Source organism: Lissotriton helveticus, chromosome 8 (assembly GCF_964261635.1).
Source record: "Lissotriton helveticus chromosome 8, aLisHel1.1, whole genome shotgun sequence".
NCBI lineage: Eukaryota > Metazoa > Chordata > Amphibia > Caudata > Salamandridae > Lissotriton > Lissotriton helveticus.
The window spans coordinates 889,513,383-889,585,471 of record NC_136069.1 but is presented as its reverse complement, the minus strand read 5'-3'; the positions used below and the strand labels follow the sequence as shown (position 1 = coordinate 889,585,471).

The window sequence follows — 72,089 nt, the reverse complement described above, 5'->3', positions numbered from 1 at the left end:
ATTTTCTCTGTTAGCATGGAAGTACGTGGTACTTAAGAAACAGCGGCTTTATGTAGCGTTCGTGGACCTGCGAGCTGCATTCGATTTGGTACCACGTAACCTCCTGTGGAAGACTGTGCTTGACAAAGGTGCCTCGGTTGATCTGGTGACTGTGTTTGCTAGATTGCATAAGGACAATTATGCCCAGGTTAGGTGGGGGGTAAATGGGGAACTGACAGAGAGGATTCCGATTGAACGTGGGGTGCGTAAGGGGTGTGTCCTCGCCCCCACTTTGTTCTCTCTGTATATTAATGATGTGGTGAGGTGTTTATTGGATAGTAAAAATGACGCCCCTTCATTGAATAATGCAAAAGTACCCATTTTGCTATTCGCCAATGACTAATTATTAATATTCACTACTCCTATGGGTTTACAAGTTTTATTGAATAAATTCCTGAGCTTCTGTAAGGAGAGGAGGCTGGAACTGAATACCACAAAAACAAAATGTATGGTGCTCGGTAAATGAAGGGATGGCATTCGACAAGTCAAGATCAAATATGAACCCCTGGATCGAGTAAAAAATGTTGATTACTTGGGCATTGGTACAAATGAGTCACTTAGTTGGGAATATCAGCTACGGAAGAGGCTCCTAATCTTATGTCAGAGATTGAAATCAGTTTTAAGATTTTTTTTTAATCCTATACTCAACCCCTCTCCCCGGCTCTTGAAATACACCGTGCAAAGGCCCAATGTGGCAATCTGCATGGAGCGGAGATCTGGGGATTCACTCCTGTAAATCAGTTAACCACTTGTGAGAATAACTTTGCCAGGGCTTTGATTGCAGTACCAGTCACAACACCACTCATTCCACTCTTTTGTGATCTTGGGCTAAAAATAATTGGTGATCTGGCTGCCCTTAAACCCTTAATCTATTGATTGCATCTATGTAGTACTCCCCAACTAACTGAATATCGTAATTCTCGATGGGAGGTACTGGCGCTTAACGTGGCAAAACAACTCCATTGGTTCAAGCACATCGCTAAATGGTGCAAGCTATTGAACCTAATGGGCTTATGGGAGTATCCAAAAAGTGCTACTGGTTGTGACAGTTTGTCTCTCAAAGCTACTTACTGGAAGGGGGTGGGCTAGCACTATATGAATAATCCAACTGGCGGTCAGCTAACTACAAACTTCCTAATCATAAAATCTTGCTCCCTATTTGAACCATTCCTTGACCTGATCTCGCCCTCTCTTGCTAAAAGCTTGTACATCAGGTTTAGGTATGGGAATTTGCTGTTGAAATTCCCGGGGAAAGAGGTGAGGGGCCTAACTATAGAAACCTACCCGGCATGCTGCGTAGCTGCCAAAACGAAAGAACATATTTTGTTTGTCTGCCCTTAGGGGCCGATTATGATAGCGGTTGTCCCACATCCTCCGGGCCGGCGGAAGCCACCGCCGGCCCGGAGGATGCAGGAAAACCGCTGAGGAGCCTCAAAAGACCCACCGCCATATTAGGATGGCGGTGGGTCTTGAAATCTGTCCACAGCTTTTCCGCCGCGGTCGCCTTCCGACCGCGCCGGAAAAGCTCTAACATGGCTGGCGGTGTCTATCAGACACCGCCAGCCATATTAGGATGGAGGAAATCATATGCTTTTCCACGGCGGCTTTTCCGCCGTGGAAAAGCATACGGACATTCCCTTTGGGGGCCCGTTGCGGGCCTCCTTGGTGAAGGGGGGGTGCACATGGGGGGTACCTATGGTACCCCCCTGCATTTGCGTGCACATAGCAGCAGGCACCACGCGGTGCCTGCCGCTTTGTGCACGCAAATACGATGCATGGATTTTTAACATAGCGGCGGGTGCAGCTTGAAGCTGCACCCGCCGCAATGTTAAAGATGGAGAATGTGACCGCCACCCTGGCGGTCACATCCTAATCTGCACATAGGGAACGCCGCAGCCCATGTGGATGGTCCCTCCTCCTCTGGGGTCGCGGACGGACTCAAGTCCGTCCGCGATCCTAATCGACCCCATAGTATGGGTAGGTACGCAGGGGATGGATTAGACCTATATGTCTTAACATGAGTATTAGGATGTACCAGATTGCATATATAATTTTTAAAACAGACACTTCTGGACCAATTGTGTTTTCTCTTAGTCGTTTTCTGTTATCTTTTTGGTTGATTTGTAAAAAATGTCTTTGCTAATTATATGCTTGAGAGACGGGTTTTTAGGTCAGGGATTTTTCAAGGCGCTCAGCTAATATACGCAATAAAGTCCAATTTCACAAAATGGTATGTATAGTGCAGCTAGGCAAGGGGAAAAGCCCTATAACCCCTTAATTTAGTGTATGCAAAAAACCTACACAGAACAGACAAAGACCAAGCACCTAGGCACACATAAAAGAAAATCAAGTCAATGTAAACACTGGTGTAGATAGAGACAAAGGGTATTCTCCAAATGGAAGGAACAGTCTTGAAATGATGTAAATGTAAAGTTCAGTCTTTCAATTCCTTGCCAGACTTAATGAACGGCGAACAAGCCAGCCGACATGTGTTTCGTCGCGTTAAGGAGAATTACTCTGCGACTTCTTCAGGGCACTCAGTCGGTGATAATTCCAACCCGGTCGGGCTAAGTCAGTCAAGGCCAAAAACAGGATACTCAGGTTCCTCAGTATTAGAGTAAAATCAAAATCGGTCTGCAAATGTCAATCGGGTGCGATAACTCCACATGCGAAACACGTGTCGGCTCGCTTGTTCGCCGTTCATTGAGTCTGGCAAGGAATTAAAATACTGAACTTTACACTTACATAATTTCAAGACTGTTCCTTCCATCTGGAGAATACCCTTTGTCTCTGTCTTTGCTAATTATGACACCATTTTTAAACCTTTCTTACTTATCCTTTCATGATATATATGTATCTTACATCCTTAGGTGACTCATATGGTTTAGTTTTCATATGCTTGGTGACTGTATTGTGCCCCTCTCCTAGTACAATTAGATTGTTGATACATGTATTTATGTTCTTAAAATGATTCAATATGTCATTTGTATTTGTGATTGCATTAGTTTAATACTATTTTAATTGTTGATATATTTATGTTTTATTCCTTGTATACTTCTACAAATGACTGAATAAAGATATTATGATAATGAGTCGATCAATTATTTTAGCCATTATGAATGCAAAGATTTTAATACACAATTGATAATCTGGGTTCAAAAGTGTAAGAAGACAATGAGGAATTGGCCTGCTTTTTTAAATTGCTGCATAGATTGTCAATAAATACTCTTTGCTGGATGTGTAACATCTGAGATTAATTTCTCATTACGTTTGGAAACAGGCCAGTCATCACCACAGTCCCTCACAGTGGTTAGGTAATTTAAAATGTGCTATCCTCTGTGAGCTAGAGTGGAAGAAACATGTCTAGTTTTCAGAAGTCACTAGTGGAACCAAATCTTCATCCAGAAAATCTCTTTACACCCTTGGCTGCGGGGCACATTCCCCCGCTGTGCTGGGGGGCGGGGGGGGACGCGTAAAGTGCCCCGGTGCTCATGACGAGGTCAGCTCGTCATGAGCTGCGGCGCTCCGGTGCTCATGATGAGCTGAGCTCGTCATGGTCACACCTGTTCCCATGGAATGTTCAGCACAGCACGGGAATCAGTCCAGAGTGCGAGCGTTCCATCGGAGTGCCGTAGCTCACGACGAGCTGAGCTCGTCATGAGCACCCAAGGGGTTAATAATATTCAGTACAAATATATGTTACAGAACTGCTGAACTGGTTTGAAATGTTGTGCTTGCTACACTGTCATCTTTAGTGTTTCACTATCTCATCGTTTGCCTATTGAACACCTCCTCATACATAAAAAAGCAGTTCTTGCAATAGCTGTCACTATTGATTTCAGCTAATTCAACTGTGTGTTATTTCAGAGCACACATATTTTCTGGCTCCTCCACATTTGATTTGTCCACTCTCCAATTATCAATCAATCAATCAGTGGTTTATAGAGCGTGCTTCACATCCGTGAGGGTCTCAGGGTGCTGGAGGAGGGGGGGGGGAGCAGCTCCGGGTCTAAGGTCTCCGATATAAGTTCATCTCTAACTATAGCGTGTGTCTAGAAAACAGGCTACATTGGAGAGCATCAGGAAGAGTTGCTATTGGCAACAATCTGGTTTTAGGACAATTACAATTCTTTGACATTAGAAACTAAACCAGTCTTGCAGATGTTTACAGTGCAGTTTGCTGGAGTACCAAAGTTACAGTATGAAAGGTTTCTTAGAGTGCTGCACCTCTATAAATTGAATACCAGTCTTAACCTCTGAATTAAAGGGATTCATTTGCTTCTAGGATTGGGTCTCCTTTTTTGATTTACCGTACTTAGAAATAATTCAATGTCAACACCAGATCTTCTAATGAAGGGGTGTTAAAAAACATGGACCTTAATAGGAGACAGCTCCTGGCATGTTTTGAGGAGTTTTGTGGTGTAAGGGGATTAGAGCTCAACACGGATAAAACAAAGCTAATGATGTTCAATCCCCATAAATGGTACAAGAAGTGCTGAAGTTTGAGGAGAGCCACTCAAAACTGTTCATAGCTTCACTTATTTGGGTACCACTTTTAGCAGTAATATGGCATCTAAGACGCATCTCACCATAGCCGCCCTAAAACTTAATCAAATAACGGAAGCTATCCATACAGAGTATAAAGACTCTTCCTCTAAACCTATTCGGCCTGCCATTCAATTGTATGAAGCTAGGGTATTAGGGTCAGCTTTCTATTGGGCTGTGCTTTGGGGTCAATCAAATATTGACACACTCACAGTTGTTGAAAACAAATTTCTATGTAAACTGGTCTCCCTTCCTCCCAGTACCCCCTTGGTTCCACTTTTTATGGATGTGGGCTTAATAAATCTCCAGGATAAAGCTAGATTCCACCCATTGGTATTTTGGAGGAGGCTATGGTCTACACCAAATCTTGAGCACTACACAACAGCCATTCAGGTTGTTATTTTAACAAACACAACCGATTAATTAGGGCCAAAGAGAATTTTTACAGACCGTGCTCTAACATGATCCCTGAACAAATTTAACTACACAAAAATGTCAGAGGGTCTAAAAAGAAACTGGTGTGTACGCAAAGTGTAAATTAACAAGAACACCTAAAAATCCCTACCAGGTGTATCTCTATCTGGGGTCATCCCATAGACAGACCTACGTAGTGGTCAGGCAAGGATGCCAATCAGTCACCACACGGAACCGCCCTTCATCATTTGGGATTCCTTCAAGACCACTACTAGGAGAGCCCCTAACTTTCACGGAGGAGGGCCCAGATGGTGAGAAAAGCCCTCATCCGGTCAGACTGGTCTCACTATGGTCTTGCTGCTCGATTGTGAGGGTGTTAATGCAACTGAGTGACTGATGTGGCAGTGCAGAAAAAGTGTCTGTAAAACAAGAAAAAAGTGTCATAAAATTGGATGAGGGGGTACTGAAAGTGATATTTATTCTGGTGCTACCTACTCTTCCAACATTAAAATGTAGTCAGTGACAGTTTCAAAAATTAACTGCCCAGATGTACTATAAGGTCAACATGTTTCAGCAATTATCGACATATTATGTCTTTTCTTTCTTCAGGACCCAATCAACTGATAGCTACTGCAACTTGGTGATATTAAACATAAAAAAAGTGATCCAAATAACAATAAAGAAACGAATACAGAGATCACCTGAATCCACTAGGTGTCCACATCGTTTCTCGTCTCTTGTGTCGTGTGTATCCACTACAGAAACAGTAAGAAAAGTGGAGATCAATGTGGGTGCCTGTCAATCAACAAACGCGTACCCATCACAAAAATACAAGGTTCCTGTGCATCAACCCTAGTATAGTGTACCATACTCATGTACATCAAGCGCACTGCAACCCTGCGTGCTAGTATCTCATCACTGGATCAATTTTAAAATTCCAAGATGGAAAACAAAAAAACATCTTACCAGACTCGTAAGAGGTACAGACCTCACCCCACCTGGCCACGGCTCAGGAAAAGAGGGAAGCACTGCTCTATAGAAGAAAAGGGGACAAGTACACAAACAATATGAGAACGAGCCCCTCTCCGTTACTCAGAATAATCCGCTCTACGCTAACCACCGAGACCTCCACTCTGTAACCCCTGCCAAGAAAATGCCTCCTGCCTGGGAAAGGTAACGCTCGATGCCCTGAAAGATAGCTCCAGAGTCACGAGACCCACGACTTATCGGGCATCGGTACTGAGCGTGTTGCAAAGTTACAACATTAGAGATGTCTCTCGGTCACCACTCTACAAAGTTTAAAAACGCCAGAAAATGCCACCGCATTCATACACCTAGAGCCTACCTGTCCGTCGGTACTCCAAGACCGGCATCCGAACTGACTGGGGAGGTACCGAGCCAAGCAAAGGGTCCGGTATATGACGCCGTGCATCATTGGCTAGAAGCCGATCACATGACCCATTGCATAGATCGAACAATGAGGTCGAAGTTGATTGGCTAATAGTCCAAGGGACTAGCCTATCAAAAGACAAAGAAGTGAATAGTTGCCATTTGATAGGTTGTCTGGGAAACCCACAAACAAACCTCCATTGCTCCATCGGAGTCTGTTATTTTCTTACAGGGAACCTTTAATAACACTTAGGTATCAAAGCGATCACACATCCAAACAGTGTAGTACAGGTTCGTCAGACATTTGCCACCGTGTGCTGTTCACTAGTGTGTCCGTGGCAAAAAATGGGGCTCTCAGTAAGCACATTATGACTAACCTGGAAATTATAAAGCCCTGATGTTATAAAAGTGGCAACAAGATCGCCAGGACTATTCGGCAAATCCTTCCAACAAATCTGAGAGCTATGCCAAAGTCACCAGTGTAATTAACACAACATCACATATAGGAGAATAGATATACATACTACGGTTAGACTAGTTAAACTAGTGTTGATCAAGCTCGCTTTACTCAAACTAACAATAGCAGACTGTACCCATCAATAGAAGATGGAAACACAAACCCCTTTGATGTGTTTACCGAGGCCAATACCTATTGATAGTATACCCCTCTGGTTTACAGGGTGGCCCAAGGTATTTCATCGTTCAGACCCAACCGATTGGTGCCCAATTTAAAGACCCACTTCTGCTCTTTGAGTAAAAGGTACTTTGACACATCAGTAATATGTGCAGGAATGTAGGGCTGCTCAATCACTGTCCACTGGAACGCCGTGGATGGATGGCGTGCCTCCAAGAAATGATTGGTCAATTTCGTAGCTTGGCTTACTTTTGTCACTACGTTCGGGACACTGTCAAATAAAATACAGAGAGTGGTAAAAAGACACTGGTCCATCCTTAATTCAGGTCATGTTCCAATACAGAGTCCTCTGTTCTCGTTTAAGAGGAGTCCTAACCTTAGAAACCAGACGGTTCACACGAGGCCACATGAAGAGAGACCCATGGCTCTGGGTTCACTTTGGAACCTTCCTCCAGTAACGGGCCATCATCCCTGTGGCACGTGCCAGTCCTGCCAACAGACTGAGCAGTCAACTGAAATAGATATAGGCACCACGAGACCTTGGAATCAAACCAAATTCACGAACTGCAACATCGATAACCTTATTTATCTCATCACATGTCCCTGCGGGCTGAGATATGTAGGGATGACAACCCGTGAAATCAGGGTTAGAATATCTGAGCATAAGAGCACCATTAGGTGCAGAGACAAGCTACGAAATTGACCAATCATTTCTTGGAGGCACGCCATCCATCCACTGCGTTCCAGTGGACGTGATTGAGCAGCCCTACATTCCTGTTGTGTTAATTACACTAGCGACTTTGGCATAGCTCTCAAATTTGTTGGAAGGATTTGCCGAATAGTCCCGGCGATCTTGTTGGCCACTTTTATAACATCAGGGCTTTATAATTTCCAGGTTAGTCATAATGTGCTTACTGAGAGCCCCATTTTTTGCCACGGACACACTAGTGAACAGCACACGGTGGCAAATGTCTGACGAACCTGTACTACACTGTTTGGATGTGTGATGGCTTTGATACCTAAGTGTTAATAAAGTTTCCCTGTAAAAAAATAACAGACTCCGATGGAGCAATGGAGGTTTGTTTGTGGGTTTCCCAGGCAACCTATCAAATGGCAAGTATTCACTTCTTTGTCTTTTGATAGGCTAGTCCCTTGGACTATTAGCCAATCAACTTCGACCTCATTGTTCGATCTATGCAATGGGTCATGTGATCGGCTTCTAGCCAATGATGCACGGCGTCATATACCGGAGCCATTGCTTGGCTCGGTACCTCCCCAGTCGGCTCAGATGCCGGTCTTGGAGTACCGACGGACAGGTAGGCTCTAGCTGTATGAATGCGGTGGCATTTTCTGGCGTTTTTAAACTTTGTAGAGTGGTGACCTAGAGACATCTCTAATGTTGAGACTTTGCGACACGCTCAGTACCGATGCCCGATAAGGCGTGGTCTCGTGACTCTGGAGTTATCTTTCAGGGCATCGAGCTTTACCTTTCCCAGGCAGGGGGCATAGTCTTGGCAGGGGTTACAGAGTGGAAGTCTCGGTGGTTAGCGTAGAGCGGATTATTCTGAGTAACGGAGATGGGCTTGTTCTCATATTGTTTGTGTACTTGTCCCCTTTTCTTCTATAGAGCGCTGCTTCCCTCTTTTCCTGAACCGTGACCAGGTGGGGTGAGGTCTGTACCTCTTACGAGTCTGGTAAGATGGTTTTTTGTTTTCCATCTTGGAATTTTAAAATTGATCCAGTGATGAGATACTAGCACGCAGGGTTGCAGTGCGCTTAATGTTCATGAGTATGGTACACTATACTAGGGTTGATGCACAGGAACCTTGTATTTTTGTGGTGTGTACGCGTTTGTTGATTGACAGGCACCCACATTGATCTCCACTTTTCTTACTGTTTCTGTAGTGGATACACACGACACAAGAGACGACAAATGATGTGGACACCTAGTGGATTCAGGTGATCTCTGTATTCGTTTCTTTATTGTTATTTTGATCACTTTTTTATGTTTAATATCACCACGTTGCAGTAGCTATCAGTTGATTGGGTCCTGAAGAAAGCAAAGACATAATATGTCGATAATTGCTGAAACATGTTAACCTTATAGTACATCTGGGCAGTTAATTTTAGAAACTGTCACTGACTACATTTTAATGTAGGAACAGTGGGTAGCACCAGAATAAATATCACTTTCGGTACCCCCTCATCCAATTTTATGACACTTTTTTTCTTGTTTTACACACACTTTCTCTGCACTGCAACATCAGTCACTCAGTTGCATTAACACCCTCACAATCGAGCAGCAAGACCATAGTGAGACCTCTCTGACCGGATGAGGGCTTTTCTCACCATCTGGGCCCTCCTCTGTGAAAGTTAGGGGCTTTCCTAGTGGTGGTCTTTAAGGAATCCCAAATGATGAAGGGCAGTTCCGTGTGGTGACTGATGGGCATCCTTGCCTGACCACTACGTAGGTCTGTCTAAGGGATGACCCCAGATAGAGATACACGTGGTAGGGATGTTTAGGTGTTCTTGTCATTTTAGCAGGCCACTTGGTAGGATTTTCTTGTCTCAAATATATCAAAGAGATGTTAGAGCACATAGGGGCTACCGAAATATCGACTCAAGCAGCCACCATGTCCTTCCCTTCGAAATATGTCCATAAAAAGTTACACTGATCAGTGGTAGCGGAAAAAGTTGTTGCAAGAGCATACCTCCCCACTCTATCTCAAAAACCTTTAGACTTTAAGTTCCAGATTAAGTACGAGTCTTAATAGGACCAGGTGACTGTATCTTGTGAAAAAAAACTATATTTTCAATTTAGAGCGGTTACTCTGCAGCTGAGAGCTTTTACGAAGAGTTGGTCGGCCGAAGCTACTGATACTTGTCCCGTATGTCAGTCTCAGGCTGAGAGTGTCCCATGCGTTTTCTTTATTTGCCCAGCTAATGCTTGCCCGCGCAAGTTCTGGCTAGCAATTGCTCCAATGACAATAAGGAAAAATATTTTATATTTAGAGAAAAATACAAATTAAAGAACATAGGCTTGCCGGGGTAAATCCAAATCAGGTGTTAAAAAAATACAAAACAAAAAACATACAGTAAAAGAGCAAGGTATTACCAGCAATCATATGCAAAATGAGGGTCACTTGTTTGAAGAACAAAGCACTTCTGCACCCAAAACGGAAGTTTATACAAAGTCTAGCGGGTCAGAGTATGGGTTGACTGCATTTTCATCCCCTTGCAATGAGGGATCCTTGTCAGGACTACTACTTCAAAAATGACTTTATTTCGATTCATAACGAATCATAAAAAGCACGTAGACATGAAATACATAATTAAGGGGTACAGTTACAACGGTTTGCAGTCACTGTTAAAATAGATCAATTAAAATATTTACAAAATTTTAAAAAATGCAAAAAATTTTCAATAATTCCATCGGATATTGTCAAAAACTGATAAGTTATCTATTTCCAGAACGTTTTTTAAGACGGAAAGCAGCTACCAAGAAGTTAGCGACACTAAACATAAATAGTGGTGAATCTAACTTTTTTAAGTAAAATAGGGCAGGCTTGATTTGGACGAACCCCTTGTTCTTAAGCAATGGGACAATATACTTTTTCCTGGGCAAATCATATATACCACAGAAGAACATAAAATGAGCAGTGTCCTGCAAAGAAAAACCATCACATTTGCAGGCCGCTAAGTCCTCTGGCTTGGCCCATGCCTTCGAGTCATTTAACAGCAAGTGAATCTGGTTGAATCTTAGTTTGGTTAATAACCAGCGATGTAATGGAATAGACACTACTGTTAAATAAGTTTCAATGGCCGGTGTAGTTTTGGAAATATAGTGCTCCCTCACAGTGGGTTTCGCAAGCTCACAGCTCTCCCGCTCCATTTCTCTCACTTTAGAAAAAGTCACTTTGAACCATTCCAGGTCATTCTTAACGATGCAGTCTGGACTACTAATAATTAGGCCTGAACCATAACTCAATAGCAGTGGCAGCCGCTCCATTTGAGCGTTGGAGCGCTGCCCCCCTGATTTCTCGCAGTGCGAGAAGCAGAAAATAAAATTGTATTTTACATACGCGAGAAAGCAGACGGCAGGGGTAGCAGCCTGGTTGGGGGCGGGTATGCCTGGTTGTGGGAGGGTGGGAGGGTGAGAGGAGTGGCTTGCACCACTCTGAGTGCTGTGACTGCTTGGTCGGCCCATGCAGCCTACATAGAGAAAATGGTGTCCCTACTGGTGCCCGGCTGGGCGCCATCCGGGACTTACCACCAATCACAACACTGGGATTGCAGCATTGTGATTGGCTTACAAGGAAGGGAGGGAGCATTAGCATGCCTGTTTGCTTTAGCAGAGGCTGCGCGGGATCCACACCAGGAGCAGAGGGCAGAGGCGGCCTGGACCCGGTCAGGTAGAGTTTCATTTAATTATTATTTTAACATATTCCCCCCCTCCCGAGCCCCTCCACCACTCCCCTTGCGAAACCCCGCGCAAACACCCCGCAAGTATATTGCGAGCCCTGACTGCATATAATGATGAAAGGTAACAATGAGTGCTTTTTCCCAAACTGTGCCAGGCTGCAGGAGTAGTTGTAATATAAAAGCAGGCTATATTCAAACTTCGTGTATTGGTTATGTAAATTCCTACTAGAAGACTGCATTTGCTATGGCGCAATAAAAAGTGTGTACAATAGAAGGGAACACGTTTTTGCTCTTCACACAAGCTACTATTGTAATGCTTCTGACACCGAGGGGCGGGCATGCGGCGTAGCGCCTAAAGCAGACTTACCTGCTTCGGAGTTCGTGGCACTGACAGGGCAGTTTTGTCAGCGTAAACAGCAGCACATGGAACTCATGACGCTCCAGTGGGGCTCTCTGGGCGCCACGAGGTGTCTACTTTTACACTTTGAGCCAGTGACTGCCTAGCGCAGAAGTCTTCAAACTGTGGTGCGTGGAGGCCCGTGGCTGTATTCCCGGAGGTGAGGAGTGTTGGGGGAGGGGCTGTAGAGGAGTGCAAATGATTCAGCAAATAATCAATAGTAAAGTAAAGCTTCTCTGTCTGTTTTTTAATCCTTACATGGTAGTGGCTCTATTCTGGCCGCGAAACACTGAAACCAGCTCCCTTCGAGCTTCGATTTTGTTTCCGTTGATATTTCACATTTGACTAAATATTGTATTCCCAAATAATGTTAGCTAGTTCCAAGATGTTGTTTTTCATGGGTTTTTTTGTTAAGCACATTACACTCGTATAGTACATACTTTCAACTGAATGCCTCCATGTATTTATAACAGCCAAGACTGAAGGCAGAATGAGCTTCTCAATGTGCCAGTCAGTGTGTCGAAAAGGTGTTCAGAACACGTGGCCATCAAATCCTTGACCTCTCTGCAGAGCGCACTGGACAATGGTCACTCATTTCAGTCAAAGTGGTGATTCCGTACAAAATGTGCTTTAGGTGGCTGGTACTGAGTACCGGCACTTTTTTATTTTGAGAGGGAAAGTACCTGCACCCGCATTTTTTATTTTGAGAGGAAGAGTACCTGCATACTTTTAATTGGGGAGTACCAGCACTTCTCAGAAACAAGCTGGTACTCTGGTACAGATGACCTGCACTTCTATTTCTCCATTTCAAGCACTGAATTTGAATGTGTGTGAGGGAAGTCCACAGGTCACCAAATATTGACCAGGCGAAAGTAAAAGAAAATATAGTGCTTAGAGGTGAGTGGTTGGGTGCATTTCTCCTGAATAAGTCGTATCTGTCACTCTGTCTGGGAGCTTGCGAGACAGAAATCAATTAATTAAACATTTCCAGTATAATTGAAGCCAATGTAACTGCATAATGGTGCGGTGGCCAATAACTGCTTTATCATTCTGTAATACCCCGCGCACTGCTGTCTCACTGCCATAGTTACGTTCTGTACCCAAGAGTATTGTCGATGATTGGTTGAGATTTGAACAGGCACCTTTCAATGATTGTATTCCTGGTTCAGTTCTCAGCATCCCTGCTCGGTTAAACTACCCTCTAAACCCCTTGTTTCTTTAGCCAGGACAGTTTCTCAGTGAAAAGGAGTTATTACATTTAGATGAAAAATGGTGACTGTTAGTCGGAACATTAGTGTTTTGTTATTTCAGCATCATGTCTAGGTACAAAGCATACCAAATATGAATGTCGCAATAAAATGTGTTCTTTGTCTGTGGCAGTGAGTGATTGATAGTAGTGTGGCTAGGTTTAGGTGAGTGGGTGACTCTATAAAAGTGATAACTTGGGTGGCTTTGGAGAAGTAGTGGTCTGATTACAACTTGGGAGGCTTGGCGGCCCCAGACCTTGAACTGTATTACAGAACGACTCAAGCGTCGCACCTTCACACCTGGATCCACGGAGACAGGATGATCCCGCATGTTCGCATGGAGCGACTATTCGCGAGCCCTCGGCCTCTCCCAGCCACGATTTGCATGCCGCTGGATCATCGGACAGGGGTACTGGACTCCATCACTGCTACTAACCACGCATGGCACTCACTCCTGCAGCGGCAGGGAGGAGCGCTACTATACTCGCCAGAGATGCCGCTGGAATGGATGCTCTGGCTCCCACCCATGGCCGAGAAGGGAGTCACTAGAGAGCTGGTGAAACTAGGTCTCCGTAGAGCGGGCGATCTGTTTCAGGAGGGTGTGTCTAAGGACTGGGATCAGGTGCGAGGGGATTGCAGTGTGACCCCTCTGCTGCAACGCTTCCAATTCCACAGGACGAGGAGTGCTCTTTCGCAGCTGCTAGGTCCGGACATGGCAGAACCCCCAGACGTCCCCGAGCTGACATATATCATCAAAAACAAGGAGCCTAGGAAGCTCCTCACGAATCTCTGCAGAGTGGCTAGGTCGCAAGGAGAGCACCAGCTAATGAAAGCTAGACTGGCGTGGCAGAGAGACCTGGAAACTACGTTAGATGATGGAACCTGGCGGTATTGCTGTGACAGCACAAAACGGATATCGCTTAATGGTAAGCACAGACTGATCCACTTTAAGTACCTGCAAAGGGTGTACTACACCCCGGAGAGGCTCTATAGATACGGCCTGCGGCAAACGGCACAATGTGAATGCTGCCATGCTGCTGACGCTGACTTCCTACACTTGGCATGAATCTGCCCCGGCATACAGTCATTCTAGCGCGATATTTTTTCGGAGATGAGTAAAATCCTGGAAGTGGACATGCCCCCAGACCCGGGCCTGGGGCTCATTGGCAACTCCAGACGGCTCCCAGTCGCGATTCGCAGACTCACGGATATGGGGCTGTTGATGGCTAGAAGAGTGGTGGCTCATTGTTGGATGAGAGGACCACTCCCAACCAAAACCAGATGGGCGCGGGACCTGTTATACTGTAGCACACAAGCGGAACACTATAGTGAATTGCTGTCCCCAAAAGACGCCCTAAAATTTTTGGGGCACTGTTCCAAACTTACCTCAATGGAAGGCTGAGGAAGGACTCTGACAAGACCCCAAGCTGAGGAGCAAACAATGGCTCGACACTGGACCTCTGCACGTGGTAGAGTGGGAGGTGCACACACCCCAGAGAGTGTGGTGTGGAGAATGATTGAGGCGTGGAGTGCAGTGGGACAGGTGCGAAAATGCAAAATGGCACTGTAACACCCATGGCCTGCACCCGGCTTAGCTGGGACACAGCACCTGGGACAGACACTCTGGAAGAACATACTCAGAGGGGATGCAGACACTATTAAGGGACACACTAGGGGCAGGTGTAGTCGAGGCACGAGTCTAGGCATCACACTGACGGACACAAATGCGCAACACATGATAAACACAAGGGGGGAGGGGTAGAGAGGGGTGGGGACACTGATCGTGTTGGGGTTTTTTATTTGTTTACTCAGGGCACGAACACTCAGGTCTTGATAATTAGCAGCGGGAAAATAGGGGGGGAGAACAGGGACGTACTGGGGAATTGACTTTAAAAATTGCACACGACAACTAAACCCTGTTCTAGTGGCGGTGATGACTGGGTCCTGGTCAACTGCTGTCAGGAGTACGCCGCCGGACCCCCGGGTTGTCGGCTGAAGGGCTATGTAGAAGCATGTTCGATGTTTACTTGACATCTTTATCATGCGGCCGTTCCAAGGGGTTGTAGGCCTGAGATTGTGAGATATAAGTTCGTGGCAATAAAATAAATTAAAAAAAATTAAAAAGTAGTGGTCTGATTGGCGACATGAGCTCAGTGAAAGTGGCAGTGGGGAAGTCATGGTGTCAAGAGAAAGCATAGCGTGGGTAATAGTGAAAGTGGCCCTTAGTGTTTTATTGCCAATGAGTCTCTAAGTGTGTCAATTATAATGTAATTGGCAGTAGATGACTATTGTAGAGGGTGATTGGTTGCTAATAAGGAAGCAGGCCATCAGGGAAATGGTTGTAAACATGTTTATGATGGCTGAAGGTGTTTGGACCTGTTGATGGAGTTGGGCAGAATTGAGATTCTGGGTGGGTGCATACTATTTCAAGACTATACATCCCACTGCTTTATAAGCCTGGTTTTATCATGAAATACATTTGCTTTAAAATGCACCATTTGCTAATCTTTTTCTAATTTTCTCTTGGGAGGAGATCCCAACCTGTACCCCACTTTTGCTCGCTTCGCTTGTTGCTTAAAAGTCATGCCCAAACTTTACCCCCCACTGCTTTCAAATGACACCAGCTGCCACTGCTCAGTAGTATAGTAATGAAAATGAACACGTATAAAGGTAACAAAGGGACAGAAGAGAAAAAAAGGATGTCAGAGAAAGATAGAAGGTCTTAGACTGACATCAGATTATGACAATATCCAGAGCGTACAGAAATCTGGAGAGCATGCATAATTTTGATCTCAAGCATTGAAGCAAAGGAGGTCATTTCTCAAGTGCCTATGGAAGTGGTGACTGTATAGTGAACCGAACATGCCATATTGATAATGAGTGAATTGTGAAATTGCACAATATTCTTGTGCATGAACATAACACATGCATATTCATCAGATGGAGAAAACCTTTGGGAAACCTGGTTTTCGGTTAGTCCAAGGAAAATTTGATTATCAACAGGGCTGAGTCATATGGAACAAAAAGCGTATCTGTGGATGGAAGAACTATCATGAGTGTATGAAGAGATATAGTTTGAAATAAGGAGGAAGGAACATGAGTTACCTACTCTAAGTTGCAATTAGCTGGCCCTCTGTTCAAATCAACTATCTAATTGAAAGAAATAAAGACTCTCAAAAGTCCAGTAAGGGTTCATCCACAATCTAATGTGGGATCACTGTTCATAGCCTAAATGTTCCCTGTGAGGGGCAGAGAAAACTGCTAAATGACCCCTGCACCATGGAAGACAATTCCCATGGTGCGGGGGTCATTAATGTTTTTATTTTCAAAAACAAAATCCTACTTTGAGATTTTGTTTTTGGAAATAAAAAAATCAGATTAAAAGTTTAATGGACAATACCATCATGTTTGTAACGGTGGTTCCTGCCAATGTAAGAACTGTACGCTGGGGAGGTACACATCTCTAAATTCAGAGTACGGTTACTCGAAACTCTAAATCAGCCACTTAATTACTGTTGTTTAACACAACTAAAGTCAAGAATGCCAACAATTACTTTAATGTTGATTATATGAGTTATGATTTCATAAGAATTATACTGTCTTGAGAAAGTTCATCAGCCCTAATGGCATGGGAGAAGCACATGTTTTTATTGTGCATGCTAGACATTCAAAGACGTGGTTACTGTGATAATATTTTTCATTAAATTCACCTTATACAAGAATTGGATTATTTGTACGACTTGAAAAAGTGTGCTTCTGGCTCAAGCCCTTTTGCCTATTTACACCATTCAAGGGGCATATTATCAATAAACTGAGTTAAAATTATGGTCGCTTTAGCGTCAGGAAACTGCCGCTAATGCGGCGACAATGGGCTTGATAATATGCTCTTGAGAATTCCCATAGAAGCCCATGTTCTGGTGTGAACATGGGCTTCTATGGAAATTCTAGACGGCATATTATCAAGCCCATTATCGCCGCTTTAGCAGCAGTTTCCTGCCGCTAAGGCGGCGATAATTTTAACTCAGTTTCTTGATAATATGCCCCCAAGTTTGTACGGTTAAACAAGGTAAAGCGCAAGGGATATGTTCCCTGTACTTGAGGAGTTTCTAACACAAGGGCAGCCACCAGCTCTCATTTTGTTTTTATCGTTTAGTAAGAACAATGATTTTTCCAGGGAGCAGGTAGAATTTAAAATCAACCATAAACTTAAAATTAAATAGAGAAAATATGGAATAGAATCTCTTCAAACAATGCAGAAATAAACTTCTCCCATCTGCTAAGTTATCCATTGGTAGTACTCGTTCATGCATGAAACACACTAAACACATTATAGACATTAGTTTTTTGTAGTTTCCTCCATTAATTAAACTCAATACAACTCTATTAAAAAGAGTATGTTTTGAAACGCTACAATATCATACATGTGTAGAAACTCTTGAGGATAATATATTTGCAACTACTTCCACAGTAGTTTGTGTTTTCTAATTAATAGTTTTGAACTACAATGGGACAATCACGATTAGTATTTGAAGGGTTGAAGTAGACTATGGAGCCGAAATACAGTAATGTACAAATCCTTATATATATATGTACAAGAACAATTTTGTATATTACACTACTGGCAGAGACCTCACAATAAAATAGCTCCATGCCATGTGCCCACAATTCTTTGACAATAAAGTTTAGAAGAAGCATTTGTTAAAAGAAAATGATAGTTGTGTGAGATCCCACTTTCATTTAATGTGAAAGAGTAAAACTGGAACTCAGAAACAGAGTGAAATTGTGTTTTTTGTTGAAAACAAACATTCGATTTTGAGTTATATACCTTAAACAACTTAAGGCTTGATGGTTTGAACGCACAATTCCCATATGGAGTGAGTCTGAAACCGACCTATGAATAAGGTACATGGCAAATTGCTGCATACTCCGATTTATTTATTTTTTATAGAGTTTTGTATAGTGCTTGCCAGACCCGAAGGTATCGGAGCGCTTCACAACATGGGTTAAAGCAACATATTTAGGCGGCCGTACACACATTGATTCAAGGTGCATTGTTTCATCTGATTGGATGCCATCAGAGGAATGATGGTCTGCTGAGATCAGCAGACTACTATGTCGGTGATAGCATTTAAATAAAGTAAATTAATTTTTAAAATGAAGGCCATTCTCCATAAAGGGAATGAGGCTGCATTAAAAAAAATGTTTAATTTAAAAAAGAAAAATAATTAAAGCTTGTTTTAGAGTTGGTAGTTTTCACCTGGACAAGTGCCTATTTCCCAACAACTATTTTTTTCTAATTAAAAAAATCAATGTGTCCACCGGAGACAAAGATCCCTACAATTTTGCATATGGCTACCAGAAGACTGGTTTTCAGTTGGAAAGCATTGATACTTCTCTTAAAGAATGGCTATGAGGAAGGAACGGCTACAACATGCTCCTTGTGAATAACGGGGCATATTACCAAGGGCCATTATCGCCGCTTTAGCGGCGATAATTTTATCGCCCTATTACCAAGTTGTCGCTAACACCAGTTAGCGACAGCTTGTAGGCGATAGCGGGCATTTTGGGGCCCGCTTTGCATGTCAGCGATAATTATCGCTAATGACATGCAAAGTGGGCGTGCCAAAATGTCAGCGACTGAAAACAGTCGCTGCAATCGCTATCGCCTATGATCAACACAGGCGTAGTTTTGGAAATATTTGCGATAAGCGCGAATATCTCCAAAAGCTAACGCCTGCCCTGACCAGTTCTTACCTATGTTATTCAATGAGAGGTGGATAACATGGCTAAGAGCATTGTCACGGTAATGCCTGAATATCGCTGTATTGACAGCGATATTCACGCATTTCGCCTGTTTTTTATCGCTCCTGAGATAAACCTTGCTAATAGCAAGGTATCTCAGCGATAAAAACAGGTGAAGGGCGGTAATAGAAATATTCCCGCTAAGCCAACTTAGCGATAATTATCGCTAGTTGTTGGTAATATGCCCCAACGTTTCCTTACGGAGTTGCAAACCCATTTTAGGAATTAGTAATAATTTATAAACTCCTACAATTAGGTTTGTACACATTAACAAACATTTGTATGGTCACAAGCAGTCCAAATCGCTGATTATGGTCAGAAAATATGTTTTGCATCAGGCCACTCACACTATACATAAGATCTGCAGTGATGGTCTCAGGGCAAGGCCTAACACTCTAGCATAGCTTCAATTTGAGCTTTGGCTGTACTTTGAATGTCTTGCTGAGGGAAAGATATTCATGGGATTTACTATGAACCCCATCAAGCAAAACTTTTCAGACAAAAAATAAATACATACCTTGTCTTTGGGTGGATGCATGAAACCTAATATGAGCAATGCAGCTCAATTACCCAAGAGTGGATTACAAGCCTAAATCTCCGTCTGAAACAACATACAATACTTCTTTTCATGCTGACACCACATTCAGAAATATTTGGTTAAAATAAGCAAGAGGACAGAAAAACTGAAATTTGTTAAACCAACAATAAAATAAAACAGCATGAAGTAGTTTTTCTTTGATCTTCGTGTTAAACGCATTCAGTTTGAAGAGGTATCAAGTTGTACTTTGTCTATCAAACATTCTTGATAAATGGGCAGGAATTTCTCCACTGCTGTTAGACTAGAAGAATCACAATATAGTGATTTTTTTGTCTCTTAGAGCCCCTACAGGCATTGCAAACTTATTGATTCGATTGATGTAATATTATGCTGTATAAAGTCTGCTGGCAGTCTGACGCCTAAAACATGACTGTGTTGTTAGTATCCTTGCAACAATTGACATTTGGGGTATAATTAGCACGTGTTTCATTTTAGGCAAGTGCTTGATTGTAACTCAATTTGAATTCACTTTTTAAGATAGACCTAATATTTGTATTATTTATATTCTGTCTTCTGAGTTGTTGGCTGTTTTATTAGGAGAATCTTTAGAAGGATCTGCATAAAATACGCCTGGGCAAAATATTTTTGTGCCTGCTTTAGCAGCTTTTTTTGTACTCGTCCTTAAAATGGAATGCCTGCTGTTTTTTTTTCATCGCATATTTAAATTGTTCATGTTGTAATTGAGAAAGCACTGATATCATTATTTATTTATTTAGTTGTTGAACCTCAGACACAAGCTTAGACAGTGAGTAAAAAATATGTTCACCTGTTCGCACCTAACTTATGTTGCTAATTTATGGTATGTTTTGTTATGTTATCAGAATTAGCATACCATATGCTATAATTTGTACAGACTTGTGTAATGTTTTAAGGAAGTGGACCACAAATCCTCAAGAATGTGGTGTGTTTTTTTTATGGGAATAGTGGTGACAGACTAGAATCATCCTACGTGAGCTGCATATCAGAATATCTTCTACACAAATATCGCTTGAAATTAATATTGTTTTGTAAATATTGGCCCATTGAGTGTAGATTTTCTATTATCCACTCCAATGTTTATGTTGACAATATTTAGGACACACTATTTCTGTCAAGCAATAGTCTGACAACAATATTACCACACCTTCTCGGTGATCAGAGTGGAAGGTTACTTGCATTCCTTAGTAATAGTGAACTGTGTGCATGGTATTCCCATGCTATGGAACCTTGACATTTGAGTTCTTCCTTGGCATTGAATGGTTATTCATTCCTTGACCTGATTTGTTATTGCTGTTGACTTTTAGTTTCAAGGGTACTGCTACACCTGGCATCTTTTGGCATGTTTCCCCTGTCTTTTTGCTTTCTGACCTCCCTGTTTTTGACCCTGTTTTTGCTGGTTTAGTGTCGCTGCACACTTTCTCACTGCTGTTCAGTGTTAAAGTGCAATTGCTCCTGTTGTAAATTGTTATTATGGATTGTTGTTTCCATGTTTGGTATATTTGATTTACAGGTAAGCCCCTAGTAAAGTGCACTGAGTGCGCCAGGGCCTGTAAATCAAATGCTACTAGTGGGCCTGCAGCGCTGATTTTGCCACCCACATGAGTAGCCCTGAAAAAGTATCTCAGACCTGCCACTGCACGGTCTGCACGTAGTTTGCAACTGCCATGTCAACCTGGCAAGTGCACCCACTTGCCAGGCCCTAATCTTCGCTTTTCTTCCATATAAGGCACCCCTAAGGTAGGTCCAAGGTACCCCTGTGGGCAGGGTGCTGTGTATGTTAAAGGTAGGACATGAACTTGTGTGTGTGGCATGTCCTGGTAGTGAATTACAGTGCATTTCGTTTTTCACTATGGTAAAGCTATCTTTCCCATAGGATGGCATGGGAGTTTTACTTATAACATCTTATAAGCATAACTTCCCATTGGGACAAGATGAGGAAATGGAGTTTAGCCTGCCTGGACTCAGAATGTAAAAAGGTGATTTTTATGTTCTGTGTTTGAAAATACCACTTTTAGAAAGTAGGTATTTTCTTGCTTAGCCATCCTGTGTGCCTCTGCTGGGTTTGTGGATTGACTGCCTGGCTTTGGAGTGTCAGGAGATGTGGATGTGCATTCTCTTCAGACAGCCACTGAGGGGGTAGAGGTGTGTCCTGCCTTTCCTGGATGAGTCAGGGCCGGGCTGAATAGTGGGAGAAGATTTCCTTGCACCTGAATGGGCCTGGTCTGTCCTGAACAATGCTGTCTCCCCCTCCTGCCAGGAAGTTCAGCCAGAGAAGACATAACTGATTTGGACTAAGCACAGGCACTCTCTGCCTGAGAGAACACAGGAATTTTGAGTATACATATTGGAACCGCGATCCCAGAACTTTAGAACTCACTGGAATAAATTAACCTACTAAGAAGAAGAGCTGGAAGAGCTGCCAGGAGGAGTACTAGTTCCTTTGCTGTGCTGTTGCTTTTTTGGGTTGGCCTGCAGTTGCTGCTTCTGCCTTGGGCAGTGAAAGGACTGGACTGAACCTTCTTTACTTGTTCTGAGTATCTCCAAGGGTTTGATGTAGAGCTTGTTTTCTGTTCTGAAGTCTCAGGGACTGCAAAGACTTCATCAACCTCTGGGTACCGCTTCTGAAACCGCTGTTTCAGTTGCCACAGAGATGTGAAAAGCAAGTGGCTCCATGTCCTGAAGGCACCAACACATCTCGCACTACAAACCTGGTCTCACCGATTCCAACGACCGATTCCAACGACCGATGCCACCACCGAGCCGCTGCTTGCACCATGACCTGTGGGCACCACAGTACGCACCGCCTCACTTCACTTTGCCAACCTGGTCTCACCGACGCTGTCGCTGACTGCTGACTTTGACACCTGTGACCGCACTGTGGCTGGGGGCACCGCTCATAAGTTTCATGTTGCACCACCTAGTCCGACACAGCAGTCTGGACTGACCGACGCCAGCTCCTGCTAACCCACTGTCATTTGCACCTCAACCTGCCAGCACTGTATCAAGCACTACCTCACCTCGCACCGTAAGTCATGGTCTCACAGACGCCGTCAGGACGATCATCACCGAGCCGCTACCTGCACTGCATCATGAGGGCACCACACCCAGCACCTCTTCCATTTTCAATGCAACTGCAACAGTTGACCCGAACGGCTCACATGAACGTGCTAGCCCCATCGAGAAAGGTACTGTTCACGAGTCTGTCCACGCTTTAGCTAGATCGTACTGACGCGGTCAGCTGAAACTGTTAGACTCTGTTGTTTTCAGCATCTTGGTAGCCCCGGATGGAGCTACTGACTTAGAAGAACTGTGTTTTTAAGAGATTTCTGCAATTTTAAGGATATCTTGCAAAGTATATATTTTTTTAAGTAATGTATGTTGGTTTCTTATAATTTTGGCCTTGTTTTGCATATATAAAAATATTGAATATTTTTCTAAACTGGTGTGGTGTCCTTTTGTAGTGTTTTAACTGTATTACTGTTGGTTATGTGCAAATGCTTTACACACTGCCTCTTTGATAAGCCTGACTGCTCGTGCCAAGGGGTGAGCCGGGGTTGTTTTTGGAGTATAACTCACTTTCCCTGACTAGGAAGAAGGATCCCTAATTGGACAAAGGTACCTACCTCTGCCAACTAAATATCCCCTTTCTATCAGGCACTAAGAAAAAAATAGAAATATTGTAATTGCTTAAAGGCAGTGCCTGACACTTAGCCTCAAGAAACAAGGCTTTGAGCATTCGCCCCCATCGGATTCAGTAAATAAGAGCGTTTGCAAATGCTAAAATTCATTCTTTAATTATACTGAACTCATGCTTTCCAAATTGCTAAATAGGTATAGAAATGGTTTCAGAATCACCCTTTGGAAGGGGCATACTTACTTAAAGGGGCTCTCAGTTTGCTCCCTACATACATTGGTGAGTTGTTGTGCCATTCAAATTTTTCTTCTGCACACTACTGCATACATAATAGGGAAATGGGTCAGCCTACTTCAACAACTTGCTAACTTCACTTTCAGTGACTGCATTTTGCTCTTTCACAAGGAGCACATCTACACAGAAAGTAGTTCCCTTCAGTGCCAGTGGTTTTGTTTGTATTTAATTATTATTTGAGTGTTGCATTTTTCTTTTAGAGCCTGGTGTGATAGACGGGTGCTTTCTACCAGCTCTGTACAGCACAGGATGCATTCCAGCATTCTCAATGCCTGCCTCCTCCTAATGATGTTGTAAATTCCTTTTGGAGCTGCTTTTGTTTATCTGATTGCTGCTATATCAGAGTATAGAAGATTGTGTTCATTTGAATCTATTCTTTATAAAGTAAGTCTGTTTTCAAAAGGCACGCATTTTAAGTGAGGACTACAGCTATACTTGTTAACTAATTTATTCTGTATGTACTGCCTGTACGTATTCTTAGTTTGCTTTCAATGCTCTTATGTGTCATGATTATCTAGCTACATGTCCATCTGTGTATCTAGCTACTTGTTTGTCTGTGTACCTGTCTATCTACCCGTGTATAAATCAACCTGTCTATTTATCTATCTATCTACTGTCTCTCCACCTGTCGGTCCCTTTATCACTCGCTCTCTGCATCTATCTATCAATCTATCTGTCTATCTATCTATCTATCTATCTATCTATTTGTCTGTCTGTCTATCTGTCTGTCTGTCTATCTATCTATCTATCTATCTATCTATCTATCTATCTATCCTTGCAATCCTATATATCTGTTCATCTACCTTTCTGTGACTCTATCTACCTGTCTATCTGTGTATCTATCTACCTATCTGTCTACATGTCTGCCTATCTATCAACCCGTCTATCTATCTAGCTCTGAAACCCTATCTGTCTATCTACCTCTCTTTGTGTCTATCAACCTTTTATCTACCTATCTGTGCATGTATCTGCCTGTCTGTTTACCTATCTGCCTAACTGTTTATCTATCAACCTCTCTATCTCTATCTATCTACTGTCTCTTGGTCTGTCTGTCTGTCTGTCTGTCTGTCTATCTATCTGTATATCTGTCTGGTAGTCTATCCATGTGTGTGTGTGTGTGTCTGTCTATCCAACCATCACGGTTTGTCTTTGTGGGCTACTCTATTGTGTCTATTTGTAATAAGATTTACAAAAACATCACAAAAAAGCACTAACAAAGGCAAGAAGCTCGCAGCCAAAAGCAAATCGATAGTCTTTTTTAGACCGTGCTTAGTTTGAGCTTTTTTGTTTAGTAAAAGTATGTGTATAGCATAGTTACTTACAGGTATTTTCAGTCATACATCAAACATAAGTCTGTTGTTGTGCCAGTTCCATTTTTCTTCCACCCACAGCCCACTTCAACCTTTGTCTGAATTCACCGTGAGTTACAGCATGATTCCCTTTCACAAGCAGCCTTTAGTGCCAGGGACTACTATAATAATGTGTACCTAGTTGGACCCCAATTTTTTTTCACTGTTACTCAATGTTTTTTTTTAGAGTGAAGAAGGTCCAGTAGCTTCCCCAGCAATAATGTTTTGCATAACCATGACAGAACTCGGGATGAATTGCCAAAGTAAACAAACTGGCAGTCAACACCAGACCTCTTGGCTTTGCCAATGCTTGTTTAAATGTACCAACTTGTTTCTGCATTCCTGTTCCTCTCCCAGGATTTACCTAGACAGTGACATAGCAAGTGGGCCTCAGGGGCAGTCTGCCCCGGGCAGCATGAGTTTTGGGGGCTGTGGAGTCCCCCCCACGCTCTTACCTGCTGCCATTGCGGGAAGGCAAATGCAGGGACTGCCACGGGCGGCAAAAGGGCTAGCTACACCACTGGAGAATCCTTTAGTAACCTGAGTCAACTGCATACTGATGTTCAGGGTGGGGATGGAAAGAGTTTTACTACAGGTAGGCAAACAAGACATAAAACCACTCCATATCAACTATAATGTATAATGAAAATGACCAAATAAGGGTGTATGAACAATTGCTGCTCATGAGCGGAGATTGTCTGGACCGTTCTAGTCAAAAGAATTGTTTAGACTCCTGTGATTAGAATCGGATCAATTTATTAACATCTGAATGTCGAAGAATTTTTTTGTTTTCATATAATTGATCTTGTGATGAATCAGCTGTGGAGCTGTGTTGCATTTGTTAGTCTAATGTCTAGATTTCATCTTCCCTTTGCCTATTTTACTGTGCTTTAATGAAAATCCATACATATTGTTTTCGCAATTCACATATAGTTTAAATTTAAAGATAACCTTTGAATTTAGAAAAGTAAATATTAATAATTGTTAAGGATTGTATTAACTTTTTAGGTCGAGGACCGTCGCACTGCGTAGCAGTGGGCGGAGCCCGAGATTTAATGTTTCTTAGAGGGGGCTTGGAACCCGCCCCTCTTCTCCATTGGCTGGCCTAGTAAATGTTGGCCAGCCATTGGAGGAGAGGGGCGTCACTCCCTTTAAGCCCCGTCTTTTTCGTATTCGGGGGTGTATTTTTTAGGTTCTTTCTATCTGTGACGTCATCCGTCACTCACCCAAAAACACGCCCCGATTCCAAAAATTTCGGAGCTTTGCGGCAGCCATTTCTGCCCGACCATAGGAAGAGAAAAGAACCATTTCTTGTTATATATACGTGCTGCTATTACTGCAAGCAACCAAAGAAAACATAATTACGCTTTAAGAGAAAGCTTCATCGTAAAATTAATTGATCACAATGGAGAAACAGGTAACTTTGAGTGTTGTACAAAAGTAATAATGTTGCCTTTAATGGGGTGGGCGTGGCTAGTAAGTGTGCAACGAGTATTTCCAAACAATGATCAAGCGTGCATGATGATGGGTTTTAAAGGTTAACATGGGGAAGTATTCTGATGCCAGGGGGTGCCAAGTAGCCTCTATGGCATCACTGCCCTGGCTGGAGCCCCGGCACACCTGGCTCTCTGCAGCAGCACTCCTACTGCCGCCCGCCTCCTCAACGAAGGTGTGAGGGCTACTGCAAACCAAGAGATCAAGCTGCGGACTGCTGCCTTTACCTGCTCTCTGCCGGCTGCCCGCTCCTCCACTGCTCCTTTCCTTTTCACCGGCTAAGGCTTCCTGCCAGCGGCCAGGAGGAGCCTGCCATCACTCTGCGCAGTGGGCGGCAGCAGTTCCGGCCGGTCACGATACTTGCCCTTCTTCATATATTCTCCCCATTCCATTCCCCTGGGTCTCCGCAGTGGTACGACCCTCCGTACACAGACCGAACGTTGGACAGGCGATCACACTGGGCAGGGGGTGCGCGTGTGTTCAGCCTCGCAGTCTGAAGCCTCGCGCATGATTGCATCTGCCCCGGTTGTTATTGTGCGCCGGGAGGCATCCTCCTTGTTTCCGTCAGTGCTGTGCAGTCCGGTCGGTGAAGCCTCCGGGGCATTGCGCGTCACCCGCCCGCTACGTCCCTCACTTACTCCAGCACAGTTTCTTTAGGTCTTCGCCCTCCTCTATTTTCTTCCTCCTGCCTCGCAGGTTGGCCGCCTCTCTGTCCGCGGTGTGGCCGGGGGATGGGAGGCTGACAGAGTGGGCCATCTGCTGCTCCATTAGCCCTGTACTCCTGAATCTGCCCTCCCCCAACCTTCCTCCGCTTGCATATACAGAGCTGCATACGTAGGGCTCCATGCACAGAATTAGGCCTCTGCTTTCACGGTGGTGCCAGACAGTGCACTCTACCTGGCTTACCTGTAGGGAGCGCAGGAGTTACCACCACAGCCTGGTGAGCCTGCCATGTGAAGGACTCTACCCCAGCCCTTCCAGCCGGCAGCCTGTCACCGAATCTCCAGCGTTCCCAAGGTGGACGAGTGATAGATACTTCCTCGGGCCCTCCCTGTCCTGCAGAGGCAGTTGCCTATCACACAATTTTCAGATTACCATGGCCGGCTTTGCCCTAACCTTACCAACCATTAGCCATTCAATATCTCCAGAGCTCCATGACTTGAACATATGACTGGTTGCAAGCTGTCTCAAAACCTGCACACTCCCTCGAACGCTGCATGTGACTGACTTCGTCCCAGAACTACCAGCCTTGCAGAGGCTCGATTGATTATCCAGAACCTGACACGTCTTCACAGTGCATTTTTTTCTCGTAGTTGCATTAAACATACAATTTATTGCAGCGAATACTCAGAATCTGGGATGATGCCAGGTACAGACGGATCTGATTAACTGGAAGGTGTTGTTGTGTGACTGTGCTTGCGCCCAGCAAGCTTCAGTTTCAGAGGCACAAGCCTGGCTCTGTGACGCACTCTCGGGTGTTCTTTACAACCCCCCCGTGCACCCACCCCGTCTCTGCTGCGTGTACCCTCGCTCAGGCCCAAGTGGAATAATGCCTTTAATCGGACCAGCTCCTTCCACCGGATTACGTGGGTGTGGAGAGCTGTGCTTGCTTCCCTGCACCCTGCCTGTGCTTGCTCTCCTGCCCCCCTGGCTATGCTTGCTCCCCTACCCCCTGGCTGTGCTTGCTTCCCTGCCCCCTGGTTGTGCTTGCGTCCCTGCCCCCTGGCTGTGCTTGCTCCCCTGGCTGTGCTTGCTCCCCTGCCCCCTCGCTGTGCTTGCTTCCCTGCCCCCTGACTGTGCTTGCTTCCCTGCCCCTGGCTGTGCTTGCTCTCCTGCCCCCTGGCTGTGCTTGCTTCCCTGCCCCCTGGCTGTGCTTGCTCCCCTGCCCCCTGGCTGTGCTTGCTCCCCTGCCCCGTGGCGGTGCTTGCTCCCCTGCCCCCTCACTGTGCTTGCTTCCCTGCGCCCTCGCTGTGCTTGCTTCCATGCCCCCTGGAAGTGCTTGCTTCCCTGCCCCCTGGCTGTGCCTGCTCCCCTGCCCCCTGGCTGTGCTTGATCCCCTGCCCCCTGGCTGTGCGTGCTCCCCTGCCCCCTGGCTGTGCTTACTCCCCTGCCCCCTGGCTGTGCTTGCTCCCCTGCCCCCTGGCTGTGATTGCCCCCCTGCCCCCTGGCTGTGCTTGCTCCCCTGCCCCCTGGTTCTCCTGCCCCCTCGCTGTGCTTGTTCTCCTGCCCCCTCGCTGTGCTTGTTCTCCTGCCCCCTCGCTGTGCTTGTTCTCCTGCCCCCTCGCTGTGCTTGTTCTCCCGCCCCCTGGCTGTGCTTGTTCTCCTACCCCCTGGCTGTGCTTGTTCTCCTACCCCCTGGCTGTGCTTGCTCTCCTGTGTGTGTGTGTGTGGCTCTGGGTGTGTGTGTGGCTCTGGGTGTGTGTGTGGCTCTGGGTGTGTGTGTGGCTCTGTGTGTGTGTGGCTCTGTGTGTGTGTGGCTCTGTGTGTGTGTGGCTCTGTGTGTGTGGAACTCTGTGTGTGTGGGGCTCTGTATGTGGGGGACTCTATATGTGTGTGTGGCTCTGTGTGTGTGTAAATGCAATAGGTCATACATTTGCGAGCGATTAAGCTATTGGCATTGTAAATGACAATGCCATTTATTTAACGATTAAGCTATTGGCAATGTAAATGACAATAACATTTATTTATGATTTATAAAAAAAAAGAAATGTCATGAGCAATGCCAATAGCTCTACCTTTAATAATGCAGAGACCATTGCATTGTAAATGCTTGTTTGATTTTGGTTTAGAATGTATTAATAAGAAATGAGGAGGGGTGTATCTCCATTGCGTGAAATATTTTTTTTAAGTGAGATGTTTATAAGTGTTCACTTTTTATTTTTTTATTTCAGAACACCATTATTATATGCCTGAGAGTCTCTTATATTAAGTGTATGATCACATCCATCAGCTGTTAAATCTACCCTTTTTAGGGCTCGGACTCCTTCCCAGTGAAACTGGGAGGAGTTTCGAGAACTAATGTTAATGGAGAAAAAAAGAAGTGTATCTCCTAGGGCCTTGGAGAGAGAAATTCCACACATTCCTTAGCGTTTTCTGTCATCTGGTCAGTGATTCGTCTTCCTTGTGTTTTCGTTTTAATAGGCTTGAAGTGATAGGCTAAATGTAGTTTTGTTCCGCCATTTTGGGCATATTTCGTGCGTGCTTGCGCAAAGAAGTACATAAATTATAATTAGGAGCTGTCAGGGTGCCTCCGTTAGTGAATACAGATGGCCGGGCGCGTTCACAAATCTGCAGCGCTCAGCGCGCAGCTTCCTTGTTTTGTTAGGCACGGTGAGATTAAGTGATTTGCTCGTGACGCAAGGCCTATAGTTACCGTGTCTGCTTTGCGCGCGGCCAGTGCTGTCCTCCTCGAAAGCTGCCTCACTTCCCCGTGCAGGGCGGGCCGCCGCGCTGCCTGCGGCGACCCGGAAGCATTGCCGGCCAAACCGGAAAGTCGGAGCCAGATTGCTGGATACCGACCGCCTTTTAACTGCACGCCCGCTTTCATTTTCACCATTGAGTGTTTTATTATTTTTATTTAGAGGGCGCACACCTTTTCGTGGGAGAGCAGGCCAGTCGCTGTTGCACTCCTCTGCTTCTCCTGCTATCTGTAATATGGTGCCCCTGGTATCCGTCCTCCTCTCAAGCAATGGGGCCAGCGCACCTTCCTGCGGCTCATCTGCCGCCTCGCCGCAGCACCGCCCCGCCTTCACTCTCCCCAGGGTGTCTCCTCAGCCCAGCCGGCCGATATTAAGGCCCGCGCACACACGCCAGTCCACAGGTTTTCAGGCGGTGCTGCAGTATGCTGCTCCCGCCACCTCGCCAGTAACTTTGCCAGCCCCGGGGCTCCTAATCTTACCGCCACAGATGCCCGCCGCCTCCACGTCACCAGACAAGGACTCCAGTGCCCTCCTACTTCTAGGCGATCCACCGCAGCGTCACAGTCGTCTCTCCGGCTGCGGGTCCCACAGCCGACAGGAACGTCTTGCAGCACCTCCTCAGTCTGCAACGGGGTCCGCTCTCTCGGTGCAAGAGCCAGCGGGTCTCATAAATCGGAAGGCAAGCAGCGTACCAGCAATTCCCCGCACGTCTTCCAGCAACGAAGCTCAGCACAACCCCGCCTCCATGTTTTGCTCCGAGAACTCAGGGGGGGGGGGCGAAGGCGATTTTCTCCGGCAATCCAGCATATAGCCGCGATGTAACTAGCTGATCCTAACCCCGCTGCGTCCTGACTTTCATCAAAGGTCAGTTTGAGTTTTTAGAATTGCTTGCCACTTGTTTTATTGTATATCGTACTTCAGTACTGAGCTGCTCTACAAGCCCTCTGGGTATATGTTTTGATTTTTATAGAACAAAATACGTGCTGCAATAGTGATGTCGTCCAGGGGTGTCTTCTCCTACTACCCTCTAGCCCCAAGTTTCCAGGAGCGTGTATATGTTCCGAGTTTCGTCTCGATCTAATCGCTGGAGGTGAGGAGCTTCATAGTATCACTAGTCGCCTCTGGATTTGTAAACCGGCATGCGTGCAGTGGGTCCTAATATCTCTTGGCCTCGACCTGTGGGCAGTAGTTCTGCATATATCAATATCTGTTCTTGCCATAGGAGGAGATCTCCGATCCAAACTTCACATTTGGGCGCCCTCCCTCCGTCCCACCTGCATTCTGCACCCCACCCTCCGCTTAGCTAATAAAAGGCTCAGTGCCGTGAATCTTTGGCATGCCGAGGGTATATCTGCCGTGTAGCCCATGAGTGCAACTACAGGAGTTTGTGTGATATCTGTCATGATCATGTGCAGAGTGAGAGTGACAGCAGAGTGAGAGTGACAGCAGAGTGAGAGTGATAGCAGAGTAAGAGTGACTGCAGAGTGACAGCAGAGTGAGAGTGGCTGCAGAGTGACAGCAGAGTGAGAGTGACTGCAGAGTGACAGCAGAGTGAGAGTGACAGCAGAGTGAGAGTGACAGCATGAGTGAGTGTGACTGCAGAGTGAGTGTGACTGCAGAGTGAGTGTGACTGCATGAGTGAGTGTGACTGCATGAGTGAGTGTGACTGCATCAGTGAGAGTGACTGCATCAGTGAGAGTGACTGCATGAGTGAGAGTGACTGCATGAGTGCGAGTGACTGCAGAGTGAGTGTGACTGCATGAGTGAGAGTGACTGCATGAGTGAGAGTGACTGCATGAGTGAGAGTGACTCAGCAGTGTGAGTGTTCCAGAGAGAGCAGTGTATGCTTGTGCGCTTACACTGTGTGTGTGAGCGTGCAGGTTGAACATTGTGTGAGTGTGTAGGGTGAGCAGTGTGTGAGTGTGCAGGGTGAACATTATGTGAGTTTGTAGGGTGAGCAGTGTGTGAGTGTGTAGGGTGAGCAGTGTGTGAGTGCGTAGGGTGAGCAGTATGAGAGTGTGTAGGGTGAGCAGTGTGTGTGTGTAGAGTGAGCAGTGTGTGAGTGTGCAGGGTGAACATTGTGTTAGTGTGCTGGGTGGACAGTGAGTGAGTGTGCAGGGTGAGCAGTGTGTGAGTGTGCAGGGTGAACATTGTGTGAGTGTGTAGGGTGAGCAGTGTGTGAGTGTGTAGGGGCAGTGTGTGAGTGTGCAGGGTACGAAAACTCGAACTAAGTCCACCACACACACACACACACATAAGACCACACACATAAGATCACACACACACACACACACACCACACACACACACACACACACTCACACCACACTCTCACCACCACACACTCACCACCACACACTCACCATTACACACTCACCACCACACACGCAATCACACACACAACCACACACACACACCACCAGCCGTCAGTGCACGCTTTCACCGGGCACAAACACCACCAGCTGTCAGTGCACGCTTTCACCAGGCGCAAACACCACCAGTTGTCAGTGCAGGCTTCCACCAGGCACACACCACCAGACGTCAGTGCACGCTTTCACCAAACACACACACACCACCAGCCATCAGTGCACGCTTTCACCAGGCACACACACCACCAGCCAGCAGTGCACGCTTCCACCAGGCACACACACCACCAGCCATCAGTGCACAATTTCTACAGGCACACACACCACCAGCCATCAGTCCACACATCAATTGTAAACGCATCCACAATTAACTATTGTAGCAATCGCAGTATGGTGCAATTTACTTTTAAACTTATTCATCTAAAGTGCAGCATTCCACCATTGCTACAATTCCAATCCAACCCACATAATTCCACTACACACCACATGCATACACTCCATAACACATTGCTAAAAGACATTGCCATTTACAATGCCTTTAGCTCTAACTCAAATAAATCCGAGACCTATTGCATTTCCAATGCTTGTTTACTATTACAGGGAAGGCAGGGAGTGGTACCTAGTTCTCTAGACTATGCACAATTTTTCTTGAGAGTTTAGGACATAAAGGAATGCACAAACATCCCACTTGCGATAAAAGACTCCCATCAAGGCTACTGCAGACACATGAACATTTGTAAGGCACTTCAAACCACAGGTACCAGAGTGTCGGTACAGCAGTTGGACAGAGCAGTCAGTGTCAAACTAAGGGGCCTGAAAAAGAAAGGTATTACATTTGCACTCACATTGTCAGACAAGCGATCTAATATAGGTCTAAAGTGTGGCAATTGTACAATTTTGCTCTGCCACCTAGAAGGGCCTTCCTTCGAAGGTGTTACATTTTACCCTGAGGAATTCCAATGCATTCTTTAGCCTCATACCTCAGGCACCTATATGTGAAATATGGCAATCGATTGGTCCTCGAGTGAACCAACCCCTCTTCAGGAATAGACTTGGAAGATCAAGATAACTTTGCATGAATTTCAAAGGGGTGTGTTTTTCTCTACAATATACATTGAACTCTTCTAATTCTGCTAATTCCAGTAATTTCACCTCAAATATTAGTAATATTTTTTAATGTAGCTCTGAGCATCATTCCAGGTGGCAGTTTAATTTTATCCAATGCCCCTTACTGTGCTTTCCTGCACATGCTGTTACTGCCTTGACCATCAGGTTTTCATGAAGGAATATTGCGAAATTTTTTGATTGTGATATTTGTCCGGAAACTAAAATTTTGAAAAAAACAGTTCTCAGGCCACCACTGCCCTTAAAACCCAAGAACTTGGCCCTCGGTGAACTCACTGAAATGCTGTATGGTTTGGCTTTCATGAGTGAGCAAGGTGTAACAAGCAATGCTCACTCTTGATAGTGATGTAAGTTTAGAAAGTCAGAAATAGGTAACATAAATAGCAGTTGATGAATGGATTGTGGAGGCAAAGCTATACCTTTACCAAAGAACAGGAATCTCATTCATGTGGTTCAATAGCCAAGTAAAATGTGTAGCTTTGACATTGGGAACAATCATCATCTGACTTCTCTAAATAGTTCTCCTTTAGTCTCAGCACATACATAAGAATACCTGTGTTCAGAGTAGATAATATGGCCAAGGAGTCACCGATGTTCCAGGAAGGTTAATACTTACCATTATCCACACCCTTGCACGAAACCCCTGGCTGTATTTATTATCATTCCACACACAATAAATACACAATTTATAACCTTTTTACACAGTAACCACATTATTTATATTTCAGCTTACAGTTGTGACCTAGCCTTAACAGAGATTCTAGTAAATGAGAATCATCTAACCATAATTAGTTTGCTCCTGTGTAACCAACAAAATGATTCCATAACCGATCAAGATCAAGTCTGGCTTTGCCCCTTCTTTTACCCCTTGAGGGGCCCTCTTATGGGCTGACCCCACTTTCCCTCTCCCCCCCTCTATGGGGAGGTCTCCAATCACTGAAAAGTTCTTGTGCAGAGGACCCGGCTGCCCTTAGAATACCTACCGCGGGCACCCACTACACCCAGGTTTTCCGTCCCCCAAGAGCCAGTGCTAGGTTGTACCACCAGTGCTAGGTTGTGCCCAAATGCGGCTGCCAGGTGGTTAAAAGATAAAGGACTGCGTGTCAGTGACCACCCAGAACCCCCGTGCCCCTGCCAACCCCTTCCAACCAGGCTGCAGCACCCCTTGGAGGGTTCATGCATGCAAATGTTAATTGGTAAAACAGGATGCCGTAAAGGGCCCTAAGTGTCCCACCAATCTTGACCTCACCCACCAAACAAAATACGACAATTAAATTAAAGCAAAATACTGTTACTGTCAAAACCATACAAGAAAACAAACCCAATATTAAACACCACCGGGCAAAGCTGTGGAGAGCGACAGCGTCTTGGCAGCAAGCAGGATACAAGAGACCCGCTCCTAGCCGCTTAAATAAGGGTGGGATCAAACACCCCTGCCCCAGAAGCACTCTGGCGCTTCCGGGGCAGCGGGCGCCCCAACCAATCCGTGCCATTCCCCAGCTGGAAAAACGGGGCAGCCAAATCCTGTACATCCCAAAGGTCCCCAGCTTCCCTGTCTTATCTACGGCTCTCCATAGGTGGGGACAGCCTCTTTTGATGTTGCCTGGAAGCTGCCTATATTCTTTTCTTGTTAGTTTAGGAAAGTAAGATCTGCTTCTTATGGTAACCCCCCCCCTTTTTGGTTGATGTGATGCTGTTTTTGACTAGTCTGACTGGGATCCTGCTAATCAGGACCCCAGTCTATCTGGTTTCTCCCAAAATTGTTGTGTTCAGTATGTAGGTACATCCCAGATTGGATACTGGGATACCCTTGTCAGTCCCTAGAATATGTTACCCATGTACCTAGGGCATAGGTACCCCAGAGGTCTTGCATGGGCTGCAGCATGTATTATGCCACCCATGAGAGATCATTCAAAATGGAACTACAGGCCTGCCATTGCAGCCTGTGTAAGTTGGTGCATGCACCACTTACTAAAGATATAGGTTTACCATATCTAAGGGTCACTGCATTTAAAACCTATAAGTTACCCCAATTGCAGGCCTTTACAATCCTTAAGGCAGGGTGCTTGGTTTTAAGTGAGAGGGTGCCCCTGCATGAGCAGGATACCCCTGCAGCCTATGGAGTCCATTCTCCCGGGTTGTCAGTGAAGCAGCCATATACTATATAAAGGGGCACCACATAATCACGAAATGACCATCTCGAAAATGGATGCAAAGAATCCTATCATGTTTGGTATCAGGCATGTTGGAATTATACCCCCACACCATAAACAGTGTGGGAGGTATGATTCCAAGCACTGGAAGAGCCCTCCGTTAGGCTCTCAGTGTTCCTGGTACCAGCCTCCTAGTCCCGGACAGCATAAAATGGTTGCTGTCGAACAGAGACTCGTCTCTGCCCTCCTGCTGCTGAGCCAAGCTTGAGCAAGATAAGGCGGAACAATAAGCATCCTGTCAGAGGGAGGTGTGACCATCTCCCAGACAGGATTTAGTGTATTAGGGGTGGGTGGGTGCGCTTGCCAGCACCTAAAAGTCTGCATTAGGGGCACATTTGTTGTCCCTGTGCATAGTCCAGTTCAAACCAGTCCTGGGAGCTGTTGGCTCCTGTTCTGGTGAAAAACTGGACAAAGGACATGGGAATAACCTCTTCCCTGTCCAAACTAACCCCAGGCCGGTAACTCAGCTCCACCAGCGGGTTTCCGGAGCTTTGCCTACTCCGCATTCCGTTGCGAACGCGGAGCTTAGGCAAAACTCTGACTCCGTGGTGGAGCAGAGTTAGCCGGCCCCTCCAGCCTCCCAAAGTAATTATAATGGATAAAAAAGGCACTTACCTGCCATGGCTGCCTCCACCTCACCATGGCCACTCTCCTTCCTCGTTGTTGCCGTCCTTCTTCTTAGATAACCTCTATCTTGTACGTCTTGCGTTTGTGCACGTGCAAGACGGACAACATAGGGGTTATCTTAGAAGAAGGATGGCGAGGATGAGAAAGGTCATGGTAAGGAGGAGGCAGCCACAGCAGGTAAGTGCCTTTTTTTAAACATTATAATTAATTTGGGAGGGTGCATAGAGGAGCGGAGTGAAGTTCCCTGGATTTCTTTCCAACTCTGTGGAACTTCGGGTAGAGGCACTATGCCTACTCCGCCCACCCTTAGTCCATACCCTCACCTGGGAGGGTCCCCTATATCTTCCCAACCCTTTCTTTAGGGTACTTAAGGGCTTACCTAGGTGTAGGTCCCTAGATTCATCGTTGGTTAAGATTCAGAACTGAAACCACTGCACTCTACTGTCTGGGCACTCTGGACTTCGCTGGACTTTGTTTGGGCCTGACTTCATCTCCCTTCCAGTCTGCTGCATAGTCTGTGCCTGTGCATCATACAGGAACCTTCCAAGACCTGCCAAGCATCATGGAAAAACAAAGTAATCTCCCTTAAAGAGAAGGAGTCACTCCCCTGCATTCGCAGTCACTGCAGCTAAGTCGACCCGTCTGCACCATCGGCTCTGCAATCCAAGTGGTGGTTTTCCTCAGCTACCAAGGCCAGCTCTACCCTCTCACAACGTTTGAGGCCATTAGTCTTTGTGGGGCTTGCAATAACCAAACCCCTGTGTGCTGCATCCCCTTTGGAGTTGCAAAGGCTTGTTGACACCTTTGCAAGAAGATCTTTGGGCGCCAAGTAGCCCCAACCTCAAGCAACTCCAGTAACCAGAATCTGCAGCCACAGTGCATTGTGTGCATCGTGGCCTGCATCTTTTTGTGAGCTGATTGAGGTCCTATCGCGACTCCTGTGGGTCAATTTGAGGGTCACCTTTATTTTCCTTGTACTTGCCTGAATGCTCAGGTCTTGCCATGACTAACGTGCTTGTGGCGAGTCTCCTGGACCTTGCTGGTCACAATTGTGCACCTTCTTGACTTCCTGTGTGGTTTGCATTTGCCATGGCTTTTTGGTGCTCCCACCAGACACCTACCCCTCAGCACTCAACATCCTTTGTGGGAGAGCTCGTATATGGGTACTGGTTGTCCTCAGCATTGCCTGGTCCTTTCAGCTGCAGAGTCAAGGTCGCTGTCATCCTTCGTGAAGCACCTGACATCAGAGGGCATCCGTCTTCTAAGTCTCCTGGTCCATCCTGAGTGACATAGACTCTGTCCCCTCTGCTTTCAGGTACTCCTCTTCAAGAATCCATGTTTGGAGACACTTTCTTCTCGTCCAACAGCGGCACTTTCCTGAAGTCCTCCATTGGGTTCGACTGCAGTTTCCGGCGCCTCTTCACACCTATGCACTCAGCTTCCCTGGGATCGATAACTTGGGTACTTTGGTATCCACGGGTGGGGTTGCTCTCCAACCTTCTGTCTTCGAAAGGGGTATCTTCTGGGTCCACTGGGAAGGGTCCCTAATCTTTAAAATTCCAACCGCGACTTGCACATAGACTTGTACAGAGCATGCAGTTGTGTTCTCACACTGCAAACACTCTATGTGGGGTCCCTATCTACTTATTTCGGGTGGTTCTGTGGGTCCCCAGCAATTCTACGTCCTCTCGACAATGTCCTGACTCGATTTGTGGTTCTTATACCACTTTCTTAGCATATGGTTTGGTCCCCCCCTGGGGCCCACTGTGTATTAGTGCTATTGTGTGTTTTGGGTCTATAAACGAGTTGGAGATACTGTAACATACTAGATAGTGTTATATTCTCTTCCGTGTGTTGGACGGCCCGGGCCGTCTGATGTCACAATGAGCGTGTGCGGAAGACGGCCAGGGGGTCCATTTTCTGCACGCATGGAATTCTCCCACCCAGCGGGAGAATTTGCACATCAGCGAAGAGGATATAATAAATACATATTTTTATAAATTCTTTCTGTGGTTCCTCATTTAATCCATACTATAAGATTGCATTCTGGTAAAACAAGCTTCTTTACACTCCTTCAAGTCTAAGCCTGAATGCCTCGCCTACGAGAGAGCTATTGGTGTTGTCATTGTTTTTAGCCTTCTCCTACAGCAGGGAGGATGCTGTGCAGTATCACTGAAAGTAAAACATAAAGCGCTATAATACATGTGTCTTAGTGCTTTTTTTTTCAATATAATTTCAGCCACACTGCGGTCTGACATGGCTAAAACACATTGACAAAGCCAATACCTCTCTCATAGGTGTGATCTATTAATTTTGCCGATACCTTTTTTGGAGTCTTTCTTTGGGTGGGGGAAAAGGAGTCTTTTAACAGGGTCCCTCAGTGGTCTGTGTTGTTACTGCAGTGGGTGATGCACAGCTTGTGACACAGCTGAGTTGGCTTGATCAGTACTACTTTTTCTCAAGATATGTTTATCCCGGTGTCACCCCCAAAGCCTCCCCTTTTAGTGGCTTTGAATTACACTGTTGAGGTGCAAGGCATGCTCACTCAAAGCGGATTTCTCCTAGTATGCCTTTACATCAGCATAATATATGCCATCAGTCGGGTAATGACTGCCAATTTTCCAACCCCTGAGTGAGTGGCAGTGTAGTGTTTGGTATCAATGAGTTAGCAATGGCAAATCCTCCGTGGTGGTAGTAGTAGATTCGACATTACTAATATGGAAATCCCACTTTGGGAAAGTGGGTATTTCTGTGCTTGTGGCTCTGTGTGCCTGTCAGCCTGTCTCCAATCCACATCTGGATGCTGCGGGGACAGCTACATCTGTGCATTACTGATAGAAGGCCATAAACTAGTGTCTCAAGGGAAACTGCAGACCTTTGACTCAGAGGGCCTTCCTGGGACAGATACATTGGGTGGAATTGGCACCTGCATTCCAAGGGGCACGGTCTTGGCCCCCCTAAAGATATTGATCAATCCTACTGGGGTAGGACGGCAGACAGGACAAAATTTAGAGAGGGCTTGTGCATTTCAAAGTTGGCCTTTTTAACTGATCTCATCTTCATAGGCCATTGTGGGTATAACTACTGGGGCTATGCCCACAGGAGTGAGAGACGCTTTTGGGATTAGAACAATACTCTGCTGGTTTGATGCTGGGACATCAAGAGGAACTACTGGGGCAGGAGGGACTGCAAATGGATTATCTGCAGGCTTGTGGTGGCCTTCGGCTTGTTGTGCTCCAGGAAGGTGGATTTGGTGGATTTTGCCTGGAAGTTGCTGGCCGGCAGGTAATTGACAACTGTCATGGCCTGGGTCCCCAAGCACTCTCCAAGGGCCGGTTGGCTGGCCTCCTGTTCACGAGATCCCAGGGACAGAAAAGTTCTCCTCATTTCCACAAGATTGTAAGGACTATGCAGGGTGTGGCAGAAGTGGGTGGAAGTGATTGTCGATTGGGACAAGGACCGTTCTGGTGTCTGCTGTAATCACACTGTGCAGAGGGGTGTGCTTGTAAAGATCAGTGCCCCACCTGGGGTGCCGGAATGTGTTGAGTTCAAGGAGTGCAGGGGAAGTTTGCAGAGTCCAAGGGACCCCTATTTTCAACCAGACACATGTGCTAGCTTGCATTCCATACTGTATGGTATCTAAGAGGTGTTGGGGGACGTTCGTCAAGTCCGCGCGACTTGAGCTGGAAGCCTAGTCTGTCCCTGACTACCAGAATGGGAGGACAACAGTATCTGACATTGCGGCCTCTGTCCGAGGCCTCTGGCTCCCTCTTCCTTGACTCACGCCACAAGGCACTCTATTGTGGAGAACATTGTGACTGGACCTGAGTTGTCTCATTGTGCCTTGTGGGCACCCACAGCTGGCTACCTGGAGCAACTGCAGCTCACACCTCCACTGGATGGGGAAAATTTCTTTAATTGGGTAGGGTGCCAACTTCCGATATCACAGTGTTCTACGTATGGGGTTACAGTGAGCCCACCCTCTTGAAGGTGCCGTTGGGTGCCTGAATGCCTAATCTGGATGGACGAAACCCAGTAACTGTTTCGTTCCAATTTAGGTGGTCCTGAAAATCTATTTAAAGTGTCACCAGATGGGGCAATGTGTATCATTACCTGGCGCCGTTTGAGTGATTGAGGGGCTGAGTCACAAGGCGTAGTCAAAACCTGTGAATTCTTGACCATTGCAACCGTATGGGGTTTGCAATATTGTGAATGTTGTGTTTTATGAATACCTATAAATGTTGATGCCGTTCTGGTGCTAATGGGAGAGTTTTATAATTGCATGTAACTCTAAAGTATTTATCTAGTGTGTTGTCATGTTGATTTCAAAGTGTATGTAATTCAAAGGCCAGTGTTTTATACATACTGTGTGGAGTCTTTTTGTAGCATATGCAGTGTGTTGTGAGGGTAGTGTTGTGCCAATACTTTATACTTTAACCCAGATGATAGGCCTGACTGCTCTATGCCTAGCTACCGAAGGGTGAGCACAGGTTATCGGACATGTGTATCGCACTCATTCTATTTAGGACGGTGGATTCTGTCTGACTTCGATGGGTCCCAGAAAGCCAGAAATCACCAAGTCTAACAGGCGAGAAACTAAAGTATACAAAAAAGTGAAGGATGGAATGCTTGTATTAATCTCAGCTGCTGGTAATTACTCAGGCCTCATTCCAATCCATTGCTATTTTGCACACTATGCCACCTCAGTTTGGAACTATCTATTTGCAAATCAGTCCAAGCAGAACAATCCAGTCCAAACAGCATCGGAAGAGTGTCACAATTTAAGATGGCCCATCCATATTCAATTGCACAAGCTCCTCTTCTTTGTAAGAACGCCATGTTAATAATGGTGGTCTCAAATACAATTTGGATAAAAATGTTCCTGTCATGCTGGTAGAATATTGCCCAGTGTCAGGAATAATTTGTAAATGGTTTTGAAAAATGTACCGTCACAATGGGAGAGCATCTTCAGTCATCACTATTATGCTTGTGGTCCCACTTTTCCATGGACATTGACAGGAAACTCTTGATTAGGTAGTCAGCATAGTGTGGCAAATCAATTCCTCTACTACACTGAGGTTTTGGAAAATGCGCCACCAAATACTGAATGATCATTAGTGTTTTAAAATATATTAGTAGGAGTTAATCTTAGGTATGAATAAGAGCTCCAAGGTGCTATAACATCTATGATTTTACAGAAGTGGATGGTGAATACATCTGACCAAGTGAGGGTGGCCAGGTTAGCGAAGGGTGCAAAGTGATTGTTTGGCCCTTAAGAGACACATCTGCTGTTAATGGCCCAGTGGCCTAACAAAACTCGAGGGGACCCACCTGCAAAATTCTTGGAGAGGGCCCCCACTCTCCGGACACAGTCAGGAGCTCTCAGCGGCCATCCATGCACAGTGCCTGAGGGGGCCTCCTGGAACTCAGAGGTTCTCCTCCGCACTGCTTGGCCTGTGGGGGCTTTTGTTAAGCCACTGCAATGGCCCACTTTACTTTTTAAGTAATCAAGGTTAAATAGATGTGTCTCTAGCTGGAGGTTGCCCCTCCAGGGGTTGAGTAAGCTCATAGTTCCAGTGAGAAGCAACATATGCCATACTGTTCTATGGGATGGATGGGGGTATAAACCAGTCAGCCCTGCAGGCTCTGCCAAAGGCCAGGAACAGAAAACAATTAGTGGCGCCTTAGGTTTGTCACTGTAACACAGTTGGACTTCCGAACACTCTCCTCACATTAAATATCCAGGTTTTGCAATACATTTCCAGGTTCATTTATGTGCTTGCCTGAGGGGACCTAGAATTAAACACATTTTGGTCTTCAGAAACTAAAAAGATGCAGAAAGGGAAGGAACATTAATCGTGCAGTAAATTATGCAAGTAGTTGATACTTCTGTAAACATTTTGTGGAAAATCCTGTGACAAAATGAGCATAGAATGGAGGGATACACAATCTGTACCAAAGATATCAACACTAGCTATTAACTTTTCAAATATGTTTGTTTTTTCTTAACTAAAGAAACATCAGAATTGCAGGTATCTTGCAGACGTGACTCAATTTCTGGGCTTGCATATTTTTCATGGCCCGTTTTTAAGATCACGCAGATTCTTCCATCCTGCAGGTGAAGTCCCAGTCTAACAAGTCCTTCTCTTTACTTGGAAGAGTGAGCTATTTACATTTGGTGTGTGTCTGGAAGTTACATGTATGTTATATAAAAAGAGGAAAGGAGGAACCATTCATGTAGGCAATGTTCATATTGACAAAATATTATAGTGTCTGAAAATAAAATGGAAGTTTGGTAAAGCCAGGAATGAAGGAGTGTGTTCCATTCACCTGTCAATCAAAGCAAATGCATACAAGAGACGGCGAATGATGTACCAACTGCCTTATTTTGAGCAGCCTAGCAAAGTGCTTTAAATGGGCTGGTACTCACCGGTACCAGCCTTTCCGATTTTTTTGCCGTCAGTACTGGCACTTCTCTGTAACCAGGGAGCGTACCGGTACCCTGATTGGTGGCAGGCTCAGGTTAGGTTTCTCCTTCAGTGCAGGGTAGAGGCCGCTCTGCTTCCAAGGAGTCTGTAATTAATCAAGCTGTGGAGTAGCCTTTTGCAAAGGGGCTGCTGAAGATTCCAGGAGCATCTATTTGAATATCCCAAACTTCAAGGGTTTGAGAGGGCTTGTGTTAAGCTGTGATTAACAGGACAGGGTCTCAAGACAGACCCTGCACTGTCAATCAGGTGCGCTGCCACCATTTGCCTGAAATTTAGCCCCCCCACCCCTTTGTCAGGTGCGTGAAATGAGCTGGGGCCTCCAGTCAGTAATCCAGTCTCATTTAGGCTATGGCAGCGTGAAACAGTCCTCCACCTTTGGCAAGGCCAGTTTTTGTTTCTTTTTTGTTCAACAGTGGGGCTGCTTCCCTTTGTGTACCCCTCTAACACTATTAGCTTCATTTACATGATCACAGCGACTACCCTGGGTAATGGGTTCATGGGTGTGAGGTTGGCCGTGACCTTAAGGCAATGAATAGTAATGAACCTGCAGCACCCAGGCATCAGCTCTCAACACTACTGGTGATGTATTTGGTTGGGGAAAGATGAGATGGACATACAAGGAAGGGGGAGGAATGAATTGAAGAAGTGAGGTGACAGGTGTAGTTAGGATTGCCACTTTTTCAGATGAAAATGGCAGATGTTTGTTGAGTTGCGATATCATAAATGGGCTTCGAAATGGTATTTTAAAACAAATTGTGTAAAGTCAATACTCTGGTACTATATATATATATATATATATGTATATATATATATATATTTTTTTTTTTTTTTATATATCAGTGATGTCATTTGAGATGTCATCAGTGATGTCATCAGTGATGTCACTGACGATGTCATGAATGATGTAATATGTGACATGATCAGCAGTGGATTGCGGGTGCGCGATATATAGTTAGTACAACTAACTATATATGCGAATTTCAATGGTTTTGTGTGAGTAAAATACGGTTTTGTAAATGCTAATTCCTAACTATATATGGTCTATAACCTATGGTTTTTTCAGTGAATTTTCAAGGTTTTGTAAATGCTAATTCCTAACTATATATGGTCTATAACCTATGGTTTTTTCAGTGAATTTCAATGGTTTTTTAATAGCAAATATCAAAAGCTTTAAAATGTATTCTTCTTTAAATCGAAAAATATATTTTATATGTTTTTAATATAATTTTTTTATTTATATATATATATATTTTTTTTATTTATTTTTTTTTGTTTCGCTACCGGTCCGCGCACCGGGTAGCTTCCCGTTAGCTCAATTTGGTGCCGCGAACCGGTAAACGTTCTGTTAGCGCAACTGCCGCGTTAGAAAACAACATCGTGCCGCGTCGCGTAAGCGCGACGTATCGCGTTGCCGCATAATGCGTCTTATGACGCGCCGCGTTAGCGCACCCGGAAGTGCTGTGGAGCGCGAACCGAGGCGCGAAGCGCAGCTCCCCGGAAGCGATTGGGGGCGCGTCGCGTAAACGCGATGTATCGTGTTGCCGCGTAATGCGTCTTTTGACGCGCCGCGTTAGCGCACGCGGAAGTGTTCTGGAGCGCGAACCGAGGCGCGAAGCGCAGCTCCCCGGAAGCGATTCGGGGCGCGGCGCGGAGCGCGTAACATAAGCGTAACAGGTCATGTGACTTGTTAATAAAACTTTCTATTGGTTCATTTCACTTTTGGTTTCCTAATGATGTAAGGCTAGGTCATGTGACCTAAAAATAACACTTCTCATTGGTTTAGGACTTTTTTTTCCCCAAATGATGAAAGCCCCCCACCTTCTTTCCTCACTCTGACTTTCATCTTTGTGAGAGGAAGACCTGTTTTTGCTTATTAAAATAATGGCATCTGTAGTAGCTGCAGCTGGTGGACCCCCACCACCACCACAACCACCTAGGAAGGAAGGACCACCTCCACAGTTCCTTCCCAACCCAGAGGAGGAAGAGGAAGAAGAAGAGGAAGCGGAAGTAGAGAGGAGGCAGTTCCTACGTGAAGAGCCTCGGAGATCCCACCACAAAGACAATTTTATTTAGCAGTTTTATTCTTTTCCTCGAGGCCAAAAAAAAGTGAATGCCCGACATGTGACATGCCTAATTTGTAAAGATGTTTTATCTAGAGGTACAGACAAAAAGTATAATTATGGTAACTATACTATGCACCGTCATATGCAGAGGTGGCATCCACTGAATTACAACGTTGCAGAGATGTGTCACCTCCAAGACAACCCACCAACTCCTGTGGCCAGTACATCGGCACAGGTAACTCTGTCGGGACCAGAGGCGAGGGAAACGGTCCCAAACATCCAACAGAATTTTGTGCACATGAAGATAGTGTGCCTTTATTGTGGTGACCTACTCTCATGTGCAAATATGAGTATCAATTTGATAAACAGAGCATTTGAAAACCACAAGTGCTCAAAACGCCCCAAAAAATAAAAAAAATTTTTGCTCCTGTTGAGCCCTTTCTAATGCCTGTTTTCGTTGTTCCCCCTCAAAAAAAACAAAAAAAAATTTAAATCGTTCAAAAAATACAAAAAAAGTAAAAAAATGTTCAGAAAAAAAAAATATATATATAAAACAACAAAAATATTTTTAAAAAAAGTTCTTTTCAGAACTACCTCCCCTTTATAAAAAATTGCTAGAATGTTTAGCACTCTGGCAACCTCTATTTCTTTTGATTCGCTTCCCGGTTCGCGCGCCGGTACGCGAACTGGAAGCGAACCAGAATTTTTTTTTTTTTTAAAAAGAAGAGTAAGTATAAGGGAAGGAAACAGAGAGTAATGTTAAAAGAAAGACAGCTAGAGGGAGTAACACAGAGATACTGTTTAATAGATCTATTTACCGAAGAAAAGATGGAAGAGGGTATAATTGTGAAAAACAAAATAGATAAGGAAGTGAAAGAAAAAATAGAGTAGAAGAATAATAAACAAGAGTTTCTTAGAGAATGTGAGTGAATGTTCAAAATAAGAAGAAAAATAGTAAAGGATGTGGAATAAGAGGTAGGGATAGAACCGGACTAAAAGAACAATCCTGAGGGAAAGTGTTAAGAAAACAGTGAGCAAAAGTAAATAGGAATAAAACAAGATGTATGATAGTGACTAAGGTTAAAACATGTGGAATAACAGAGAGAAAAAACAGAAAGCAGAAAAGAAGAAGTGACAGAAAAGGAATGATTGAAACAGCAAAGAAATGTAAATAACATAGGGGCATATTATCAATACAGGCGATAAAATTATCGCTGCTTTTATCGGCAGAAAACTGCCGCTAAAGCCGCTTTTGCGGCAGTTTTCTGCCGATAAAAGCAGCGATAATTTTATCGCCTGTATTGATAATATGCCCTTTAGTGTGCTTGAACTACAGGGAGAAAGCATAATGAACAAGTAGTGAAAGAGTGATCAGTCAGAGACAGTGAGAGTAATAGAGACGGAGTGAGTGAACAGGAGTGAGGAACTATGAGAACAGAGGGACTGAGAAAAGGAGTGGAAGGAGTAGAGTAAGTAAGTAATAGAGAAAGGAATGAGGGAAGTAGCAAAGGCAGGAAAATGAGGGTTAAAGAAATGAAGCAGTGGAACTAATAGAAGTTAAATGTGATAGAAATGTACCGAAAAGAGTACAAAACATTTACCTTATAATTGTCGTTAACTTTGTCACTTGTTATTTTTATACTTTCAATCTGTGAAAGAAAGAACAAAAATTTGAAAAATATTAAAACATGTATTTAAAAATTAGAAAAGAGAAGGGAAAAGATTGACAATCATCCAATTTTACAAAGAAATAAAGTTAGAGATAAACATGCAGAAAAAAAGAGAAAGAAACGGTGATAGACAGTCAGAGACAAAAAGAAATTGAAATAGAGTAAATTACTAAGAGAAAAAAAAGAAGATACTTTCAGTGACAGAAAAGAAGGATAGAAGAGAAAACTAAATTGAAGTTGTGAAAGCTACTAAAAGACACTGAGTAAGGTAAACTATATAAGGAAAGGTGAATAAGGAAAAGAGAGTGATGGAGAGAGGAGACAGAGGAAGTGAAGGAAAGAGTGTCAGATACAGACTGAGTGAGGCATCTACACAATGTGATTCATAATGTTAGGAAACACAGGTAATGTAATTGAAAAACGTTCAATTTTTTTTGTTTATTCCACAATCACATCACTTGTTTTTCCTTTGCTTAGGTATCTCATTGTGCAGATGTAGTCTAGTATATGAAAGACTACGCAGAAGGTGACCACTGTATGCAACAACTTTGACACTTACAAAAGCCTCTGCTTCTCCATACCCCCTACACAGTCCTAAATATATACATTTTAAACTAACAGTATCTTGTTGCAGATGAAGTGAGGCCTATCTTGCAACATGGTGCATCTTTTGCACTGCTGTTGTGTCACAAAAGTGACACAACGGCAGAGCAAAAGAGGTGCACGGCCATCATAAAACTGCCCCTAACATTTTAAATGATTGTTTCAGGATGCTGATAAGGTGTGGCCTATCCAGAGATTTGTTTGAGGTGAGGTCTACTCAGAGTTATAGATTAAATTTAGGCTTGTTGAAGAGTACAGAGGAGATAATACATGTGCAGGCCTACCAACGAAGTGAGTCATGTCCACTGCACTCTTGAACAAAGGCCAGACCTCCTCTGTCTCCCTGGACAGGTCTAAACCTCATCTGCACAATGTGATTCGTAATGTTAGAAAACACAGGTGATATAATTGAAAAACGTGCAAATATTTTTGCTCATTTAACAATCACATCACCTGTATTTCCTCAGCTTAGGTATCTCATTGTACAGATGTAGTCTAGCATATCCAAGAGTACGCAGAAGGTGAGGACTGTATGCAACAGAGCAATGTACATTACTCACCTCCCTTGACACTTACAGAAGCCTCAGTTTCTCCATGCCTCCTACACAGTTCTAAATGTATATCATAAATACAAAAAGTACAGAATTAATTATACATGTTAAATGGTTTATTTTTGCTGTTCTTAGAATATAGCAAATTTCACTAAAAACAGTGACTTGAAGGTATTCATCATATAACAGCGGGGAAAAATAAAAAACACAATCAAAATGATTGTGTTTAAAAAACCCATATAACATAACCAATCAGAAATCAGAACTCCTCCAAAGTAATTTACTTTCCATGACGTCGAAGGATGTCCTATGAACAGCTTATACTCTGTTGTGCTGTTATTATTTTCAGCCCGTCACTTTCTGAAAGAAAAGCTCAATCGTTTTGACAAATATGTTACATACAATAAATGACTTCTCGCTCTCTACTGCACTTCTCCTCAAGGCCAAATCGTGTAAGAGCCATTTATAACTCTTGGAATTCTTCTAAGCAAATCCCGTCATTTTCTTTTTCCGCAACTTTCAGAAAGAAAACGTTCAAGATCACTTTCACAATCCTTTACTAGTAATATCTCACCCTTCTTGCTCACTCATGTTCCACATTTCCTATGACACTGATACTGCTTACTATGAAGCAGACTTACACTACCTCTATGACTACTACAATTATTTAATTCTCTACATCACTTTTAATCACAAAGCAATTTAAAACAGTACATAAAATTATATCAACTCCTAGAATCATTATAGGCCAGTTACCTACCCTAAATTCTTTCTTCTGAAAACAGAAAGTAAGAATATTTTTAAATAAAAAGGCAACATTGTTTCATATTGAAATTTGATTTATTTCCGGAACATCAGCTTTTTTTACATTTTGAATAGGATGTGTAATAAGTGGATGTTGTCAAAGTACCATCATGTCATATAATAGCTGCAGTTAGAAATGTTTTTCCTAAAATCAACGACTGTGTAGCCACAACATTTGAAATTAAAGTTGAAAACTTATTTGCATCAGGTTTATATAGTTGGAATTTTTAAATGACATTATAACCAAAAGTTTGTTCAAAATATGTCGACAGCATTGCAGACTTACATTACCTCTACTCCATGTTTTGATTGGCTGCTTGAATTAGCTTATTAAAAGAAACAGTTTTTCTGAACTCATTCAAAGTGCAGTTATTTTTCCATGACGTCAAGTGTTATGGTAAGAACACCGTTTGCTTTGGGAAATACTCTGTTGTCCTTTAACTAATCCGTGCCCACCACTTTCTGTAAGAAAACCTTTTTTTTCAGTAACTACTTAAAACTCAAAAATAAATTTTGACTCTGTACTACACTTATCCTCAAGGCCAAATAGTGTAGGAGCCATTAGAACCTCTTGAAATTCCTCAGAGCAAATCCAGAGATTCTTTCCCTAAAATTTTGGTTGTAAAAACACCAGGTAAGAATTTTTAAGGTCAAAAGGCAATTTTTTTTTAAAAGTTAAAACAGAATCATTGCAGAATGACCAGCCGTTTCTAGACTTCAAATAAGCTGTGTAATGTCCTGATGTTGTTGAAGGACCGTCATGATATATAATTGCTGCAGTTACAAAAGTCCTTCCTGATATTGACAACTGCGAAGCCACAACATTTTTAACTAAAGTTGTCAATTTTGTTCCATCAGGCCTACATCGTTGGAACATTAAAATGACATACTGGCCATATGTTCGTATAAATAATGTGGACAACATTTCAGACTTACATTGGCTACACTCCATGTTGTGATCGGCTGCTTTTACTAGCTTATTAAAGGACACTGATTTACTGTCTGGCAAAGTTAAATATATACATTTTTCTGAGTCTACACTAGTAGTACTTGATACCCTACAGTTCTCGCAGTCATGCTGCCATTGATAAGAAAGGCCAAACAGGTGATCTACATCTACACCTTCATCTTGCAATACATCAAGCATATACATTAAAAACTCCTGACAATCTTGCTGAATATTTTGAGAGAATTGCGTTTGACCTGAACATTTGTCTAACAGATTTCGAATTTCAGACACACTTTCTATTTTTGTTCTATCAGTGCTACATTTCTCTAACACAGAATTCAACAAACTGCAAAATCTTTGATCCGAATTGACCACAATCTCTTCTTTTAAAGTTTCTAGAGAAAAGACAACATTAACCACAACATTAGCATAGCAGTTGACACCAGAACTATTTTCAAATTGAAAACCAACAACATCTTCAACAGGAATGTCTGACATAATATCGACAGACAGAATATCGACATACAAAAATATCGACACAAAAATATCGAAATCAAAAATATCGGAGTCATATCTTCATAAAGGTAAGTACAAAAATATCGAAAAATTAATATCGTAGTACAAAAATATCGAAATTAAAAATATCGTTTTTTAAATGTATAAATAATAATGTAAAAATAATTTTAAAATACATATAATTTTACAAATATTAAATAAAAACATTAAAACATAATTAAAAAATTAAAACTAATACATATACATTTAAAATAAATTAAAAACGTAATAATTTAATATATTTTTATTTTTTTTAATTTCATTTAATTGATTTAATTTAAATATAAATTTATTTTATTTTTACCCTGTACGCCTGTACCCCAAAAACCCAAAACTGACCCTGAACCCTAAAAATACCCCTTTACCCAAAAACCCAAAACTGACCCTGAACCCTAAAAATACCCTTTTACCCAAAAACCCAAAACTGACCCTGAACCCTAAAAATACCCCTTTACCCAAAAACCCAAAACTGACCCTGAACCCTAAAAATACCCTTTTACCCAAAAACCCAAAACTGACCCTGAACCCTAAAAATACCCCTTTACCCAAAAACTGAACTGACCCTGAACCCAAAAAATACCCCTTTACCCAAGAACTAAAAACTGACCCTGAACCCAAAAAATACCCCTTTACCCAAAAACTGAAAACTGACCCTGAACCCTAAAAATACCCCTTTACCCAAAAACTGAAAACTGACCCTGAACCCTAAAAATACCCCTTTACCCAAAAACTGAAAACTGACCCTGAACCCAAAAAATACCCCTTTACCCAAAAACTGAAAACTGACCCTGAACCCTAAAAATACCCCTTTACCCAAAAACTGAAAACTGACCCTGAACCCAAAAAATACCCCTTTACCCAAGAACTGAAAACTGACCCTGAACCCTAAAAATACTCCTTTACCCAAAAACTGAAAACTGACCCTGAACCCTAAAAATACCCCTTTACCCAAAAACTGAAAACTGACCCTGAACACTAAAAATACCCTTTTACCCAAGAACTGAAAACTGACCCTGAACCCAAAAAATACTCCTTTACCCAAAAACTGAAAACTGACCCTGAACCCTAAAAATACCCATTTACCCAAAAACTGAAAACTGACCCTGAACACTAAAAATACACTTTTACCCAAAAACTGAAAACTGACCCTGAACCCTAAAAATACCCCTTAAAAAAACTAAAACATATAAAATTTAAAATATTATTATATACTTACCTATACTTACGTTGTAATGGTATGCGTTGTAAAGGTACCTGCGTTGTAAAAACATGCGTTGTAAACACATGCGTTGTAATGGTTTTTGCATTGTAAAAATTTCGTTGTAATGGTAGTGCGTTGTAAAAGTTGCGTTGTAAAGGTTGTTTCCCCGGTGGATAGCGTAGGGGTAAAAATTACTATTCTCACTCCAGAGGGTGCAACAGTAGGGAAAGCGTTGGATAGCATGGGGGTAAAAATTAATTCCCACACTACTCCCACTTTAACACACAACACACTACACATATAAAAAAGACAATTAATATAAATTTCAATTAATCAATTAATAACAATTAATAGTACTAAATTGATGTAATTATAAATGAACTAAATAACACATATTAATTACTAATTAATTAACAATAAATACCAAAGAAAATTACAATCTCTTTAATTAATTAAATACATTTAATTATATCACACCCTATCCCCCTATAAACACACAACCCACTACACAGAAATAAATCATATCATTTATTCACTTAATAATTCTTAATTACCAATTAATTATTATTTAACAATAACAAAAAATTAAATATATTAGCACATTAACTCTAAATAATGTAATTACATAATTAATATTATTTAATTACCAATTAATTATTAATTAACAATAACAACACATTAAATATATTAGCACATTAACTCTAAATAATTTAATTACATAATTAATATTATTTAATTATCAATTAATTATTAATTAACAATAACAATAAAGTAAATATATTAGCACATTAGCTGTAAATAATTTAATTTACTAATTAATATTATTGTTTCCCAATTAATTAATTAACAAGAACAAAAAATTATATATATAAAAAAATTACTCTAATTAATGTAATTAACTAATTAATATTAATTAATTACCAATTAATTATTAATTAAAAATATGTACAAAATTATATTAATTAATTAACTAATTAATATTAATTAATTACCAATTAAGTATTAATAAAAAATATTTACAAACATATATTAATTAATTAATTATTATTAAATTACTTCCCACCCTATTCCCCTATACACCCACAACCCGCTCTGATACTAAAACGCAAAATGTAAACAAATTTACTAATTTTCAAACATACATTACAAAACATGTTTAACAAACATATAAACAACACATTAAAATACATAACACTAAACAACATTTCGATATTAGTAAAATTCGATATTAGTAACATACATACCTTAAAAAAACGATATTCTGTCTGTCGATATTTTGGACATCGATATTCTATACTATCGAAATTAAAACATCAATATTATTGTATATCGATATTTTAATTTCGATATTTTGTCTCACTACCCTTCAACAGAATCCATTTTTTTTCTGCTTATAATTTCGGGTTCATCGACTTTTCGTCTTTTTGCTACAACCTCCCTACTATTGGTCACATTTCTTCGTTTCCGGCCTACCACACGTTTCTCAAACAAAGGATATTGAGGCAAATATGGCGCATACTCTCTTCTTAACCTATTGTATTCCTTAACACAATTTAGATCCGCACAAATGTTTGTGACATCACAATCAATCAAGTACAATCCCGATAAAGTTCTGACTCGTGACAATGCCACATATGCCATACCCTCCTTGAACACAGAACTGCCAATATTCACCAATGCACTGTCTACACTTAAACCTTGCGATTTATGGATTGTCACCGCATATGCCAAGCAAACAGGAAACTGCTTACGGCGAACATATAAGTCTTTTACAAGCAAAAACCTAGCAGAGCAACGACCAATTAGCTGTACTTCCTCAATGCCATCAAATTTAATTTTTAAAAATTCAATTCCATCTCTATTTCTGTATTTCTCAAAATCAACAACATTACCCATTGATCCATTTACCAGACCTCTTTCAACATGTAAATTCCTTCTTAAAATTATACGGCAATTTAAGCACACATTCAGAGTCTTTTCAAAACCAGCAGTTTTAGATATAGTCTTCTCTAATGAATCCAATTTTGATTTCAAATTCTCAGACAAAATAATTGTTGCTCCCATATGCTCTATTCTGTCAATAGCTTCCAGTTTCACAATCTCTTGGTTTTCTAAATTCAACATTTTGTTGTTGAAGATGGCACATTCTGCAAGAGTTGGCATCAAACATATTCCAGATTTCTTCTCAGTAATTTTCCGAAAAATATTCTCAGGCACAACGTCTTCTTCTGGATACAAATTTGACAGTAATCGTGCATGTAAAGCTTCTTTCCCATGCTCGGTCACTTTTCCGATTCTAACATCTTGTAGAATATTCTTATAATCTTCATCCTTCGCTTGACGCATATTTTCACGCAGTTCAGCATAATTGAAGTTTAACCATATATTGACGTTGCCAATGCTCCCTAGGCACTTCCTGGTATCTTCATGCGTGAGCATTTTGAACACAGGTTGTCCTTTCACTGGTGTCAGCTGCAGAAGATCACCGAAAACAATGATGTGTTTGCCACCAAATAACACATCATACTCTGTTTTGAGAACTTCTTGCATTCTCAAATGCACAAAGGCAAGCATGACATTGGAACCCATGCTTACTTCGTCAATGATAAGAAGTTTCATTTTCCTCAAGACTCTTGAAACTTCACAACAAGCATCTCCAGATAACTTGTGGTATTGTAATTTGTTATCATGCTCCACTGGCAGCATCAGTAGACGATGCAAAGTAATACCTTTAATGTTATGTGCTGCCAGTCCAGTTGGAGCGGTGACAACACAAGACAGCGATGACTCAGTCCTTTTCTGCAAATAACATGAAATTGCTTTAATGAGGAAACTTTTTCCAGTTCCCGCTTCTCCACTCACGTACAGTCGGACAGGCTTCAACGACGTACATGAGCACTCTTTCTTCTCATGACTTAATCCATGATCTATTTGGTTGGTAACTTCGTCATATATTTTCCTCTGCTCAACGTTGAGTTGTCTTTCCAAGTCTTCTAAGTTAACCGCATCCTCCTGAGCATGTGCCATGGCTCTTTCCACTTCAATCATGGCAGTGGCAGCTTCATTTTGGATAACTGGTCCTCCTAGTGGATCCTGACTCAATGAAACAGAACTCTGACTGTCCTGAGAACTGTCTCTAGCAATCTCGGCTGCAATCGTTGCTTCCTGCTCGATTTCCGCATTCAACATTTCTAGATATTTGGGAAAAACAGGACATTCTATGGTCTCCTTGGCGGCATTGAAAGAGTCTTCGTAACAGAGGAAATCTCCAAGCAGTTCCTCTTCTGCACGCCAAGGCTTGAAAAGTTGCAAAAGTGCTAAATAGAAAAACTCTTTTCTTTCAGGAGATTCGCCACTCAATTTTCGATGGTTTACCAAGTGGCATTTTCTTTGCTTGACCAGACATCCCTCACTTCCAATTATAGCATACACTCCTTTATCAATATCTTCTTTGATGTTCCTCTTGAATATGTAATTTTGTAGAACCTCATACAGACAAACATTCTCGAGGTGACTGCTTCTATTTGGATAATATGTATCCAACATGTTGGTCTTCAAAATATCTGTACTGTTTGGCTCCTTTTCCGCCAAATACTCAATTTCCCGTACAGGTTTCAGAACTCGATTACGCGTTGCAGCAAGACCAAGACTCGCCCAAATGATACTCCTGGATTTGGCATAGAGACTTGCTGAAGACAACCGGTCAGAACATTCGTAAGCTCCGATTTCTCGATGCGACAACATCTTCAGACTGAAACTGTACAACTTCTTACTGAGGCTCTTTTCATGGGAAATGTCCTCCCACATATCCTTCAATTCTGTCTTTTCTTTTTTGGTGATGTAAGATGTCACATACCGAGCCACAGCCATACAGTTATCAGCCACAAACTGTATATCCATGTTAGCATTCCACATGGACAAAATCACTGGGTTGTAGTCGTTGATGTACTTGGACTCTTCGTTCCTTTTCAAATTGTAGGTATTTTTGGGTGATTTCTTCATCACATTATGTCGCAGCGAAGACATCAAACTGTTGACTCTTCCTTTAGAAATCACCGGTCGTGGAAAGGCGAAACGACATTTTGTGTAGAACTTGTCCTTGTTTCTGAATTTACGATGACAGTACTTTCCACAACGATCGCTTTGGAAGCGTAAAACTTGTTCTCTTAGGCTTTTGTCTTCCTTTGCCTTTGGAACAGCACATGTAGAATACTGTTCTATGAAACTCATCACTAAGTCATCCGGATCTGTTCCAAATTTGGGTGCATCTTTGATCCACAGCAGCATATGTATATGAGGAGCACCTCTTGCTTGGTACTCCTTTCTCCAGAAGAAATCCAACACCTCTCCAAGAGGTGGATTTTTCTTGTTCATGATGAAAGACATCATAGCTTCAAATCTATGATTGAAGTACCTGCATACATTCACTGGATCCAAAGAGCACAGTTCTCCGGGTGTCTTGAATTTGATATTTTCAATGTTTCCATTTGCCTCTCGTAGAAATTCAAGTAAGTCTTCCCAGCCATACTCGGCACAGCTGAGAGTGAGGAACCATGTGGGAGTTCCTAAGTTCCTCAGCATACATTTTAAATCACCATGACGACGGTACCAGTACTCATTAGTACCACGCTGACACGCCATGAGATTAATCAGGTGAGAATCCAAAATACTGTCTTGCACATTGACTTTATCCATAAAGTCCCTTGCCGAGATATTTTGCATCTGTACACCACTTTTCAAGATGTGGTTCACTGCATATGACAGTCCAGACAGATCGCTTTCAAACAGTAGATGAAACAAATAGGGAATGCATTGACGAAACCTAGGATCTTCTGCATACAATCGTAAAGTCCGGTATTCAGAAGCAGGAATTTGATCAGGTCGCTCATCATATCTTCCTCCTTGACCTGTTGGAAATAGTTGTGGGAAACACCGAGCTTCCAAACTTTCCTCCCAAACACTAATGGGACTCCCTTTGGCTTGTTTCATTTGAAACAACTCAATAGCATTCCCCATGACTTCCTTGGAATGCAAAGGATGAACACTATAATGTTCATATATTTCTTCATTTTTAGAGGCTTCTACTTTCTCAATTTGACCAGCACACAAATTGCTATCCTCTTCTTCACTTACTTCCTCTTTTGCAACATATACATTCTTGTAGTACTTATTGTTTTTCTTCAAATACAATGTTGCCTTTTTGACTTTCCTAACATCCACTAAATCTTGCCAGATTTTCTTACTCTTTGTCGGAACTCCATTAACTAAGATAACCAGAGGATCCTCTTCCACTTTCTCTACTCCATTTGTATTAATGTTTTTCTTCAAATCTAGAGGCAAATAAACAACTCTTCCCTTTAATCCTCTCTGTAAATCTGATGGAGGCAATTTCACTGTCTTTGGCTCCATTCGTACAATAGCCTGAAAGGGATGGACACTTTCAATCAAAATAGATTCATAAGTATTTAAATCCTTCAATTCAGAAGGAATCTCAACCAATTCCAGATTATTATGAACTGCTCTAGCAGGCATCTGGTTTTGATTTAATTTGTTACAACAATAAGTACACACACGTTGATCCGATCCCAAATCAAAACAATTTTCTACCATCAAGTATGTTGCGAAATCCTTCCATTCACTAATATTTTCCCTTTCACTTTTTGCATATAAATCCACTAACTTAGTCTGATTCTTATAATAAGTGCGTCGACAACACACACAAGTGAAATTAGGCCTCTCACTTGATTTCACCTGAAACGTGGCAATTTCCTTCTGAAAATTATCTGTACTGGAAACCTGTACACTCTCTTCCACATTACCTTCTTCTTCTGGGTCAATTTCAACATTCTTCTCTTTACTTGCAAAGTAACAAAACTCAATTTCTTCACAAATATTCTTCACATCTACTTCAGAACCATGCAAAAGAGCAGTGCATAATTGTTTAAGTATAATTGCTGGACTCTTAGCATAATACAACATTCTAACTAATTTCCTCACTTTATTATGATGCACTGCTAGCATCCTGAAATGATGAAAAACACTCTGGCATACTCTCCTGGAAAGACAAGCCAATAATTGACCATGCAAACCTGTCACTTCTCTCACTCTGCAAGGATCTAATTCTTGCAACAACTTCATCTTCTGTTACAAACTTTTCCTATTAAATGTCCGTACAAAATCACAAAGCAAATTGATGGAATCCTGTCGCACACTGCAAATACTACTACACTTCCAGGTATACACTGGTCCCTTAGGACGTTTTCCTAAAACCTCATTACCTAACATCTCTTCTGCCTCTGTTGTCATAAGTTTTTCTTTTTCAACCAGACTACCATCTTTCACATCATAAGCTCGACCACTGGTGTCAACTGCATGCACCAAATCATTATCCTGGAAATAACTCTCCTCATTAAAAAATGCCTCACAACTTGAACTATGCATCCATTCTCCTGAAAATACTTCACAAAAATGACTACGATTAACTGTTCTCTTCCATCTACTATTTGATTTGAAATCATAAATTGCCTTGTTTAGTTTCCTAATTCTATTGATTATCAAAATAAATAACTTTCGCTTAATTTCGAATGCCTCATCAATAATGTTCTCAATATTTTTTTTTCTTTTATAAAAAGGCACTTTCTGTTGACCTTTCTTAATATTTTTTAACAAATTGCCAATTATCCTGTTGCGGAACATTCGTCTACGAATGTCCCTAAACTGATTTTTCCTTCTACTACCATGCACAGAGTTATCTCCTGCTCTAGCAGTAACATTTTTGATTGGCCTTTCCTTTCCGTTTAAATTGGCTCTCTTTTTCTGGACTAAAACATGTTCTGTAGTAATATTTTTTTTTCTGAAAATATTTCTTAGGAATGATTTCGTTCTCTTACCCAGAGGTTTCTTGGTGACTTGACGAGTTTTTATTGTAGAGGACTGCTGCAAGCATGTACTAAGCTACTGTCTTTGACGTTTTGTAGCCTTTCTTGTTCTCTCTTTAGATGGCATATTGTAGTTTTGAAATGATCTGCAGTTGAATCTGTGGTAAAATATAATAAAAAATGTTATTAACCACTATTACCAAACAGTAAATCAATAACAGTCGTCAAAAAATTAACATACTAGTTGTCAATTCTACATACAATAATTTTTAGTGCATTTACAAATTTAAAACTCACAAATAGTAGCAAAGAAATGGAATGCTTCTACATTTGACCTGTGCTCTTTTATATGTGAATCTGAACTAATTTTATGAGCATATTTCACTATTTTATTAAACACACTTCACACAAGCTGTTTTTGAAGTTGTATTTAATTTTAAATGAAACGGTTTACATGGTTACTTTTCATTCCCCAGGGATGCACCAGTTAATGTGCGCCACTGCTCTGCCACGCATGATGTGCCGCATATACAATGCGGAGCACCATTGAGCAAAAACAGCACAGATGCATCACGCATCTGTTCCACAAAAGCGGCGCATTGCAGGAATCACGTCATAAGCGCGACATATCTACTGCAATGCACAGGGGCAAGCCACACATTGCATGGTGCATCACTCCTTATGCCTGTTTCAAACAGGATTAAGGATTTGATTCAGCAATGCCATAAAGCTGACTCAGTGAAATCTTCTTAATTTTACTGTGTTAGTTTTACAGGGCTTTCATGCAAATGCCTGCCCACCCTCCAACAAAACACCCACATGAAACCTGACGCAGGTTTCATGTGGCACAGGACTTTACAGCGTGACACATCTGCCTAGATGCATCAAGTTGTAAATATGTCGCAACATAGCACATCTTTTGTGCCGCCGCTGCGTCACAAAAGTGACGCACAGCGGCGCAAAAGAGTTGCAAGGCCATCATAAATCTGCCCCTAACATCTTAAATGATTGATTCAGGATGCCGATAAGGTGTGGCCTATCCAGAGGTTTGTTTGAGATGAGGCCTACTCAGGTTTACAGATGAAATTTAGGCTTGTTAAACAGTACAGAGGAGATAGTACATGTGCAGGCCTACCAATGAAGTGAGTCATGTCCACTACACTCTTGAACAAAAGCCACACCTCCTCTGTGTCCCTGACAAGGCCTAAACCTCATCTGCACAATGTGATTTGTAATGTTAGGAAACACAGGTGATGTAATTGAAAAATATGCAATTTCTTTTACTCATTTCACAATCTCATCACTTGTGTTTCCTTTGCTTAGGTATCTCATTGTGCAGATGTAGTCTAGCATATCAAAGAGTACGCAGAAGGTGAGCACGGTATGCATCAATTTTGACACTAACAGAAGATTCAGCTTCTCCATGCCCCCTACACAGTCCTAAATGTTTACAGTTTAAACTGACAGTATCTTGTTGCACATGAAGTGAGACCTATCTTGCAACATGGTGCATCTTTTGCATCACTGCTGCGTCACAAAACTGACGCAAGAGCGGCACAAAAGAGGCGCACGGTCATCATAAATCTGTCCCTAACATTTTAAATGATTGATTCAGGATGACGATAAGGTGTGGCCTATCCAGAGGTTTGTTTGAGGTGAGGCCTACTCAGGTTTACAGATGAAATTTAGGCTTGTTAAACAGTACAGAGGAGATAGTACATGTGCAGGCCTACCAATGAAGTGAGTCATGTCCACTACACTCTTGAACAAAAGCCAGACCTCCTCTGTGTCCCTGACCAGGCCTAAACCTCATCTGCACAATGTGATTTGTAATGTTAGGAAACACAGGTGATGTAATTGAAAAATTTGCAATTTCTTTTCCTCATTTCACAATCACATCAATTGTCTTTCCTTTGCTTAGGTATCTCATTGTGCAGATGTAGTCTACCATATCAAAGAGTACGCAGAAGGTGACCACAGTATGCATCAATTTTGACACTAACATAAGATTCAGCTTCTCCATGCCCCCTACACAGTCCTAAATGTTTACAGTTTAAACTGACAGTATGTTGTTGCAGATGAAGTGAGGCCTATCTTGCAACACGTGCATCTTTTGCATCACTGCTGCATCACAAAACTGACGCAAGAGCGGCACAAAAGAGGCGCACGGCCATCATAAATCTGCCCCTAACATTTTAAATGATTGATTCAGGATGATGATAAGGTGTGACCTATCCAGAGGTTTGTTTGAGGTGAGGCCTACTCAGGGATGCAGATGAAATTTAGGCTTGTTAAAGAGTACAAAGGAGATAATACATGTGCAGCCCTACCAATGAAGTGAGTCATGTTCACTGCACTCTTGAACAAAGGCCAGACCTCCTCTGTCTCCCTGGACACGCCAAAACCTCATCTGCACAATGTGATTTGTAATGTTAGCAAACACAGGTGATGTAATTGAAAAACATGCAATTTTTTTTGCTCATTTCACAATCACATCACTTGTGTTTCCTTTGCTTAGGTATCTCATTGTGCAGATGTAGTCTAGCATATCCAAGAGTACGCAGAAGATGAGGAATGTATGCAACAGAGCAATGTACATTACTCACCTCCCTTGACACTTACAGAAGCCTCAGATTCTCCATGCCTCCTACACAGTTCTAAATATATATCATTACCATCATAGTGACTATGAAACTCTTGCACAACATACTGTGAAACCTTAATGAGTTCAAGAAACGTGTTTTTAAACCGGCAAACAAGGAATATAATTCTCACAGATTCATGGTGGAAACTGAAATATTTATTTAAAGAAACAGACACCAATATGACCTTCTCATGAATGTGAAAAGCGTTTAAAAAAAAAAAAAAACGATTTTCTGGTCATAATTTGAAAACACAACACAGGTTCTATGTAGAAGCACACCCTGTCAGTACTTAAATTAGCCAAGCACACATGGGGGCGTATTTACAAGGATCATGCACCACGGGGAGATGACTTAAATTAAAATGAGGAAAATAACATCAAAGGGACTCAAAGGCCTTGTAAATATGCCCCAAGCAGCCTATGAAACTCTAGCAGTACATATCTAGAAACCTAAATGATTTCAAGAAACGTTTTTAAACACATCAAATAAATTAATTATTCAACCACATTCATGCTGAAGTGACTTAAAATGCCCTAACACACATGAAAGCGTATTTTAAAGCCCTTGCACCATTTTTACATCACTTTTAACATGGGCATGTAACTCAAAGAAACAAAATCTAAATTTGTCAAGCACACATGGGGGCGTATTTACAAGGACCTTGCACCAAGGGTAAATGTCTTAAATTAAAATGGGGAAAATAACATCAAAGGGACTCAAAGGCCTTGTAAATATGCCCCAAGCAGCCTATGAAACTCTAGCAGTACATATCAAGAAACCTAAATGATTTCAAGAAACGTTTTTAAACACATCAAATAAATTAATTATTCAACCACATTCATGAGGAAGTGACTTAAAATGCCCTAACACACATTAAAGCGTATTTTAAGGCCCTAGCACCATTTTTGCATCACTTTTAACATAGCTATGTAACTCAAAGAAACAAAATCTAAATTTGTCAAGCACACATGGCGGCGTATTTACAAGGACCTTGCACCAAGGGTAAATGTCTTAAATTAAAATGGGGAAAATAACATCAAAGGGACTCAAAGGCCTTGTAAATATGCCCCAAGCAACCTATTAACTCTAGCACTACATATGAAGAAACCTACTTGATTTCAAAAAACATTTTTAAACACATCAAATAAAACAATTAATTACCCACATTCATGGGGAAGTTACTTAAAATGCCCTAACACACATGAAAGCATATTTTTAAGGCCCTTGCACCATTTTTGCGTCACTTTTAACGTGGCTATGTAACTCAAAGAAACAAAATCTATTTGTAAAACACTTGACACAAAGCAACATTTTAAATGCACAACTTTCTTCATAATTTTCTCCCTAAAGCATACTATTCTCTATCTAAATTACATGAATCTTTTCTCACCTTAGCAAATACTTTTTGAGTTTCAAAACAGTCTCAGACACACACCAATTTGTCTTCAGCAGAGCAAAAGGTATGCACTCCAGAGGCTGCAACCAACAATGGCACAGAAATGCTGTAATTCATCACACATATCTCTCATGTCACCCAATCAAAACTCTTCCCTCACTTTTTTCAAATCAACACCCTTCCCCCTTCTGCCCTTTCTGCCTTTTTTCATTAGCAACCACCTCCTGAAAGACCTCTCATGTTTACAAGTTCACACAACAATGTTTCAATTGAACTCTGAACTCTCAGTACACCTGCGTATCCAGTGCAATCTTTCATAAAATGATTTTTTCTTGACCATTCAAATTACATCTTTCAAAGAACTCATCCATGCACCCTAACTTTCTGTTTTCAGCAATCAAAATCCACCAATCACTGCTACTGATTAATTACCACAGAAACTCCACAGTTTTTTTCATTACATACTCCTACTGTTCCAACTGCCATTTCATTCCCACACTTCATCTGACTGCAGCAGAACCTCCTCTCACCATGTTTTCTGTCTGGATTATTGGACATAGTTACATCCACTGGGCTCAAAGGTATGCTGATAACAGAAATTTACACAGCCTCAATTTACAAAATGTGGAAATCAACTGGATTGGCCACAGAGGATTAAGATGTCACCAATTGATACCATTGGTGAAAACCTTTTTGCATTTGCCAAAACCTGACCTGTTAATTGTGCACTGCGGAGGAAATGACTTGGGCACTTTGACTGGGGTAGGTCTGGAAATGCTTTTAAAGGACACCTTTGAGCAATTGATGGCACTTTTTCCTCAAACTGCCTTGGTATATTCAAATATATGCCAAAGACAGAAATGGAAGTGGTCCAACCAATTTTGTCCACAAATTGAGAAATCGAGGAAGCATGTAAATAAGTCTGTTTCAGCTTACATGAGAGACCATGGAATGGGATCCATCTACAACAATAACTTGCGTTACTACATGCAAGATATCTACAGAGCAGATGGAGTTCACTTCTCAGATGAAGGGAACAGAATTTTCATCCTGAATTTAAGACTGTGCATTGGTACCTACTTGTAGGTACCTAAATCAGCCACAGGACCCAAAAGCTCTTTTCAGAGCTACCCTACATCTGATCACTCACAATTATTATTTTACTCTAACTTTTTTCACTAATTTTCACCAAAGTACGCTCCCCGGAGTGCTACCCGGTACGCGCACCGGACGCTAACCGTGCGAAAATTAGAATTTTTTTCTCTCGCACATATGGGCCTCCTCAGCCACCCTCAGAAAACCTAGGGGGTCAGGATATGTCTAACGTGCCCCCTTCTACCCATTCTCAACATTATTTGCCCTCCATCTTGTATCTCAATTCTACCGAAACACAAAATGGAGGACTCCCGTAACGTTGCCGGTTCGCGTACCGGGGCATGCACCGGGAAGCGCTCGCTCAAAAAAAGTGGGAAAGTAATATACAGAAAAACCACTGGAGACACTTTCACCAAATATAGATTAGCTCATACTACATACCAATCCCTACCATTTTCACAAATTTGGTTGGAATTCCATTTAGCCATTTAGCCTGTAGACCTCTCTAAATACCCTGAGGTAAATTACTTCACAAAACACATCTGAATTGTTGCAATTGACAACCAATTAAAATGTTACTTTCATTTTCTACTTTTTTTACCTGACATTTGATTGGTTATGAACCTGAATATATATAAAGAAAGAGAGAGAAACACAGCCATTTTGACTACTACTTCCTGAAGTACATCGCAAGAGCATTTTCACTGACAACTTAAACTTGTTTTTAAAAGGTAAGATGTTATTTTGTAAATTTGAAAGGAGAACTATGTCATGCACTTTAAATTAATTTGGGAAAACATTTTTAGATAGTTATATACTGTCCCTCTGTAAGAGTTAGACATTGAGAAAGGCTTGTTTATTATAATTATGGTTTGATTTAGGTTTCTGTGGTATAATTATGAATTTACTAAGGCTTCTTCACAGGCACTTTTTAATAGTACTACTTCACGCCTGAAACCATACAGTGCCCATAGATTACTTCTCTGTTATAAACTCACAAGTAACTGTCTGAACTTAAACCCAACAGTGCCCTATCTCTACTGATATATTTATTTTTTATGCAAATTTCAGCACAAAAATGGAAGGAGAACAGAACGTTTCCTTTGAAATTGTCCTAGAGATGAACAATGAGGAAATCATTGAACCCATTGACTTGGAATTCATGGATGAATCACGGGACCATGAACTTCTACAATGTGTAGAATCTGTGGATTTGTTAATTCAATATGAGAACGTTTCTGACAGTCAAATGTTGGAATTTATGTTCAGTCAAAAAGAAGACATTTCGGACAGTCAAATGTTAGACGTTCTATTAAATTTTGAAAAAGAATCAGAAAAATAAATTTATATTTAATAACCAAAAATTGTTCGAGACTTTAATCATTTTTATATGTAATTCATAAACTAGTACCAAATTGATTATAATGTAAAGTCAGACTTATAGTATACTGTGCAACTTTTTTATGTTACATAGTAATTTTGCTCATAGTTACTTCCTTTCTCCAACTATATTATCTCCAATGTGTATTTAACATCTCTTTATCATCTCCTGCCTCCATATTGTTTCTGCTTTCCTGACACACTATGGTATGAATTCCATATTCCACAATAACTTCTGAAACAACATGCAAGATATCTACAAAGGAGACGGTGTATATTAATTTTTTGACTCTGCATTGGTACCTACATATTGCTACTTAAATAAAAAAAACAAAAAAGAGAAACAACAAAACGAACAATCAATAAACATACAATATTTGAAAAGTCTATCATTCTTTTTTCCTCATAGTACGCTCCCCGGACCGCTTCCCGGTGCGCGTACCGGGCGCTCCCCACGCAAAAAAAACGATTGCCCCCTTATGGTAATTTCCCTGTTTGTTTTGGCCTCCTCTTGTCACTCGATCCTACCGAGAGACTACGGCAGCAGCTCTGCTGTCGAGAACGCACCACCCGACCCAAAGATGGAGAGGGGCCACGAGGCTCGGTAACTACGGAGCTTTACTGTGGAGCCAAGTCGATGGATTTAGGTGACAGTCTGCTGATTGAGGCCCATCCAGGGTTTGAAATGAACTTTGACAGAAAACTCTGCGCATCCATACAGGAGAATTAATTACCGAGACTGCATCTCCCACAATGCTTTGCTTTGATGTAACCGCCCCAATCTAGAGCGTGCAATAGCATTTTAAAGGGAGGCAGTTCGGAGCACGCACCATCTCCGTCAGCCTCTGAAGAAGTCTAATGATGAAACGCGTCAGGCAATAACGGAGTGGCTGTCTTATAAGACTATCGAAAAGCGGATCTGTGACCATACCAATTAAATGCTTTCAGCACGCCTTGGTTTGAGTGATTCTTATTCCGGAGGGGTAAACTTGGAGCTTGCATACTACGGCAGCAGCTCTGCTGTCGAGAACGCACCACCCGACCCAAAGATGGAGAGGGGCCACGAGGCTCGGTAACTACGGAGCTTTACTGTGGAGCCAAGTCGATGGATTTAGGTGACAGTCTGCTGATTGAGGCCCATCCAGGGTTTGAAATGAACTTTGACAGAAAACTCTGCGCATCCATACAGGAGAATTAATTACCGAGACTGCATCTCCCACAATGCTTTGCTTTGATGTAACCGCCCCAATCTAGAGCGTGCAATAGCATTTTAAAGGGAGGCAGTTTGGAGCACGCACCATCTCCGTCAGCCTCTGAAGAAGTCTAATGATGAAACGCATCAGGCAATAACGGAGTGGCTGTCTTATAAGACTATCGAAAAGCGGATCTGTGACCATACCAATTAAATGCTTTCAGCACGCCTTGGTTTGAGTGATTCTTATTCCGGAGGGGTAAACTTGGAGCTTGCATACTACGGCAGCAGCTCTGCTGTCGAGAACGCACCATCCGACCCAAAGATGGAGAGGGGCCACGAGGCTCGGTAACTACGGAGCTTTACTGTGGAGCCAAGTCGATGGATTTAGGTGACAGTCTGCTGATTGAGGCCCATCCAGGGTTTGAAATGAACTTTGACAGAAAACTCTGCGCATCCATACAGGAGAATTAATTACCGAGACTGCATCTCCCACAATGCTTTGCTTTGATGTAACCGCCCCAATCTAGAGCGTGCAATAGCATTTTAAAGGGAGGCAGTTTGGAACTCGCACCATCTCTGTCAGCCTCTGAAGAAGTCTAATGATGAAACGCGTCAGGCAATAACGGAGTGGCTGTCTTATAAGACTATCGAAAAGCGGATCTGTGACCATACCAATTAAATGCTTTCAGCACGCCTTGGTTTGAGTGATTCTTATTCCGGAGGGGTAAACTTGGAGCTTGCATACTACGGCAGCAGCTCTGCTGTCGAGAACGCACCACCCGACCCAAAGATGGAGAGGGGCCACGAGGCTCGGTAACTACGGAGCTTTACTGTGGAGCCAAGTCGATGGATTTAGGTGACAGTCTGCTGATTGAGGCCCATCCAGGGTTTGAAATGAACTTTGACAGAAAACTCTGCGCATCCATACAGGAGAATTAATTACCGAGACTGCATCTCCCACAATGCTTTGCTTTGATGTAACCGCTCCAATCTAGAGCGTGCAATAGCATTTTAAAGGGAGGCAGTTCGGAGCACGCACCATCTCCGTCAGCCTCTGAAGAAGTCTAATGATGAAACGCGTCAGGCAATAACGGAGTGGCTGTCTTATAAGACTATCGAAAAGCGGATCTGTGACCATACCAATTAAATGCTTTCAGCACGCCTTGGTTTGAGTTATTCTTATTCCGGAGGGGTAAACTTGGAGCTTGCATACTACGGCAGCAGCTCTGCTGTCGAGAACGCACCACCCGACCCAAAGATGGAGAGGGGCCACGAGGCTCGGTAACTTCAGAGCTTTACTGTGGAGCCAAGTCGATGGATTTAGGTGACAGTCTGCTGATTGAGGCCCATCCAGGGTTTGAAATGAACTTTGACAGAAAACTCTGCGCATCCATACAGGAGAATTAATTACCGAGACTGCATCTCCCACAATGCTTTGCTTTGATGTAACCGCCCCAATCTAGAGCGTGCAATAGCATTTTAAAGGGAGGCAGTTTGGAACTCGCACCATCTCTGTCAGCCTCTGAAGAAGTCTAATGATGAAACGCGTCAGGCAATAACGGAGTGGCTGTCTTATAAGACTATCGAAAAGCGGATCTGTGACCATACCAATTAAATGCTTTCAGCACGCCTTGGTTCGAGTGATTCTTATTCCGGAGGGGTAAACTTGGAGCTTGCATACTACGGCAGCAGCTCTGCTGTCGAGAACGCACCACCCGACCCAAAGATGGAGAGGGGCCACGAGGCTCGGTAACTACGGAGCTTTACTGTGGAGCCAAGTCGATGGATTTAGGTGACAGTCTGCTGATTGAGGCCCATCCAGGGTTTGAAATGAACTTTGACAGAAAACTCTGCGCATCCATACAGGAGAATTAATTACCGAGACTGCATCTCCCACAATGCTTTGCTTTGATGTAACCGCTCCAATCTAGAGCGTGCAATAGCATTTTAAAGGGAGGCAGTTCGGAGCACGCACCATCTCCGTCAGCCTCTGAAGAAGTCTAATGATGAAACGCGTCAGGCAATAACGGAGTGGCTGTCTTATAAGACTATCGAAAAGCGGATCTGTGACCATACCAATTAAATGCTTTCAGCACGCCTTGGTTTGAGTTATTCTTATTCCGGAGGGGTAAACTTGGAGCTTGCATACTACGGCAGCAGCTCTGCTGTCGAGAACGCACCACCCGACCCAAAGATGGAGAGGGGCCACGAGGCTCGGTAACTTCAGAGCTTTACTGTGGAGCCAAGTCGATGGATTTAGGTGACAGTCTGCTGATTGAGGCCCATCCAGGGTTTGAAATGAACTTTGACAGAAAACTCTGCGCATCCATACAGGAGAATTAATTACCGAGACTGCATCTCCCACAATGCTTTGCTTTGATGTAACAGCCCCAATCTAGAGCGTGCAATAGCATTTTAAAGGGAGGCAGTTCGGAGCACGCACCATCTCCATCAGCCTCTGAAGAAGTCTAATGATGAAACGCGTCAGGCAATAACGGAGTGGCTGTCTTATAAGACTATCGAAAAGCGGATCTGTGACCATACCAATTAAATGCTTTCAGCACGCCTTCGTTTGAGTGATTCTTATTCCGGAGGGGTAAACTTGGAGCTTGCATACTACGGCAGCAGCTCTGCTGTCGAGAACGCACCACCCGACCCAAAGATGGAGAGGGGCCACGAGGCTCGGTAACTACGGAGCTTTACTGTGGAGCCAAGTCGATGGATTTAGGTGACAGTCTGCTGATTGAGGCCCATCCAGGGTTTGAAATGAACTTTGACAGAAAACTCTGCGCATCCATACAGGAGAATTAATTACCGAGACTGCATCTCCCACAATGCTTTGCTTTGATGTAACCGCCCCAATCTAGAGCGTGCAATAGCATTTTAAAGGGAGGCAGTTTGGAACTCGCACCATCTCCGTCAGCCTCTGAAGAAGTCTAATGATGAAACGCGTCAGGCAATAACGGAGTGGCTGTCTTATAAGACTATCGAAAAGCGGATCTGTGACCATACCAATTAAATGCTTTCAGCACGCCTTGGTTTGAGTGATTCTTATTCCGGAGGGGTAAACTTGGAGCTTGCATACTACGGCAGCAGCTCTGCTGTCGAGAACGCACCACCCGACCCAAAGATGGAGAGGGGCCACGAGGCTCGGTAACTACGGAGCTTTACTGTGGAGCCAAGTCGATGGATTTAGGTGACAGTCTGCTGATTGAGGCCCATCCAGGGTTTGAAATGAACTTTGACAGAAAACTCTGCGCATCCATACAGGAGAATTAATTACCGAGACTGCATCTCCCACAATGCTTTGCTTTGATGTAACCGCTCCAATCTAGAGCGTGCAATAGCATTTTAAAGGGAGGCAGTTCGGAGCACGCACCATCTCCGTCAGCCTCTGAAGAAGTCTAATGATGAAACGCGTCAGGCAATAACGGAGTGGCTGTCTTATAAGACTATCGAAAAGCGGATCTGTGACCATACCAATTAAATGCTTTCAGCACGCCTTGGTTTGAGTTATTCTTATTCCGGAGGGGTAAACTTGGAGCTTGCATACTACGGCAGCAGCTCTGCTGTCGAGAACGCACCACCCGACCCAAAGATGGAGAGGGGCCACGAGGCTCGGTAACTTCAGAGCTTTACTGTGGAGCCAAGTCGATGGATTTAGGTGACAGTCTGCTGATTGAGGCCCATCCAGGGTTTGAAATGAACTTTGACAGAAAACTCTGCGCATCCATACAGGAGAATTAATTACCGAGACTGCATCTCCCACAATGCTTTGCTTTGATGTAACAGCCCCAATCTAGAGCGTGCAATAGCATTTTAAAGGGAGGCAGTTCGGAGCACGCACCATCTCCATCAGCCTCTGAAGAAGTCTAATGATGAAACGCGTCAGGCAATAACGGAGTGGCTGTCTTATAAGACTATCGAAAAGCGGATCTGTGACCATACCAATTAAATGCTTTCAGCACGCCTTCGTTTGAGTGATTCTTATTCCGGAGGGGTAAACTTGGAGCTTGCATACTACAGCAGCAGCTCTGCTGTCGAGAACGCACCACCCGACCCAAAGATGGAGAGGGGCCACGAGGCTCGGTAACTACGGAGCTTTACTGTGGAGCCAAGTCGATGGATTTAGGTAACAGTCTGCTGATTGAGGCCCATCCAGGGTTTGAAATGAACTTTGACAGAAAACTCTGCGCATCCATACAGGAGAATTAATTACCGAGACTGCATCTCCCACAATGCTTTGCTTTGATGTAACCGCCCCAATCTAGAGCGTGCAATAGCATTTTAAAGGGAGGCAGTTCGGAGCACGCACCATCTCCGTCAGCCTCTGAAGAAGTCTAATGATGAAACGCGTCAGGCAATAATGGAGTGGCTGTCTTATAAGACTATCGAAAAGCGGATCTGTGACCATACCAATTAAATGCTTTCAGCACGCCTTGGTTTGAGTGATTCTTATTCTGGAGGGGTAAACTTGGAGCTTGCATACTACGGCAGCAGCTCTGCTGTCGAGAACGCACCACCCGACCCAAAGATGGAGAGGGGCCACGAGGCTCGGTAACTACGGAGCTTTACTGTGGAGCCAAGTCGATGGATTTAGGTGACAGTCTGCTGATTGAGGCCCATCCAGGGTTTGAAATGAACTTTGACAGAAAACTCTGCGCATCCATACAGGAGAATTAATTACCGAGACTGCATCTCCCACAATGCTTTGCTTTGATGTAACCGCCCCAATCTAGAGCGTGCAATAGCATTTTAAAGGGAGGCAGTTCGGAGCACGCACCATCTCCCTCAGCCTCTGAAGAAGTCTAATGATGAAACGCGTCAGGCAATAACGGAGTGGCTGTCTTATAAGACTATCGAAAAGCGGATCTGTGACCATACCAATTAAATGCTTTCAGCACGCCTTGGTTTGAGTGATTCTTATTCCGGAGGGGTAAACTTGGAGCTTGCATACTACGGCAGCAGCTCTGCTGTCGAGAACGCACCACCCGACCCAAAGATGGAGAGGGGCCACGAGGCTCGGTAACTACGGAGCTTTACTGTGGAGCCAAGTTGATGGATTTAGGTGACAGTCTGCTGATTGAGGCCCATCCAGGGTTTGAAATGAACTTTGACAGAAAACTCTGCGCATCCATACAGGAGAATTAATTACCGAGACTGCATCTCCCACAATGCGTTGCTTTGATGTAACCGCCCCAATCTAGAGCGTGCAATAGCATTTTAAAGGGAGGCAGTTCGGAGCACGCACCATCTCCGTCAGCCTCTGAAGAAGTCTAATGATGAAACGCGTCAGGCAATAACGGAGTGGCTGTCTTATAAGACTATCGAAAAGCGGATCTGTGACCATACCAATTAAATGCTTTCAGCACGCCTTGGTATGAGTGATTCTTATTCCGGAGGGGTAAACTTGGAGCTTGCATACTACGGCAGCAGCTCTGCTGTCGAGAACGCACCACCCGACCCAAAGATGGAGAGGGGCCACGAGGCTCGGTAACTACGGAGCTTTACTGTGGAGCCAAGTCGATGGATTTAGGTGACAGTCTGCTGATTGAGGCCCATCCAGGGTTTGAAATGAACTTTGACAGAAAACTCTGCGCATCCATACAGGAGAATTAATTACCGAGACTGCATCTCCCACAATGCTTTGCTTTGATGTAACCGCCCCAATCTAGAGCGTGCAATAGCATTTTAAAGGGAGGCAGTTCGGAGCACGCACCATCTCCGTCAGCCTCTGAAGAAGTCTAATGATGAAACGCGTCAGGCAATAACGGAGTGGCTGTCTTATAAGACTATCGAAAAGCGGATCTGTGACCATACCAATTAAATGCTTTCAGCACGCCTTGGTTTGAGTGATTCTTATTCCGGAGGGGTAAACTTGGAGCTTGCATATATATATATATATATATATATATATATATATATATATATATATATATATATATATATATATATATATATATATATATATATATATATAGTTGCCAGATCATTTTTACGGCATCTGAGGAAGGCCTATGTTAGGCCGAAATGCATTATGCCTTAATTCAGCATTAAATTCGTGTTCCCTCCGGTTTCCCCTTGGCAGCCTCTGATTCTTCCTAGGCGGAGGGGTGTGTTTGGATATATATATATATATATATATATGATTTCATTTTGACCCATTCAAAGATGGCGACCCTTATCACTACTCTGGCCCTATCTTTGTTTCTAAACAAATATCACGTGTTACATGCAAGTATTTGAAACCTTGCGCCGCACTGTTACTCTGAACACTGACGAAGGCCGAGTGCCGAAAGCGCGTTTTGATCAATAAAACCTGAAACTGTGAACTAACCCCGGAGTGCTGCTACCTAATTCCCAAAATTGTGGGGAGGGACTGCTGAGCGGATATTATGGTCGGGTGCACCCCCGACGAGCAGGCACCAGCCTGGGAGTGCGTCTGGCAGGTGCAAGTGGAGCTTTGATATATATATATATATTTATATGTTTTTTTTAAACAAAAGTCTCCTTCCCAAAGGATGATGATGCCTTGTGTAGATGTGTAGATGCTTTAAAACTTTATTTGGCCACCATTCAACGCGTTTTGGCTGTTTCCATTGCATTACTACATTCGTAAATCATAATGAT

The 72,089-nt window shown here is 42.9% G+C and overlaps 1 protein-coding gene across 1 annotated transcript; it reads right to left on the bottom strand.

Moving 5' to 3' along the window:
• Nucleotides 1-49,271: 49,271 nt before the first annotated feature.
• On the bottom strand, nucleotides 49,272-54,469 carry LOC144771807 (ATP-dependent DNA helicase Pif1-like). Its single transcript, XM_078656085.1, has 2 exons — nucleotides 52,234-54,469; nucleotides 49,272-49,590 (listed from the first exon to the last, which is right to left on the bottom strand). The coding sequence occupies exons 1-2, from the start codon at nucleotides 54,414-54,416 to the stop codon at nucleotides 49,569-49,571; spliced, it is 2,205 nt and encodes a 734-aa protein (XP_078512211.1). The 5' UTR covers nucleotides 54,417-54,469; the 3' UTR covers nucleotides 49,272-49,568.
• Nucleotides 54,470-72,089: the final 17,620 nt, after the last annotated feature.

Coding starts and splice junctions, on each gene's coding strand:
- LOC144771807 (XM_078656085.1), bottom strand. CDS start 54,416: ATGTTGGATACATATTATCCAAATAGAAGCAGTCACCTCGAGAATGTT. Junction 49,591..52,233: donor AAAATGGATTCTGTTGAAGG/GTAGTGAGACAA, acceptor TTCCTGTTGAAG/ATGTTGTTGGTTTTCAATTT.